Source organism: Arachis stenosperma, chromosome 7 (assembly GCF_014773155.1).
Source record: "Arachis stenosperma cultivar V10309 chromosome 7, arast.V10309.gnm1.PFL2, whole genome shotgun sequence".
Classification (NCBI taxonomy): domain Eukaryota; kingdom Viridiplantae; phylum Streptophyta; class Magnoliopsida; order Fabales; family Fabaceae; genus Arachis; species Arachis stenosperma.
Window position 1 is genome coordinate 84,833,090 of NC_080383.1, and position 72,089 is coordinate 84,905,178.

General features: G+C 34.8%; 1 protein-coding gene and 2 non-coding genes across 4 annotated transcripts; all 3 read right to left on the reverse strand.

Annotated features, from left to right (window-relative positions):
- Nucleotides 1-4,700: 4,700 nt before the first annotated feature.
- Nucleotides 4,701-4,808, reverse strand: LOC130942458 (small nucleolar RNA R71). Its single transcript, XR_009071028.1, has one exon. It is a non-coding gene; the product is annotated as a small nucleolar RNA R71 (small nucleolar RNA).
- Nucleotides 4,809-31,260: 26,452 nt separating this feature from the next.
- On the reverse strand, nt 31,261-31,368 carry LOC130942975 (small nucleolar RNA R71). The gene has a single exon (XR_009071517.1). It is a non-coding gene; the product is annotated as a small nucleolar RNA R71 (small nucleolar RNA).
- Nucleotides 31,369-54,233: 22,865 nt separating this feature from the next.
- LOC130939140 (ubiquitin carboxyl-terminal hydrolase 15) lies at nt 54,234-61,911 on the reverse strand. Of its 2 annotated transcripts, none has more exons than XM_057867239.1 (14): nt 61,812-61,911; nt 60,467-60,858; nt 59,412-59,847; nt 58,851-59,319; nt 58,553-58,713; nt 58,370-58,458; nt 58,081-58,166; nt 57,813-57,975; nt 57,074-57,197; nt 56,799-56,956; nt 56,556-56,640; nt 56,215-56,427; nt 55,362-55,423; nt 54,234-55,070 (listed from the first exon to the last, which is right to left on the reverse strand). In XM_057867239.1, exons 2-14 carry the CDS (start codon nt 60,790-60,792, stop codon nt 54,440-54,442), a joined length of 3,003 nt encoding a protein of 1,000 aa, XP_057723222.1. In that variant the 5' UTR covers nt 60,793-60,858; nt 61,812-61,911; the 3' UTR covers nt 54,234-54,439. The 2 variants fall into 2 exon arrangements, with proteins under 2 accessions (XP_057723222.1, XP_057723221.1); XM_057867238.1 differs by lacking the exon at nt 61,812-61,911 and adding an exon at nt 61,049-61,163.
- Nucleotides 61,912-72,089: the final 10,178 nt, after the last annotated feature.

Sequence of the window (72,089 nt, forward strand, 5' to 3'; positions counted from 1 at the left end):
TGTTCTATTCTGTTCATTCAGTTTCATTATTATATTTGTAATCTATTTACATAGACCACACTGATGAACGGAAATTGTCTATCGGTAAAGAATTTCACAAATAAAATCTCGTTGCAAGTATAGTTCTAAACCAACAAACAATTCCTGAATCAAAAATTTATTTGTCACAAGTACAAACCCCAACAAAAATAAACCGAAGTATTTAAACCTCGGGTCGTTTCTCAAGGAATTGCAGGGAAGTGTTCTTATTATTGGTTATGGCAAAATATTTTTGGAGTTTGGAATAAGGGACAAGAAAAATAAATGGCAATAAAGTAAAGAAAACTCAAATAATAAAAAGCTCTTGGCAAGGGTTGATGGTTAAGGATCTTTATCCTTGTTACTAACCACAACATGATAATTGCAAGGATCAATCCAATTAAGTCATCCTCTAACAAATGAAGGAAAGTTAAATGAGCTATATTAATCCTAATCCATAAGTCCTAGCCACATCACTAATTAATCTTAGTGAAAGCTAGAGTCAATGGACACCAATTATCAATCACTTGGACATTAACAACTCAGGTTTACCTAAGTTACCATCCCAAGTCAAGAACACAAAAATCTACTCTATCATCCTTCCAAGCATTTTATCAAATACTTGGAAGGCATAAAAGGAAAGTATAATAAAAAGACAAAAAATGTAAATCTACAACTACTCAAGGTAAGGAAATAACGATAGTAAAGCAATTAAACAATAAAAGAACATAAAACATAAATTGCATTAAAAGAAAATCAAAGTAACAAGAATGCATGAACATAGAAGAGGCATGACAAGGAAATTAACACTACAAAATAAGAAAATTAAGATGAAGGAACAAGAAATCATAAAGGAAACAAGATGAAAACAAGAAATTAAACCTAATCTAAGAGAAATTAACCTAATCTTAACCTAATTCTAAAGAGAAGAGGGAACTTCTCTCTCAAGAAAACTAACTAAAGGCTCATCATGACTATCCTAAGTGTTTCCCCCTTGACCCCTCTTAAATTCTGCATATAATAGCCTTAGAAATGAGTTGGATTTGGGCCTGGGAAACTCAGAAATCGCCCCCAGTGTTTTCACTTTAATGAGGTCACGTGTGAGTGATGAGCGGATAATTTATACGCTTTTTGGCATTGTTTTTAGTATGTTTTTGGTAGTTTGAGTTGAGTTTTTAGTATATTTCTATTAGTTTTTAGTTAAAATTCACTTTTCTGGACTTTACTATGAGTTTGTGTGTTTTTCTGTGATTTCAGGTATTTTCTGGCTGAAATTGAGGGATCCGAGCAGAAATCTGATTCAGAGACTGAAAAGGACTGCAGATGCTGTTGGATTCTGACCTTCCTGCACTCAAAGTGGATTTTCTGGAGCTACAGAAGCCCAATTGGCGCGCTCTCAACGGCGTTGGAAAGTAGACATCTTGGGCTTTCCAGCAATATATGATAGTCCATACTTTGCCCAAGATTTGATGGCCCAAACCGGCGTTCAAAGTCACCTCAAGAAATTCCAGCGTTAAACGCCGGAACTGGCACCTAATTGGGAGTTAAACGCCCAAACTGGCATAAAAGCTGGCGTTTAACTCCAAGAAGAGTCTCTACACGAAAATGCTTCATTGCTCAGCCCAAGCACACACCAAGTGGGCCCGGAAGTGGATTTTTATGTCATTTACTCATCTCTGTACACCCTAGGCTACTAGTTTTCTATATATAGGACCTTTTACTATTGTATTTTCATCTTGGTTCTTCTGGTTCCCTCTCTGGGGCCGAAACCAATGATCACATTATCACTTATGTATTTCCAACGGTGGAGTTTCTACACACCATAGATTAAGGTGTGGAGCTCTGCTATACCTCGAGTATTAATGCAATTACCATTGTTCTTCTATTCAATTCTGCTTGTTCTTGTTCCAAGATATCACCTGTTCTTCAACTTGATGAATGTGATGATCCGTGACACTCATCATCATTCTCACTTATGAACAAAGTGACTGACAACCATTCTTGTTCTACAAGCATACGAGGCTTAGTGAATATCTCTTGGATTCCTGATAACACGATGCATGGTTGATCGCCTGACAACCGAGTGCTCGCCTGACAAACGAGCCAGCCATTCCGTGAGATCAGAGTCTTCGTGGTATAGGCGAGAACTGATGGCGGCATTCAAGAGAATCCGGAAGGTCTAACCTTGTTTGTGGTATTCTGAGTAGGATTCAATGATTGAATGACTGTGACGTGCTTCAAACTCCTAGCAGGCGGGGCGTTAGTGACAGACGCAAAAGGATCAATGGATTTTATTCCGGCCTGACCGAGAACCGACAGCTGATTAGCCATATGCTGTGACAGAGCATGGGAACATTTTCACTGAGAGGATGGGAGGTAGCCACTGACAACGGTGAAACCCTACATGAGCTTGCCATGGAAAGGAGTAAGAAGGATTGGATGAAGACAGTAGGAAAGCAGAGAGACGGAAGGGAAGGCATCTTCATACGCTTGTCTGAAGCTCTCACCAATGATATACATAAGTATCTCTATCTTTATCTTTATGCTTTATTCGTTTATCACTATACCCAATTGAGTCTGCTTGACTGAGATTTACAAGGTGACCATAGCTTGCTTCATAGCAACAATCTCCGTGGGATCGACCCTTTCTCGCGTAAGGTTTATTACTTGGACGACCCAGTGCACTTGCTGGTTAGTTGTGCGAAGTTGTGTTTATGCCATGGTATTGAGCACCAAGTTTTTGGATTCATTACCAGGGGATTGTTTTGTGTAAAAGTATTGATCACAATTTCGTGCACCAAGTTTTTGGCGCCGTTGCCGGGGATTGTTCGAGTAGGGACAACTGACGGTTCATCTTGTTGCTTAGATTAGGTATTATTTTTCTTCAGAGTTCTTAAGAATGAATTCTAGTGTTTCAAGGTGATGTTCTTATCATCACCAAAGCTGATTGATCATCATCAATTTAGCTCTTGAATGCAATGTCCTGCTGAAGCTTAGCTAGCTATGTCTAATTCCTTTAGACTAAAGCTTTAGACTAACATTGCATGATTCCTGGAATTCTCATTAAGAATTTTGATACCTTTATTTTCTTCTTCCACTTAATTTTCGAAAAATCCAAAAAAATTACAAAATCATAAAAACAAAAAAAAAATATTTCTTGTTTAAGTCTAGTGTCTCATTCTAAGTTTGGTGTCTTGCATGCATTGTTATTTGATTTTAGTTGCATTTTGATTATTCCTCATTATTAAAAATCCAAAAATATTTTTAATTTGTGTCTTTTCAAGTCAATAATACAGAGAATTGAAGATTCAGAACATACTGCAGAGGAATCACACAGAAAAAGCTGGGCATTCAAAAATGCCCAGTGAAGAAGACAGACTGGCGTTTAAACGCCAGCCAGGGTGCCTGGCTGGGCGTTTAACGCCCAAAAGGGTAGTAGTTTGGGCGTTAAACGCCAAAATGTGCACCATTCTGGGCGTTTAACGCCAGGATGGCACAAGGGGGAAGATTTTGTTTTCAAAATCAATTTTTTTCAAGTTTTCAAAGTTTTTCAAAATCAAATCTTTTTCAAATCAAATCTTTTCAATCAAATGTTTTCAAAATCAATTTCTTTCCTTTTTCAAAGATACTTACTAACAATTAATGATTTGATTGAACATTTTAAGTATGTTGCCTTTTCTGTTGAGAAAGGTTTAATGTTTGAATCATATCTTTTCTTGTTAGGCAAGTCATTAATTTTTAAAATCAAATCTTTTTAAAATTGTTTTCAAAATCATATCTTTTCAATCACATCTTTTTCAAAATAGTTTTCAAATCATATCTTTTTGATTTCTAATTTCAAAAATCTTTTTCAAAAATTACTTGATTTCTTTTCCACTCTTGATTTTCGAAAATCAATTAGTGTTTTTCAAAATGTTTTCAAAATCTTTAACTTAATTTTCGAAAATTTCTTCCCTTCTTCTCACATCCTTCTATTTATGGACTAACACTATTCCTTAATGCAAAATTCGAACTCCATCTCCTTTGATAAGTTCGAATTTTCTACTTCTGCCTTCTATTTTTCTTTCCTCTGACACCTCAAGGAATCTCTATACTGTGACATAGAGGATTCCATATTTTCTTGTTTTCTTCTCTTTCATATGAGCAGGAACAAAGACAAAGGCATTCTTGTTGAAGCTGACCCTGAACCTGAAAGGACCTTGAAGCGAAAGCTAAGAGAAGCTAAGGCACAACTCTCTGTAGAGGACCTAACAGAAATCTTCAAAGAAGAAGAACCTATGGCAGCCGAAAACAACAACAATGCCAACAATGCAAGGAAGGTGCTGGGTGACTTTATTGCACCTACTCCCAACTTCTATGGGAGAAGCATCTCTATCCCTGCCATTGGAGCAAACAACTTTGAGCTTAAGCCTCAATTAGTTTCTCTAATGCAACAGAATTGCAAGTTCCATGGACTTCCACTGGAAGATCCTCATCAGTTTTTAGCTGAGTTCTTGCAAATCTGTGACACAGTCAAGACTAATAGGGTTGACCCTGAGGTCTACAGACTGATGCTATTCCCTTTTGCTGTAAGAGACAGAGCTAGAATATGGTTGGACTCTCAACCTAAAGAAAGCCTGGACTCTTGGGAAAAGCTAGTCAATGCCTTCTTGGCAAAGTTCTTTCCACCTCAAAAATTGAGTAAGCTTAGAGTGGAAGTCCAAACCTTCAGACAGAAGGATGGAGAATCCCTCTATGAAGCTTGGGAAAGTTACAAACAGTTAATCAAAAAATGTCCCTCTGACATGCTTTCTGAATGGAGCATCATAGGTATTTTCTATGATGGTCTATCTGAACTGTCCAAGATGTCTTTGGATAGCTCTGCTGGAGGATCTCTTCATCTGAAGAAGACGCCTACAGAAGCTCAAGAGCTAATTGAAATGGTTGCAAATAACCAATTCATTTACACTTCTGAAAGGAATCCTGTGAACAATGGGACAAGTCAGAAGAAAGGAGTTTTTGAGATTGATGCTCTGAATGCCATATTGGCTCAGAATAAAATATTGACTCAACAAGTCAATTTGATCTCTCAAAGTCTGTCTGGAATGCAAAATGCACCAAGCAGTACTAAGGATGCTTCATCTGAAGAAGAAGCTTATGATCCTGAGAACCCTTCAATGGAAGAGGTGAATTACCTAGGAGAACCCTATGGAAACACCTATAATTCTTCATGGAGAAATCACCCAAATTTCTCATGGAAGAATCAAGAGAAACCTCAACAAGGTTTCAACAACAACAATGGTGGAAGAAACAGGTTTAGCAATGGCAAGCCTTTTCCATCATCTTCTCAGCAACAGACAGAGAATTCTAAGCAGAACCCCTCTGACTTAGCAACCATGGTCTCTGATCTAATCAAAACCACTCAAAGTTTCATGACTGAAACAAGGTCCTCCATTAGGAATTTGGAGGCACAAGTGGGACAGCTGAGCAAGAAAGTAACTGAACTCCCTCCAAGTACTCTCCCAAGCAATACAGAAGAAAATCCAAAAGGAGAGTGCAAAGCCATAACCATGGCCGAATCTGGAGAGGAAAGAGAGGAAGTGGACGCCACTGAGGAAGGCCTCAATGGGCGTGCACTAGCCTCCACAGAGTTCCCTAATGAGGAACCATGGGAATCTGAGGCTCAAAATAAGACCATAGAGATTCCATTGGATTTACTTCTGCCATTCATGAGCTCTGATGAGTATTCTTCCTCTGAAGAGGATGAGTATGTCACTGAAGAGCAAGTTGCTAAATACCTTGGAGCAATCATGAAGCTAAATGACAAGTTATTTGGAAATGAGACTTGGGAGAATGAACCTCCTTTGCTCACCAAAGAACTGGATGACTTGTCTAGGCAGAAATTACCTCAAAAGAAACAAGATCCTGGGAAGTTTTCAATACCTTGCACCATAGGCACCATGACCTTCAAGAAGGCTCTGTGTGACTTAGGGTCAAGTATAAACCTCATGCCTCTCTCTGTAATGGAGAAGCTAGGGATCTTTGAGGTACAAGCTGCAAAAATCTCATTAGAGATGGCAGACAACTCAAGAAAACAAGCTCATGGACTTGTAGAGGATGTTTTGGTGAAGATTGAAGACCATTACATCCCTACTGATTTCATAGTCCTAGAGACTGGGAAGTGCATGGATGAATCTATCATCCTTGGCAGACCCTCCCTAGCCACAGCAAAGGCTGTGATTGATGTTGATGGAGGTGAACTGATCATTCAAGTGAATGAAGAATCCTTTGTGTTTAAGGCTCAAGGATATCCCTCTGTCACCATGGAGAGGAAGCATGAAGAGCTTCTCTCAAATCAGAGTCAAACAGAGCCCCCACAGTCAAACTCTAAGTTTGGTGTTGGGAGGCCACAACCAAACTCTAAGTTTGGTGTTGAACCCCCACATTCAAACTCTAAGTTTGGTGTTGGGAGGTTCCAACATTGCTCTGAGTATCTGTGAGGCTCCATGAGAGCCCTCTGTCAAGCTACTGACATTAAAGAAGCGCTTGTTGGGAGGCAACCCAATGATTATGTTTTATCTATTTTCTTTTGTTATTTTTTGTTATTTTGTAGGTTGATGATCATGAGAAGTCACACAATCAATTGAAAAAGCAAAAATAGAATGAAAAACAGGAAGAAAAACAGCACACCCTGGAGGAAGAACCCATTGGCGTTTAAACGCCAGTGAGGCTAGCAGTTGGGCGTTTAACGCCCAGTCTGGCACCATTCTGGGCGTTTAACGCCAGAATGGGGCACCAGACTGGCGTTAAACGCCAGAAAAGGGCAAGAACCTGGCGTTAAACGCCAGGAATGGGCACCAGCCCGGCGTTTAACGCCAGAAATGGCTCAAAACGTGATTTTGAGTGCCATTTGGTGCAGGGATGACTTTTCCTTGACACCACAGGATCTGTGGACCCCACAGGATCCCCACCAACCCCACCACTCTCTCTCTTCTTCACCCATTCACCACTCAAACCCTTCTTCACTCCTTCATTTTCACACCACCTAAACACCACTTCTCCCCCTCTTTGGCCGAACACAAAGCCATTCCCTTCTTCCTCATTTCTTCTTCTTCTACTCTCTTCTTTCTTCTTTTGCTCGAGGACGAGCAAACCTTTTAAGTTTGGTGTGGTAAAAGCATTGCTTTTTGTTTTTCCATAACCATTTATGGCATCCAAGGCCGGAAAAACCTCTAGAAAGAGGAAAGGGAAGGCAAAAGCTTCTACCTCCGAGTCATGAGGGATGGAGAGATTCATCTCAAAGGTGCATCAAGACCACTTCTATGAAGTTGTGGCCATGAAGAAGGGTCAACTTTGATCAAAAGGTTGGACCAAGTCCTCATAGATATCTGTGAAGAGGACGCCCAATGGAAGAGAAATTCAAGAGGGAAGCCGGTTCAACTGAGAAGGCATGACCTCAAGCCCATCACTAAGAAAAGGATGGAGCAAACAAAGAGACCCCTCTCATCATGAGAGAGGAGCAACAAAGACAAGGAAGAGACATTGAGGAGCTCAAGCACTCCATAAGACCTTCAAGAGGAAGAACAAGCCGCCATCACTAAGGTGGACCCGTTCTTTAATCTCCTTGTTCTTTGCTTTTCTGTTTTTTTCGAAAATTATGCTTTATGTTTATCCATGTTTGTGTCTTATGATCATTAGTGTCTTAGTGTCTATGCCTTAAAGCTATGAATATGAATCCATCACCTTTCTTAAATGAAAACTGTTTTTATTACAAAAGAACAAGAAGTACAGGATTTCAAATTCATCTTTAAAACTAGCTTAATTAGTTTGATGTGGTGACAATACTTTTTGTTTTCTGAATGTATGCTTGAACAGTGCATATGTCTTTTGAATTTGTTGTTCATGAATGTTAAAATTGTTGGCTCTTGAAAGAATGATGAAAAAGGAGACATGTTACTGAGGATCTGAAAAATCATAAAAATGATTCTTGAAGCAAGAAAAAGCAGTGAATACAAAAAAAGAGAGAAGCAAGCGAAAAAAAAACGAAAAAGCGAAGAAAAAGAAAAAGAAAGAAAAAGAAAGAAATAAAGTTGTGATCCAAGGCAAAAAGAGTGTGCTTAAGAACCCTGGACACCTCTAATTGGGGACTCTAGCAAAGCTGAGTCACAATCTGAAAAGGTTCACCCAATTATGTGTCTGTGGCATGTATGTATCCGGTGGTAATACTGGAAGACAGAGTGCTTTGGGCCACGGCCAAGACTCATAAAGTAGCTGTGTTCAAGAATCATCATACTTAACTAGGAGAATCAATAACACTATCTGGATTCTGAGTTCCTAAAGAAGCCAATCATTCTGAATTTCAAGGGATAAAGTGAGATGCCAAAACTGTTCGGAGGCAAAAAGCTACTAGTCCCGCTCATCTAATTTGGAGCTAAGTTTCATTGATAATTTGGAGTCTATAGTATATTCTCTTCTTTTTATCTTATTTGATTTTCAGTTGCTTGAGGACAAGCAACAATTTAAGTTTGGTGTTGTGATGAGCGGATAATTTATACGCTTTTTGGCATTGTTTTTAGTATGTTTTTGGTAGTTTGAGTTGAGTTTTTAGTATATTTCTATTAGTTTTTAGTTAAAATTCACTTTTCTGGACTTTACTATGAGTTTGTGTGTTTTTCTGTGATTTCAGGTATTTTCTGGCTGAAATTGAGGGATCCGAGCAGAAATCTGATTCAGAGACTGAAAAGGACTGCAGATGCTGTTGGATTCTGACCTTCCTGCACTCGAAGTGGATTTTCTGGAGCTACAGAAGCCCAATTGGCGCGCTCTCAACGGCGTTGGAAAGTAGACATCCTGGGCTTTCCAGCAATATATGATAGTCCATACTTTGCCCAAGATTTGATGGCCCAAACCGGCGTTCAAAGTCACCTCAAGAAATTCCAGCGTTAAACGCCGGAACTGGCACCTAATTGGGAGTTAAACGCCCAAACTGGCATAAAAGCTGGCGTTTAACTCCAAGAAGAGTCTCTACACGAAAATGCTTCATTGCTCAGCCCAAGCACACACCAAGTGGGCCCGGAAGTGGATTTTTATGTCATTTACTCATCTCTGTACACCCTAGGCTACTAGTTTTCTATATATAGGACCTTTTACTATTGTATTTTCATCTTGGTTCTTCTGGTTCCCTCTCTGGGGCCGAAACCAATGATCACATTATCACTTATGTATTTTCAACGGTGGAGTTTCTACACACCATAGATTAAGGTGTGGAGCTCTGCTGTACCTCGAGTATTAATGCAATTACTATTGTTCTTCTATTCAATTCCGCTTGTTCTTGTTCCAAGATATCACCTGTTCTTCAACTTGATGAATGTGATGATCCGTGACACTCATCATCATTCTCACTTATGAACAAAGTGACTGACAACCATTCTTGTTCTACAAGCATACGAGGCTTAGTGAATATCTCTTGGATTCCTGATAACACGATGCATGGTTGATCGCCTGACAACCGAGTGCTCGCCTGACAAACGAGCCAGCCATTCCGTGAGATCAGAGTCTTCGTGGTATAGGCGAGAACTGATGGCGGCATTCAAGAGAATCCGGAAGGTCTAACCTTGTCTGTGGTATTCTGAGTAGGATTCAATGATTGAATGACTGTGACGTGCTTCAAACTCCTAGCAGGCGGGGCGTTAGTGACAGACGCAAAAGGATCAATGGATTTTATTCCGGCCTGACCGAGAACCGACAGCTGATTAGCCATATGCTGTGACAGAGCATGGGAACATTTTCACTGAGAGGATGGGAGGTAGCCACTGACAACGGTGAAACCCTACATGAGCTTGCCATGGAAAGGAGTAAGAAGGATTGGATGAAGACTGTAGGAAAGTAGAGAGACGGAAGGGAAGGCATCTTCATACGCTTGTCTGAAGCTCTCACCAATGATATACATAAGTATCTCTATCTTTATCTTTATGCTTTATTCGTTTATCACTATACCCAATTGAGTATGCCTGACTGAGATTTACAAGGTGACCATAGCTTGCTTTATAGCAACAATCTCCGTGGGATCGACCCTTACTCGCGTAAGGTTTATTACTTGGACGACCCAGTGCACTTGCTGGTTAGTTGTGCGAAGTTGTGTTTATGCCATGGTATTGAGCACCAAGTTTTTGGATTCATTACCAGCGGATTGTTTTGTGTAAAAGTATTGATCACAATTTCGTGCACCAGTGAGCATCGACGCATACGCATGGGTCACGCGTACGCGTCACTTGACATTTTTCATCCACGCGTACGCGTCGAGTTACGCGTACGCGTCGCAATTCGACTTCATATCCATGCGTGCGCAGTATGCAATCTAAATCCTTATTTTTCCATGAGTTCTTCACTTTTCATGCTTTTCTCTTCACTCCCTTGATCCATTCCTAGCCTTTTCAACCTGAATTCACTAACAAACACATCAAGGCATCTAGTGAAATCAAAGGTGAATCAAAATTAGCAAATTAAGGCCTAAAAAGCATGTTTTCACACTTAAGCACAAATTAAGAGAGAGTCATGAAACTATGCCATTTCATTGAATAAATGTGGGAAAAGTTGATAAAATTCCTTAAATTAAGCACAAGATAAACCCTAAAAATGGGGGGTTTATCACATACCAATAATACAAAGAGTGCCCATATATTCATAAACAAATACTTTCATACACAATTGTTACATTTTTACAATCACAACTAGTACAACAACTAACAAGAAAAAAATCAGCAATCTTAATATTTGTAATATATATTTCTGGGTCGTTAATTCAGCCTCCAAATTGCCAATCCTCAAACCAAGACTCCCGCTCACTTGTTCATTGTTATATGCTGCAGCATCTTCAAAATTCCATTATCCTCTTCTATAATATCTGTCCATCAGAAAAACCCACGCCATCTTTTTTCACTACTCTGTGAAGAATAAATTTAAGGATTTAAAAGTTAGCATAAAAAAAATTCAACAACAACTCTTAAAGAAGGGCTTATTTGGGTGGGTATCCGTTCCAGACCATCAGAGCATAGGGCATTTCCCACACCCACACCACTCTGGCACTTACGAGGCTCTGCTGCAACTTCGTGTCCTTGTCGTTGATCGAATTAAACTCCCGTCTCCTTCATTTGCAGGTCCAACCATCGTTCCAACCAGCACAGCAACAACGAAGAAGAAGAACAGGAAGGAGGAAGAAAAAGAAGAAGTGGTGCACTGCTTCTGCAATTAGGGTTAAAAGGGGGCTCAGGGACCACATTGGGTTAAACACTTTCAATTGCCACATCATGTAACCGTTAGACATTCCAGCGTGGTAATCAATTGCCAGATCACTGCCGCCGGGAAGTAGCTTGGACAGAAAAATGGGAAAGGTCCAACTAGGTGCATTTTTCCAATCTCGAGGACATAAATAGTACAATTGGGAAGTCAGAGACCATTGGGATTTAACTCAGATAATTTTTATTTATATAATAAAAGGTTCCATTGATACCCACTCAATTAGAATTAGTTTGATTCGCTGTTTTTTTCAATCAAGTCAAAACAAATCACTTCTAAATGAGTCAGTTTTATTAGCTCAACTTGTCTTTTTCTTTTCTTTTGCAAATCAACCAAGTTAACTCACAAATTTCGATTTATTTTAACGAGTTTTGATGAAAACATTAATTTTTGTATGCTAAAGTTATTCCAACTATTTCACGATAAGATATATTTTATTATTCTTAAATTTCATTATAGTTGCTATTTTAGCATCTAAATTAATGTTTTGCATTTTTTTTGAAAGCTTTTAATAAGTTAAATAAGGGAATTAAATTTATGGCTATTTTTTCTGTTTTTAAAATAGATTTTGTAATTTAGTTAATGTTGTGTCTGTTATAACCCTTATACAAAAAACAATTTATTTTTATCTCATAATGAATGAAATAAAAATAGAATAGAAAAGAAAACAGAACACAATTATGTATCCTGGTTCAACCACCTTTTGTATTGTGGCCTACATGCAGTTTCTATCACAACTATAGTAGAATTTTCACTATCTTTTTCAATGATTATAAACACCAATTCCTTAAGATTCTTCTTAATCCTATCTGGAATGACCCAAGCTTCTAACCAAGCTTGTTTCAGCTAGGTTCACTCCTTAGACTCTCAACACTAAGGACTCACCCAACTTAACAAGAAAAACCTTTTAGATTCATTATTACAAAACAGAAATACATCAAAACAGTTTTAACCTAAAAAATAATTTTTCGCTACTCTCACTGTGAACTTCCTTCCTGTATCTTCTTTGATGATCTCAATATGCTTAAGAGAAAGAATCTTATTGACTGTTTAGTGTCCAGACAAATGTGGAGATGGCTCCCTTGGTTGGTAAACAAGCATCACCTTATCCCCTAGTGAGAAGTCTTCGGTAGAGATCTTTTTGTTTCTCTACACTCTAGATACTTTGTTTGGAGTCTTTGATTTCTTTTTTAGTGGTGGTGGTTCATACTCAATGCCAATCTTAGGCTCAATATCAGGAGAAATCTTGTTGGTTGTCACAAATCGATGCTTTGGTTGCAAATCCTCTTTAGCTCCAATGATCCCTTCAGCTTGTTATTTCACTACTACTTCTTTGCTTTCTTTTAAGCATGGGAGTGGTGGCCTTTGAAGTGATTAACTAGGAGCTTTCTTCAAGTTTGGATCCCTGTAGTCAATCTTTATACAATTCTCCTCATGATTGGAATCAAGCATGGTCTTGAAAATATGGAACACCAAGTGTTCATCATGCACTCTTAGCATCAATTCTCCCTTTTCAACATCAATCAAAGCCCTCCTAGTAGCCAAGAAGGGCCTCCCCAAAATAATGGGGGTGTTGTAGTCTTCTTCCATATCAAGGATGACGAAATCAGCTGGGAGAAAGAATTTTCTTACTTTCACCAAAACATTTTTCACAACTCCATGTGCCCGCTTTATGGATCTGTCAGCCAATTGAAGAGCAATTTTTGTTGGTTTTAATTCATGGATTTGGAGCTTCTTCATCACAAAGAGAGGCATTAGGTTGATGCTTGAACCAATATCACATAATGCTCTTTCAAATGTTATATTTTCAATGGTACACAGAATTCGGAAGCTTACTGGATCTTTCTTCTTCCTTGGTAAGTCCTTTTTTTATGATGGCACTATACTCCTTAGTCATGACTATAGTTTGTCCTCCCTTCAAGGATCTTTTCTTTGATAATAACTCTTTCATAAACTTATCATACATTGGTATTTGTTCAAGTACTTCTAAGAAAAGAATGTTGATGTGGAGTGTCTTGAATACCTTTAGAAATTTGGAGCATTGCTTCTCTTTGATCTCTCTCTTGAGTCTTTGAGGATATGGGATTCTTGATTTGTGTGCCTCCACTGTCTCCTTCTTTATTGGTATGTTACTTTGTGTGGAGGCTTCTTGTTCTTTCTTTGGCTCCTCCAATTCCTCCTTTGAAGCTTCTTTATTGTGCACTTTGTAAGAACCGGAGTAAATGCTTTAATAAAATAATAATTTAATTGCTCGAAATAGGTTCGGAAATATAGAAATGATATTTTAAAAATAAAAAGGTGAAATTTGATTTCAATGAATTTTATAAATTGGAAAGTATCTTTTGTGGAAAAATTTTATAAAAATGTGTACCAATGCTTAAGCCGGTAGTACCGGCTTTAGTCTGTTCGTTACCGTGTTTTGAGAAAAATAAGATTTTGAAAATTGAATTTATTGCTTTGAAAAGACAAAAAATAATTTAGAATTGAAAATCGAGCGCTAATCTTAAAGGTTTTGGCCCAAAGTGGGCCAAACGGACCTAAAACGCTAACGGGTTAGACCGGGTCCAAGGCCCAAATATATATGCATGTTTAATGAGATTTCAGCTCATTTTAACCCTAAAAACAAGAAAGAGGGTGCAGCTTTGAGAGAGAAGAGAGCAAAGGGTTTGGTCATTATTTATCTTCCACTTCCAGTGACCATAACTTGAGCTACGGAGCTCCGATTGACGAGCCATTTGTGGCCACGCATCGATCTCGCCGAGCCCATCATTTCTAACTAGGTTTTGTTGGTAAGAAACTTTTTCTCTAGCACTAGTTTTCTGCTCTAGCCCAAAACACAAAAATGGCTTTGGATTTTTGAGTTTCTTTGGTTGTTTAGGGGTGATCTAGCATTGGAGTATTGTTGAATTTTACCCCAAATACTGATGGGTAAGGTAAGATAAGGTTTCACTAAAATCTTGTGTTTAGTTGTTTTGTGAACCCTAGGTTTGATGTTTTGTATGTTATATGATGTTAGATTGAGGTTTGGTGTTTGTTGGAGTGGACTTGATGGTTTTGGAGCTTTGAGTTTGAGCTTGGTGTTTTGAGTTGCGTGGGAATCAGCCAAGGTATGGTTTTGGTTTCCTTTATGTAATATGTAATGTTTTTGGACACTTAGGCTAGTTGACCTTAAGATAGGATTGGTGACGGTTGTGCATGATTAATTATATGTGAAATTATGTTTGATGATGAAGAGGATGACATGGAGTGTTGGCATGTGTGATATATGATATATGATAAATATAGGATGAATATTGATGTTGAATATGACTCTGATGGGTGGCAATTAATATTGATGATGATATTGAGTTTTGAATATTGTGGTTGGTGTTAATATTGAATGGTAGTGAATGAGGTTAATCAAGAGTTTATTTGTGTGAAAATTGTTAAGGTTGAGATATTGATTTATGAATTGTGGGTTTTGTTGAATTATGGTGGAAAGAGTAAGTGAAATGGTTGTTAAGTTGATTGAATTGTAATAGAATGGTAAGGTGTAGTGTGTGGTAGTGTTTATGATGTTTGGGTATGTTTTGATTTGTTTTGGTTGTGAAATTTGGAAATTAGAGAACTTTGATGTTTTGTGTAAAACTTAATTTTTGGTGAACATTGGCAGATCATAACTTAAGCCTCAATTTTAAAAATTGATTGGCTTTTATCTTAAATTAAAGATGATTTCAAAAGCTTTGAAATGATATAAAGTTTGGAGAAAGCGGAGTCTTGTAGACGAAGTTATGAACATTTAAAGTTTGGTGTTTAAAACTGAAATTCTGCAGCATCTAAATTTATGGGTCTGATGCAGCATGCATACGTGACACCTGCACGCGGTGCGACCAACCCTTCCGGGATTGTTATCTCACGTACGCGAGCAAGGTGCACGCGTACGAGAGTACGCGTGGGCCACGTGTACGCGTGACCCCCTGTTTTGCTGAAAATTATTTTTCTTCACTTTTAAGTGTTCTCTAGCTTTCCAAACTTCTTTAACTTCTCCTTTAGACTTGTGAATAGTAATTAGGCCCTAAGACTAGTATAGAGGAGTTTACGTTGAGATTAATGGATTTATATACGAGTCTTAGAAGACGGTGACTTAGGCTTGGGATATCAGTTGGATGGTTTTATCTTGCGAACTAGTGGAGAGTCAGGTTGATGATGAAATTGACATATTATGGATGATGAGAATGGAATGAGTACGAATGGAAGTGTTCTATGAGTAGTGGCCTTTGAGATGGATTATGTGATTATGATATACATTGTCTCCATCGTAGGGGATGTGGCAATCTCCCACCTACGTTCGGATGTGAGAGTTGTGGCAGTCTCTTACTCACGTGATACGAATTGTATTAGTAAGTTACTATGCGCCTCGGGCAAGGGCTGTGGCAGTCTCTCGCTTGTCGAGGTAGCGGTGCCGGCGTAGGGGCCGAGGCAGTCTCTTGCCTACGTTGAGATGTGAGGGCTGAGGTTGTATCCCGCTCGCATAACCTTTCCTACTGCATGAGTGTGCAGAGCCTATATCTCTGGCATAGTAGACTCCCTGTTGCATGAGTGTGCGGAGCCTATATCCCCACGTGGCAAATTTCTCTACTGCATGAGTGTGCAGAGCCTATATCTCTGGCGTGGCAGGAAGGCTACATTCGAGAGGATGTGTCAGGTTGGCATTTTTAGACCGACAAGTGATATCACGAGCTAATAGGACAAGTATTCATCATATGCATCTTCTACTGTTTGTTAGCTTTGCTTAATTTTTGTTATGCCTAAATGAAACACATGTTTACTTGCTAATTGTTCTAATTTCTGTATATGTACTTTACTTGTACTTTACTTGTCTGCATTACTTGTGTTTTCTACTGGGATTGATGAGGCTCGGTAGCTGGTGGCAATGAGATCGCATGGAGGTTAGGTTGGTGAAGGCTGTGGGGTACAGTGGGTGATTAGTACTAGTTAGAAATCCCCTAAGTTTAGATAACCCTGTTTATGGTTTAAGGTTAAAGTTATTTCTTTTGTTAAGGCTTGAATATCTGTGATATGAAGTTCTAGGACTGCCTTTGGCGTCCCAGAACCTTATATCTTACCTATTGGGCACTGTTACCATACTGAGAACCTCCAGTTCTCATACCATATATTGTAGCTATTTTTCAGATGCAGGTTGCAACCCACCATGGTGAGTTTGCGGATATGGTGACAGAACGAAGGACGATTCTCTCTTATGTTTTATCTCACTTTATTTTTGTTGTAGTATTCTCCTTTGTATATTTAACATTGTTGCCTTAGAGGCTTTATTTCTGTAAAACTTTGAGAGATAGGTTGTTGCTATTTTAAACTTCAAAACTCTGTTGTATTCAGTTTGACTAGCTGGCCTAAACTCCGTAGGCTGTGACTAGTTCTCTTTTGGTATTTCATATTTATATATATCTTGTTTACTTTGATTATTACCTTGTGTATCATGGAGCTATCTACAAGGTTTTATATATATATATATATATATATATATATTATGTCTTATTCTGTTCGTGCTTACGCGTTTAGTTATCATATGTGAACGCTTTGCATTGTGTAATTCCGCTTTATGCGACTTTGAGCTTTACTCCTTCAGCGGGCTTCTAGTTATATAAATTCTTGGCTATATATTACATATTATAAGCCTTAGAACTGTCATGACACTTAATTATTCTTTACTTTACGGCTAGAGGTAAGGCTTAGGGTAACGGGGTGTTACACACTTCATGATTGGTGACTTCTTTCTCCATCTCCCACTTCTCAACATGATTGCCTTGCATTCCTCCCTTGGATTGATCTCAGTGTCACTTGAAAAAGTGTTAGTGGGTTTGGCTAATTGTTGAGCAATTTGGCCAATTTGCATTTCTAGTTTCTCAATTGAAACACCCTGATTTTGAAAATTAGACCTTATTTCCTCCATGAAGCCTCTTGTTTCTTGCATAAATTTTTCCAGGGTAACTTCAAGATTAGAGAATCTTTGAGAATCTTGAGAATGTTGTGTGGGTTATGGTTGTGGTTAGTGGCAATTATTTGAAGAATTGAAAGGGATGTTTTGTGAGATTCAAAAGTGGTTTTGAGTGTTTGATTGGGGTTGGAAATTGTTTGCATGGTTGATGTTGTTGCGCTATTGGTTTTTCCACCCAAAATTTGGATGGTTTCTCCATCCAGGATTATATGTTTTGGAGTATGTATCATTTTGTTGTGTCCAATAAGAGTTCATAACATTGACCTGTTCCACTTGTAATTGATTAGTGTTGAATGAATCAAAATTTCCACCAAATTAATTTCCTCCATTCAAGTCATACAATGAGCTTTGGGTGTTGATGGCAAAGACTTGCATTCCTCTCATTTGCTTAGTGAGTGTGGAGAGTTGTTGAGACATAATTTTATTTTGAGCCACAAGAGCATCAAGAGTTTTTAGTTCCATCACTCCTCTTTTCATGTTCACGTTTCTCTCTAAAGAGTAGAGGTATTGATTATTTACAACAATGTCAATGAGTTCTATAGCTTCACTAGGAGTCTTCATGTGTAGTGATCCCTCTGATGAATTATCCAATGAATTTCTTGAGGTTTGAGTGATTCCATCATAGAAAAGATTTGTAGTTGGACCCAATCTGCAAACATATTTGGTGGACATCTCCTCAGCATTCCTTTGTATCTTTTCCAAGCCTCATATAAGGATTCTCCTTCAAGTTCCCTGAAAGTTTGTACATCTGTCCTCAACTTTATCAATCTTTGAGAAGGAAAAAACTTAGTTAGAAACTTGCTAACTAAGTCTTCCTATGTGGCAATTCTTTCTTTAGGGAGTGACTCCAACTATTGTGCGACTCTATCTCTAAGAAAAAATAGGAACAAGAGGAGTCTATATGCTTCAGCTAACACTCCATTTGTTTTCACTGTATCACAAATTCGGATGAAGTTTGAAATGTGTTTGTTTGGGTCCTCCTGGGGGCTTCCTCCAAATTGACAATTTTGTTGAACAGGAATGATTAATTGAGGCTTGATTTCAAAATTGTTTACATTGACAATTTGGAGTCAAAATACTACTCCCACAATTTCTAGGATTAGGAGTAGTATATGATCTTAATGTCCTCCTAGCATGTAGAGCACCATTGGTTTCATTGTTGTTATGAGGTTCTGCCATAATTGTGTATGAGGCTCCCTCACCTTCTTCTAGGACTCTTTTATTTCTTGCCTCCTTTCTTATCCTCCAGAGAGTTCTTTCCATTTCTGAATCAAAGAGGAGAGGTTCCTCTTCTTGATTTTCTTGCATGTACATAAAGAAAACAACAAAAGAAAAGAGAGTTTAAAGTTTCTTCCGTCAAAGTGAAAGAAACTTCTAGTTAGGCAATAACACAAATAGTAAAAGAACTAAAGGAAAGAAAATTAAAAGCAAATAAATGACTAAAACAAGAAAAAAAAGGTGCCTAATCTAGATAATCAATCACCAGTAATTTGTTAATTACTGTTAATCCTCGGCAACAGTGCCAATAACTTGGTACAGGATTTTATAATCTCATATAACTACTGGCCAGTGCACCAGATCATATCAAGTAATAAACTCACAGTGAGTGAGTGTCGATCCCATGAGAATTAAGGAATTAAGCAAGCAATGATTGATTGAGCATTCTAGTCAGACAATTCACAAATGGATGAGGAACAATTGATAAAATAGGCATGAAATTTAAATGACTTGAGAAATAAGTAAATAGAAGCAAGAAATGAGAAGAAAATAAAGGATGTGAATGTAAATTGCTAGGAATTTAAATTGCTAGAATGTAAATACTGGAAAAGTAAATTGCAAAAATGTAAAAGAAACAAAGTAAATGAACATTAATTGAAGGTAATTAATAAAGAAAGGGAATAAGAGAATAAGGAAAGATCATTAGGGTACAGAGATATTGAATTCTCTCGATCAAATAGTTTTTCATCTCAACTCCAATCATGCAATCATTGATCTTTTGGCAAATCATAAGTGATTAAACTCCAATTTCTTGGTAATTCAATCTCTCTTAACTTGATCAATTTTTAATTTCTTGATCTAATTGCTCATGAGAAGAGATGAAGATTGATCTCTGATTTAGAGCCACACAATTTCTTGAATCTAGTTGTGGGTTGATTATATGTCACATATCAATCCCAAACCTAAATTTACAAGAATTAGGAGAAAGATCTTCAAGCTCAATTCCATGATCCCTTTTTCAAGTTTTCATAGTATTCAAGTTGGATACTTCTTTCTCAAGATAATTGAATCCTTGATATGAAGAACGAATATTCTTTCTAAAGAAGCAAATGAAAATGAATTGAAGATGAAGAGTAAATTACAATTGATCCATTAAATTCAATAGAGCTCTTTCCCCAATGAAAAGCAAATTAGCCACTCATGACTTATAAAAAGGTGAAAATAAGAATAGAAGAAGAGTAGAGGGAGAAAGTCCTCAATAAGGCTTTCTCATCCTCTATTTATAGCCTATTCTAAATAAAAATAAAATTCAATTAAATTACATTAAATTCAACTAAATTGAGATTAATTTCTTGGGCTTGATCCATTTGGATGCTTGGATAATTAAAGAATGAATGAGCAAATTGAAGTACTTGAAGTTAGACTGAGAGTAACCAAGTTGGATGGCATAATTTATCCTCAAGGAGTAGCCCAAAGTTGGCCTCTGTTTACTTTGTCATGCCACGCTATTTGAAGCTCATGGGATGCCTGCAACTATGCCTCAATTCATGGCCCAGAATATACTATATTTTTCTTCACCATAAAATGTCACAAAACTGGCGTGAGACGTGAAACAGAGGTCATGCGTACGCATAATTTTGCATATTTCACCACTTGCGAGTACGCATGAGGGATACGTACGTGCAACACCCCTTATCGTGCCAAAATGTGTGTATGCATGAGGCGTGCGTATGCACGTTTGCCATTGGATTCCACTTCCACCACGTTGGACGGCAAAGCTTCTAGGCTCAATTTTTTTGGTTTTTGAAAAGTGTATCCTAAGCCTTCAAAGCGTGTCCTTCTTTCCAAAGCATGTCCTTGGCTTCCTCTTTTGTTCTTTTGATCCTTGTTTTATTTTCTCCACTTATCAAAGCATAAAACAACTCCAAAGAACATTGATCAAAGCACTAAAAATCTCAATTAAATCAAGAAAAATCTTTAACTTGAATTTAAGGAAAGAAATGATAAGAACATTTTTTATTAAAAGCATGAAAATCCTAATAAAAACAATAGATCACTACCTTTATTTAAAGAAATAACAAATAAAAACTACTAAAGATGCACATGCATCAGGTTGAAGGGGGACTCACAAGGGCATGCTCCCCTATGGCTTGGGACTCCTTCAAAACTTTTTCATCTTGCTCCTTATCACCTAAGGCTTCTATACCTACCACTTTTCCACTTCTCAAGTTGATAGTCTTGCACTCTTCTCTTGGATTTGGAATTGTATCACTGAAAAATGTGTTGGTAGGTTTTTCAGCAACTTGTTTGGCTAATTTACCTATTTGAACTTCCAAGTTTTGGATGTAGACTTTGATTTCATGCATCAAATTGGTGGTTTGGATAAAAGTGGAGGTATGCTTGGAGTGTTTTCCTAAGGCTATTTTTAAGGGGGGTTTTTGAGGAATTTGGGATAGATTTGACTATTGTGGAGGTTGTGGAGGTTGGTATTGGTTATTGAAGTTGTTCTGGTAGGGGTTATTATTGAAGTTTGCTTGCCTCTGTCCTTGATTTCTCCATCCAGGATTGTAAGTCTTAGAAAATAGATTATTGTTGGATGGTCTAGAGGAATTACCCATGTAATTGACTTGTTCAACAGGGGATTGTTCGTAGTCACAGCTTCTAAATTGAAGGGCTTCTCCTCCCATGTCATAAGTGGTTCCTTGTGTACCTATAGTTGAAACTTGCATATGTCTTAGTTGCTGATTGATTGCATTTATTTGCTGAGACATTGCTTTGTTTTGAGCTAGCCACCATTTCAATCAAATCCATTGCTTTCTCAATGGTCTTCTTCATATAGAGTAATCATCTAGCTGAGTTATCTAAATCTTTCCTTGCAATAGGAATAACACCATTATAGAAAATTTGGAGTTATACCCAATCGGAGAACATATCTGGGGAGCAGCTTCTTATCATCTCCTTGTATCTTTCCCATGCATGATACAAAGACTCTCTATCTTACTATCTGAATGTCTGGATGTCTGTCCTCAACTTTGTCAACCTTCGTCGTAGGAAGAATTTTATTAAGAACCTGCTAACCAACTCATCTCAAGTCTCAATGTTGTCCTTGTGCTGTGTTTCTAGCCATTGTTTGGCTCGATCCCTTAGGGAGAATGGGAACAATAGCAGCCGATAGACCTCAGCCAGAACTTCATTGGTCTTGATTGTGCCACAGATTTAGAGAAAAATAGAGATGTGTTCATTAGGATCTTCAAGAGGTGTCCTATGCAATTGACACTTTTGCTTAACCAAGATGATCAGGGGAGGTTTCAGTTCAAAATTGTTGGTATTCACAGTATGTGCCACAATACTACTCCCACAATTTCCAAGGTTGGGAGTAGTGTATGACCCAAGAATTCTTCTAACTGGAGGGACGTTGTTGGGATTATTGACAATAATATTATCATTGTTTTCTGCCATAATGACTTTTTTGTGACCCACCTACAAATGTAGGACAATTAAAAATTTAAGAATTTTATGCAAACACATGGATCACAGACAAAGAAGTTCATCATGTGAATAAGATGGACTATTAAAGCTTTATGAGAGGAAATGTCATTGACTTTAGTGCAAAGAGAATTCGGGAGATTTTTCACTTGCCACCTCAAATTCACCCTTCAACCTTAGACACTTACAGTGAAAGGATGAAACATTTTTCAAAATATGATCAGGTACTCAATAGAGACAAAGTGCGCATGGCAAGCCAAACCAATTATTCTTGCAACTAATTGCTCTGAAGCTACAGTGGATAGGGATATTTTAATCCACTCCATCATAATAGGAGATGAGGTAGAAGTAGATCATTTAATTTTTCAACATTTGCATCACATGACTTCAAATCCTCATTCGAGGTCACAACTCGGTTTTCCAAGTGTCATCCATCGCCTTTGTGAGGCCACAGGAGCATTCATTGGAAATGATATCCTATTTCCCATTGAGAGGCCAATATCCAAAAGAACCATGGAAAATGTAAGGGTGGCAGTTCCGAGAAGAGGTCATGTTGAGGAAGAAGAAGCTCCACAATATCCTCCGCACCAACAAGCACCACCTTTCATGCCTCAAGGACAATATTTTCCCCGTCAAGAATATTGGCATCAACTATCTTCATCCCTTGAGCAGATCAAGGTGAATCAAGACAGTCAAGGTTCTCTCCTCAATCGCATGGTGAGTGAACAAGTTATGGAGGCTAAGATTAATTATCTTTGTGTGGAAATGCAAGTTTTAAACCTGGCTTTGGCTCCATACCCCAAGTTGGCTGGTGAGTGGATCCATAATTAATTTCTCCAAGGGAACGTCAACATAATTCAGCAATCTCTTGAGCAACGACAAGAGATATAGAGGCTGAGAGAGCCACAGAGTGCTTAACATGAGGAGGAGGAGGAGGAGGAGTAGGAGGAGGAGGAGAAGGAGGATGACAACAATGACAATTAAGGTGGTGGAGTTCCTTTCTTGATTGTGTTTCCATTTCCCTTATGTTTATGTTTATGTTTATGTTTATGTTTATGTTTATGTTTCATTTTCAGTTATTTGCATGATATCTTTCTTTAGTTGGTTTTTATTTTAATCTTGTTTCATGTACTGTCCTCTAAGCAATTATAAAAAAGAAAAAAAAACGGGGAAGAAAGGTTGTTAATGAATTAAGAGTTGATTAACAAAAACCTTGTTAATCAAAAGTGGTGGTCTTTACTTGTGATTATAATTTCATAGAAAAGAACAGTACATGAATGACCTTGGATAAAAGGGAATGTTGATTCTTGATGAATAAGAATTTAATGAAGTATTATGATATTTCGAAAAACAAACAAGGGATTGGTCCTTGAATCAAAAGAATTGAGCAAGAAAAAGGGAAAGAGAGAAAAGAAACAGCAAGAAAAACAAAAGAATAATGAAAAGATCAAAAGAAAATCAAGGTTGCAAAGATTTGAGTATCAATGGCTGAAACCCAATCATGCGCATGTGGTGTCAATTGTCCAAGGTGAAGCTTGGGTAACTAGATTTGAGGGCTGCTTCATCACCTGGTAACTTGGACCAACTGGTCCAGAATTATCGATAAAAAATCTGCTATCAAAATCTACCTAGAAACAAGACATTTAGTAGCCCAAAAAGGCTCTGGACATCGATAATCAGGAATTCAAAGCTTTAGATATATGCTTGTGGTGCAACCGTGTCAAGGAGAGGCTTGAGCAACTAGATCCACAGGGTACATCATCACCCAGTAACTTGGACCAACTGGTCCGGGATTATCGATCGAATGCTCACTATCACGAGCTGCCTTGAAATGGAGCACTTAAAGTTATCAACAAAAAAAAACTCTCTGTTTCAAATAAAAGAATTCAATGATCAATCAAAGCTTAAAGGAAGAGAGATTTCATAACATCATCTGAATCCAAGTTCTTTTAAGATATTTGGCATTTCCAAGATTCCAAGGAGCAGTGAAATAGAAAGAACTACCCATGATCACAATGTTGCTAAATCCCACTGACAAGGAAGACATGAGCTTTCAATAAGAATTCAACTATTAATCAAACCCCTTCATTTTTGCTGTTGATTTGCTGGAGGACAAGCAACACTTTAAATTTGGTGTTGTGAAAGAAAAAAATGTCTAATCTAGGTAATCAATTGATTGATTTGTTGTTAATCTTAATTAATCTCCGACAACGGTGCTAAAAGCTTGATGTGGATTTTTCATACTTACTATCGGTAAACCTTGGTCCAAATTACTGGATGATGATGTACCTGACAACTGATGATATTTCTTCTAAAATCTAAAGCCTTTTTGTTTTCTGCAATCATGTTCTCTTCAGCATTGCCATAATGAAAAGAGCTGCTTTTAGTAATTTTATTCCTGCATTGAGTTTGTAAATCTCTGTTGATGTTGTAGCTTGTAGTTTTATGAAGTCACTACAAGAAAACACGTCTATTGCCACGCTTTTAAAACGTGGCGAAAAGCTGGAAAAAGCGTGGCGATAGCTTTTCGCCACGCTTTTTGACCTACCGCCACGCTTTTGAAAGGGTGGCCTATCAAAGGGTGGCGGTTGCTCTATCGCCATGCTTTTTTTAGCCTATTGCCACCCTTTTTGTTTGCCACGCTTTTTTACAAACTGCCACTTATAAAAGCGTGGCTATAGGTTGGAAATATGGCCACGCTTTTAAAGTGTGGCGATAAGTAGAGATATGGCCACGCTTTTAAATCGTGGCGATAGGGCAGATTTGGCCACGCTTTTACAAGCGTGGCAGTAGATGAGATATTTCCACGCTTTTAAAGCGTGGCGAAGGCGTGGTAATAGAGGAGGTATGGCCACGTTTGAAAAGCGTGGCAACAATAGGAGACACGGCCACGCTTTTAAAGCATGGCAAAAGGGGAGGTATGGCCACGCTTTTGAAGCGTGGCTAAAGCGTGGTAATAGAGGAGATCTGGCCACGCTTTAAAAGCGTGGCGAAAAAGCATTGATACGGCCACACTTTTTAAGCGTGGCAGTAGACAGAGAGATATGGCCATATGGCCACGTTTTTAAAGCGTGGCAAAAAAATGGTCAGTAAGCTAATTCGTTTTTAATTAATCTTCATAAATAAAACCTTACATGAATTCATAGATAATTTTAAAATTTAGTCAATGACAAATAATCAATTAATCCAACTTTCATAAAATTGTCACCAAAATAAGTGTGTGATCACATAACAACATACACTAACAAAATACCAAAAGTGAAAGTCATAACTACTCATGAATTCCTAATACATGAATTAGAATTCCTAATCAAAGTCTTCTTCTACTTCATGCTAAGATATAAAAACTTCATGTATCATTGCAAGCTAAATTGTTTTGACCTGTGCCCTGCAAAATAAAAAACAGAAATGAACAACTACAAATGAAAAATGGATGATGCAGTAAACTTCAACCCACTAATTTTTCTAACAATCAGATTTGACATCAAACTTTATTTTTGTAACATAAAAAGCATTCTAACAATCAGATTTAATTTTGCTACATATATCCACTAATCTGCACAAGGATTCTAAAAATTTCCTTTAAATTTGATATCAAACTTATTAACAAACAGCTTATTGTTCAATAAATAAATCTGATTTATAGCATCAATGAAAACGTGATACAACATTCATGTTCCTTCAGCCAATGTTTGATATTCTATTGTTGAGACAAGCCTAGACCTAACAAACTAAAACTGAAACATATATTACTTATTTTTAACAAAATAAAGATGTGAATGTGGCATAAGGTCTCTGGCAGCAATTTAATTTTGATCATGCACCTACACAAAATTTTCAGATAGAAGGAACCAATAAGTGAAATAAGTGAAAAAGAAGATGCAAAATGAACAACAATGGCAACTAGTTTGAACCTTCCAAGTTCTAACAAACTTAACTCTTTCCACCAGTCATAGTTATTCAAAATCATATTAGAACCTTCCAAGTTCGAATTCAGCAACAACAAACAAAATTGAAGTACTTGGTTATATTCCAACATTTTTATTAATAAAAATATTATAATTTTACCTACATCATCTTTGTGTGGAATGTGAGTTGATTTGGAGGAGCGAGGAGTATTTTTTGCTCTGCTACTTGAGGTATCCAAAGGAGAATCTTGGGCAGCTTGAACTAAGGCTGCTACATCTTCATTACTCATTCCAGGGTTGAGTTGGTGCACCAATACCTTTAATAAACCACATACACCATCCATCTTCTTCTCTAACGATGAGACCTTAGTGTTATATTAAACTTTTATGTGGCGAATCTCCTCATCTTTTTTAAGAGAACTTCTTGTAATCGAAGCCCCATAACAATGAACTCGACCTGGTTGGTCCTTTCCTAACACTCCTACAAATGCATCCTCTTCGTTTTCTCCTGCTTCTAAGCGGTTCTGAAGTTCAGTCTATCAAAAAGCAACAACCAATAAGGTTCAAAGTCGCATTAACTCAATTTAGATAGAAATCACATCAGAATTCATAATGTACATATCCAAAATACAAATACAAACAACTCACAATTGTGGCTTGTGTTTTAGCATCAATTTCTTTTCCTTTTTTACTTGTGCGAGTTGCTATGAAAACTTCAGCCTTTGATGGTTCTTCACTGTTCTCTTTAGAGTCACGCTAGAGTACATAGAGAAAAGTTTACATGAAGCATACTAACTAGGCAACTACACCATGAATACATATAAAAGAGAAATCACAAAGAATAAGTTATATTACCAGCTGCTTACGCACTATTCCAAAATTTGTGGATCCCATTCGGTGAGGACATGTTTGTTTTAACCTATTTTCAGTATTCTTATCAGAGATAGCCTACATATAAAGAATCAACCTAAGTTTAGGAACATGAAGAATCAATGATAGTATGCTTGATGGTATAAGAAGAAATAAAAGGCAATATTACCTTGATGGCCAGAAGACTCCAATACCGAATTAGTTTGCGAAATTGAACTTCGGGAATATCTAATGGTCGATTCTTTATCATTTCTTTCTTTGTGTTATACTTCATGAAATATTCTTTTTTTATTTCTCTCTTATATTTTTTCCATGCACCACAAAATTTCCGCATTACCCACGGCTTTGAACTTATGGGAAGAATGAACTTTTGCATAGTATAAAAAATTCTTATTACATGGTAAAATTATAGAATTCTTTTACATTGTTTATATACAGTAATTAAGACTTGGGAAGAAAATTTTTATCAAAAAAAGAAAATGTTCCCAATGACTTTAAAGTCCCAAAAAAAATACCATGAGACATGTGACACGCGGGGCTCACATGCAGAGGTTATTGGTTTTAGGCCACAGTCCCATGTGCATTTGTACAATGTGAAATTAATTTAATTATTTACTTAATAGTGAAAAAAATGAAAAATAAGATCCATGAATAATTGTTGCAAAAGAATCCAAGTGCAATTGCATGATCACACAACAATTTTCCAATGCCAAGCCAATTTAGGCAAACACCCCCCCCCAAAAGAATCCAAGAATGAACATCATATATGCATGCATAGAAAGTGAGCTGATGAGCGGATAATTTGTACGCTTTTTGGCATTGTTTTTAGTATGTTTTTGGTGGTTTTAGTTAAGTTTTTATTATATTTTTATTAGTTTTTAGTTAAAATTCACTTTTCTGGACTTTACTATGAGTTTGTGTGTTTTTCTGTGATTTCAGGTATTTTCTGGCTGAAATTGAGGGATCTGAGCAAAAATCTGATCCAGAGGCTCAAAAGGACTGCAGATGCTGTTGGATTCTGACCTCCCTGCACTCGAAGTGGATTTTCTGGAGCTACAGAAGCCCAATTGGCGCGCTCTCAACGGCGTTGGAAAGTAGACATCCTGGGCTTTCCAGCAATATATGATAGTCCATACTTTGCCCAAGATTTGATGGCCCAAACCGGCGTTCAAAGTCACCCTTAGAATTCCCAGCGTTAAACGCCCAAACTGGCACAAGAATGGGAGTTAAACGCCCAAACTGGCATAAAAGCTGGAGTTAAACGCCAAGAAGAGTCTCTACACGAAAAATGCTTCATTGCTCAGCCCAAGCACACACCAAGTGGGCCCGGAAGTGGATTTTTATGTCATTTACTCATCTATGTACTAGTTTTCTATAAGTAGGACCTTTTACTATTGTATTTTTCATCTTCGGACATCTAGTTCTTAGATCAGATCTTGGTTCTTCTGGTTCCCTCTTTGGGGCCGAAACCAATGATCACTTTTGTTCTTATGTATTTTCAACGGTGGAGTTTCTACACACCATAGATTAAGGTGTGGAGCTCTGCTGTACCTCGAGTATTAATGCAATTACTATTGTTCTTCCATTCAATTCCGCTTGTTCTTTGTCCAAGATATCACTTGTTCTTCAACATGATGAAGGTGATGATTGACGCCCATCACCATTCTCACCCATGAACAAGGTGACTGACAACCATTCTTGTTCTACAAGCATCTGAGGCTTAGTGAATATCTCTTGGATTCTTCGGAATCTTCGTGGTATAGGCAGGACCTGATGGCGGCATTCAAGAGAATCCGGAAGGTCTAAACCTTGTCTGTGGTATTCTGAGTAGGATTCAATGATTGAATGACTGTGATGTGCTTCAAACCTGTAACCTACTGGGCGTTAGTGACAGACGCAAAAGAGTGATTCTATTCCGGTAGGGGAGGGAACCAAACCGGTGATTGGCAGCACTGTGACAGAGTGTGTGCATTAGCTTTCACTGCGCGGATGGGAGGTAGCTGCTGACAACAGTGAAACCCTACACGAGCTTGCCATGGAAAGGAGTAAGAAGGATTGGATGAAGGCAGTAGGAAAGTAGAGAGACGGAAGGGAAGGCATCTTCATACGCTTGTCTGAAGCTCTTACACCAATGATATACATAAGTATCACTATCTTTATCTTTATATTATTTTCGTTCATCATCATATACAATTGAGTTTGCCTGACTAAGATTTACAAGGTGACCATAGCTTGCTTCATACCACCAATCTCCGTGGGATCGACCCTTACTCACGTAAGGTATTACTTGGACGACCCAGTGCACTTGCTGGTTAGTTGTGCGAAGTTGTAGTGTTCACAATTTCGTGCACCAAGTTTTTGGCGCCGTTGCCGGGGATTGTTCTTGTGTATGGACAACTGACGGTTCATCTTGTTGCTTAGATTAGGTATTATTTTTCTTCAGAGTTCTTAAAGAATGAATTCTAGTGTTTCAAGGTGATGTTCTTATCATCACCAAAGCTGATTGATCATCATCAATTTAGCTCTTGAATGCAATGTCCTGCTGAAGCTTAGCCGGCCATGTCTAATTCCTTTAGACTAAAGCTTTAGACTAACATTGCATGACTCCTGGAATTCTCATTAAGAATTTTGATACCTTTATTTTTCTTTTCACTTAATTTTCAAAAAAAAAAATTTACAAAATCATAAAATCCAAAAATATTTCTTGTTTAAGTCTAGAGTCTCATTTTAAGTTTGGTGTCAATTGCATGTTTCTGTTCTTCTTGCATTTTTCGAATTTATGCATATGTCTTCATTAATCTTCAATTTGTTCTTGATGATTTCCTTGTTTTGATCTTTGAATTCTATTGACTTGAGTGTTTTGTTGTTTCTCATATGCATTCTCATTTTGTTAGTGTCAGTAGTATACAAACTGCTAAGTTTGGTGTCTTGCATGCATTGTTATTTGATTTTAGTTGCATTTTGATTATTCCTCATTATTAAAAATCCAAAAATATTTTTAATTTGTGTCTTTTCAAGTCAATAATACAGAGAATTGAAGATTCAGAACATACTGCAGAGGAATCACACAGAAAAAGCTGAGCATTCAAAAATGCCCAGTGAAGAAGACAGACTGGCGTTTAAACGCCAGCCAGGGTGCCTGGCTGGGCGTTTAACGCCCAAAAGGGTAGTAGTTTGGGCGTTAAACGCCAGAATGTGCACCATTCTGGGCGTTTAACGCCAGGATGGCAAAGGGGGAAGATTTTGTTTTCAAAATCAATTTTTTTCAAGTTTTCAAAGTTTTTCAAAATCAAATCTTTTTCAAATCATATCTTTTCAATCAAATGTTTTCAAAATCAATTTCTTTCCTTTTTCAAAGATACTTACTAACAATTAATGATTTGATTGAACATTTTTTGCCTTTTCTGTTGAGGAAGGTTTTGTGTTTGAATCATATCTTTTCTTGTTAGGCAAGTCATTAATTTTTAAAATCAAATCTTTTTAAAATTGTTTTCAAATCATATCTTTTTAAAATTGTTTTCAAATCATATCTTTTTAAAATTGTTTTCAAATCATATCTTTTCAATCATATCTTTCTAAAACCATAATTTTTCAATCACATCTTTTTCAAAATAAGTTTTCAATCATATCTTTTTGATTTCTAATTTCAAATCTTTTTCAAAAATCACTTTACTTTTTTTCCATTTTTGTTTTCGAAAATCAATTGGTGTTTTTCAAAATATCTTCAAAATCTTTTACTTAAATTTTCGAAAATTACTTCCCTTCTTCTCACATCCTTCTATTTTTGGACTAACACTATTCCTTAATGCAAAATTCGAACTCTATCTTCTTTGAATAGTTCGAATTTTCTACTTCTGCCTTCTATTTCTCTTCTTCCTCTGACACCTCAAGGAATCTCTATACTGTGACATAGAGGATTCCATATTTTCTTGTTCTCTTCTCTTTCATATGAGCAGGAACAAAGACAAAGGCATTCTTGTTGAAGCTGACCCTGAACCTGAAAGGACCTTGAAGCAAAAGCTAAGAGAAGCTAAGGCACAACTCTGTATTGAGGACCTGACCGAATTCTTCAAAGAAGAAGAACCCATGGCAGCCGAAAACAACAACAATGCCAACAATGCAAGGAAGGTGCTGGGTGACTTTACTGCACCTACTCCTGATTTTTATGGGAGAAGCATCTCTATCCCTGCCATTGGAGCAAACAACTTTGAGCTTAAGCCTCAATTAGTTTCTCTAATGCAACAGAATTGCAAGTTCCATGGACTTCCAATGGAAGATCCTCATCAGTTTTTAGCTGAGTTCTTGCAAATCTGTGACACAGTCAAGACTAATGGGGTTGACCCTGAGGTCTATAGACTGATGCTATTCCCTTTTGCTGTAAGAGACAGAGCTAGAATATGGTTGGACTCTCAACCTAAAGAAAGCCTGGACTCTTGGGAAAAGCTAGTCAATGCCTTCTTGGCAAAGTTCTTTCCACCACAAAAATGGAGTAAGCTTAGAGTGGAAGTCCAAACCTTCAGACAGAAGGATGGAGAATCCCTCTATGAAGCTTGGGAAAGATACAAACAATTAATCAGAAAGTGTCCATCTGATATGCTTTCTGAATGGAGCATCATAGGTATTTTCTATGATGGTCTCTCTGAACTATCCAAGATGTCTTTGGATAGCTCTGCTGGAGGATCTCTTCATCTGAAGAAGACGCCTACAGAGGCTCAAGAGCTAATTGAAATGGTTGCAAATAACCAATTCATGTACACTTCTGAAAGGAATCCTGTGAACAATGGGACAAATCAGAAGAAAGGAGTTCTTGAGATTGACACTCTGAATGCCATTTTGGCTCAGAATAAAATATTGACTCAACAAGTCAATTTGATTTCTCAAAGTCTGTCTAGAATGCAAAATGCACCAAGCAGTACTAAGGATGCTTCATCTGAAGAAGAAGCTTATAATCCTGAGAACCCTTCAATGGAAGAGGTGAATTACATGGGAGAACCCTATGGAAACACCTATAATTCTTCATGGAGAAATCACCCAAATCTCTCATGGAAGAATCAAGAGAGACCTCAACAAGGTTTCAATAATAATGGTGGAAGAAACAGGTTTAACAATGGCAAACCTTTCCCATCATCTTCTCAGCAACAGACAGAGAATCCTAAGCAGAACCCCTCTGACTTAGCAACCATGGTCTCTGATCTAATTAAAACCACTCAAAGTTTCATGAATGAAACAAGGTCTTCCATTAGGAATTTGGAAGGACAAGTGGGACAGCTGAGCAAGAAAGTTACTGAACTCCCTCCAAGTACTCTCCCAAGCAACACAGAAGAAAATCCAAAAGGAGAGTGCAAAGCCATAACCATGGCCGAATTTGGAGAGGAAGAAGGGGCAGTGAACGCCACTGAGGAAGACCTCAATGGGCGTGCACTAACCTCCAATAAGTTTCCCAATGAGGAACCATGGGAATCTGAGACTCAAAATGAGACCATAGAGATTCTATTGGACTTACTTCTGCCTTTCATGAGCTCTGATGAGTATTCTTCCTCTGAAGAGGATGAGTATGTCACTGAAGAGCAAGTTGCTAAATACCTTGGAGCAATCATGAAGCTAAATGACAAGTTATTTGGAAATGAGACTTGGGAGAATGAACCTCCTTTGCTCACCAAAGAACTGGATGACTTGTCTAGGCAGAAATTACCTCAAAAGAGACAAGATCCTGGGAAATTTTCCATACCTTGTACCATAGGCACCATGACCTTCAAGAAGGCTCTGTGTGACTTAGGGTCAAGTGTAAACCTCATGCCTCTCTTAGTAATGGAGAAGCTAAGGATCTTTGAGATACAAGCTGCAAGAATCTCATTAGAGATGGCAGACAACTCAAGAAAACAAGCTCATGGACTTGTAGAGAATGTTTTGGTAAAGGTTGAAGACCATTACATTCCCACTGATTTCATAGTCCTAGAGACTGGGAAGTGCATGGATGAAACCATCATCCTTGGCAGACCCTTCCTAGCCACAGCAAAGGCTGTGATTGATGTTGATGGAGGTGAACTGATCATTCAAGTGAATGAAAAATCCTTGGTATTTAAGGCTCAAGGATACCCCTCTATCACCATGGAGAGGAAGCATGAAGAGCTTCTCTCAATTCAGAGACAAACAGAGCCCCCACAGTCAAACTCTAAGTTTGGTGTTGGGAGGCCACAACCAAACTCTAAGTTTGGTGTTGAACCCCCACATTCAAACTCTAAGTTTGGTGTTGGGAGGTTCCAACATTGCTCTGAGTATCTGTGAGGCTCCATGAGAGCCCTCTGTCAAGCTACTGACATTAAAGAAGCGCTTGTTGGGAGGCAACCCAATGTTTTATAATTAACTATTTCCTTTTGTTATTTTATCTTTTTTGTAGGTTGATGATCATAAGAAGTCACAAAATCCATTGAAAAAGCAAAAACAGAATGAAAAACAGGAAGAAAAATAGCACACCCTGGAGGAAGAACTCACTGGCGTTTAAACGCCAGTGAGGCTAGCAGTTGGGCGTTTAACGCCCAGTCTGGCACCATTCTGGGCGTTTAACGCCAGAAAGGGGCACCAGACTGGCGTTAAACGCCAGAAAAGGGCTAGAACCTGGCGTTAAACGCCAGAAATGGGCACCAGCCCGGCGTTTAACGCCAGAATTGGCTCAAAACGTGTTTTTGAGCAACATTTGGTGCAGGGATGACTTTTCCTTGACACCTAAGGATCTGTGGACCCCACAGGATCCCCCACAAACCCCTCACCTATCAAATCCCATCTTTCTCTTCACCACTCACCTCCATAAAACCCCACTTACCTCACCATCCAAATTCAAACCACTACTTCTTCCCCTTTTGGCCGAACCACAAAGCCATCTCCCTCTCCTCCATTCCTTCTTCTTCTACTCTCTTCTTTCTTCTTTTGCTCGAGGACGAGCAAACCTTTTAAGTTTGGTGTGGTAAAAGCATTGCTTTTTGTTTTTCCATAACCATTTATGGCATCCAAAGCCGGTTCAACTGAGAAGGCATGACCTCAAGCCCATCACTAAGAAGAAGATGGAGCAAACAAGAGACCCCTCTCATCAAGAAATCCCTGAGATACCTCAAGGGATGCACTTTCCTCCACAAGACTACTGGAGCAAATTAACACCTCCCTAGGAAAATTAAGTTCTAACATGGGACAACTAAGGGTGGAGCACCAAGAACATGCCATCCTCCTCCATGAAATTGGAGAAGATCAAAGGATCATGAGAGAGGAGCAACAAAGACAAGGAAGAGACATTGAGGAGCTCAAGCACTCCATAGGATCTTCAAGAGAAAGAAAGAGCCGCCATCACTAAGGTGGACCCGTTCTTTAATCTCCTTGTTCTTTATTTTTCTGTTTTTCGAATTTTAGTGCTTTATGTTTATCCATGTTTGTGTCTTATGATCATTAGTGTCTTAGTGTCTATGCCTTAAAGCTATGAATATGAATCCATCACCTTTCTTAAAAGAAAACTGTTTTTATCACAAAAGAACAAGAAGTACAGGATTTCAAATTCATCTTTAAAACTAGCTTAATTAGTTTGATGTGGTGGCAATGCTTTTGTTTTCTGAATGTATGCTTGAACAGTGCATATGTCTTTTGAATTTGTGGTTCATGAATGTTAAAATTGTTGGCTCTTGAAAGAATGATGAAAAAGGAGACATGTTACTGAGGATATAAAAAATCATAAAAATGATTCTTGAAGCAAGAAAAAGCAGTGAATACAAAAAAAAAAGGAGAAAAAGAAGGAGAAAACGAAAAAAGGGAGAAAGAGAAAAAGAAAGAAATAAAGTTGTAATCCAAGGCAAAAAGAGTGTGCTTAAGAACCCTGGACACCTCTAATTGGGGACTTTAGCAAAGCTGAGTCACAATCTGAAAAGGTTCACCCAATTATGTGTCTGTGGCATGTATGTATCCGGTGGTAATACTGGAAGACAGAGTGCTTTGGGCCACGGCCAAGACTCAATAAGTAGCTGTGTTCAAGAATCATCATACTTAACTAGGAGAATCAATAACACTATCTGGATTCTGAGTTCCTAAAGAAGCCAATCATTCTGAATTTCAAAGGATAAAGTGAGATGCCAAAACTGTTCGGAGGCAAAAAGCTACTAGTCCCGCTCATCTAATTTGGAGCTTAGTTTCATTGATAATTTGGAGTTTATAGTATATTCTCTTCTTTTTATCTTATTTAATTTTCAGTTGCTTGAGGACAAGCAACAATTTAAGTTTGGTGTTGTGATGAGCGGATAATTTGTACGCTTTTTGGCATTGTTTTTAGTATGTTTTTTGTGGTTTTAGTTAAGTTTTTATTATATTTTTATTAGTTTTTAGTTAAAATTCACTTTTCTGGACTTTACTATGAGTTTGTGTGTTTTTCTGTGATTTCAGGTATTTTCTGGCTGAAATTGAGGGATCTGAGCAAAAATCTGATCCAGAGGCTCAAAAGGACTGCAGATGCTGTTGGATTCTGACCTCCCTGCACTCGAAGTGGATTTTCTGGAGCTACAGAAGCCCAATTGGCGCGCTCTCAACGGCGTTGGAAAGTAGACATCCTGGGCTTTCCAGCAATATATGATAGTCCATACTTTGCCTAAGATTTGATGGCCCAAACCGGCGTTCAAAGTCACCCTCAGAATTCCCAGCGTTAAACGCCCAAACTGGCACAAGAATGGGAGTTAAACGCCCAAACTGGCATAAAAGCTGGAGTTAAACGCCAAGAAGAGTCTCTACACGAAAAATGCTTCATTGCTCAGCCCAAGCACACACCAAGTGGGCCCGGAAGTGGATTTTTATGTCATTTACTCATCTATGTACTAGTTTTCTATAAGTAGGACCTTTTACTATTGTATTTTTCATCTTCGGACATCTAGTTCTTAGATCAGATCTTGGTTCTTCTGGTTCCCTCTTTGGGGCCGAAACCAATGATCACTTTTGTTCTTATGTATTTTCAACGGTGGAGTTTCTACACACCATAGATTAAGGTGTGGAGCTCTGCTGTACCTCGAGTATTAATGCAATTACTATTGTTCTTCCATTCAATTCCGCTTGTTCTTTGTCCAAGATATCACTTGTTCTTCAACATGATGAAGGTGATGATTGACGCCCATCACCATTCTCACCCATGAACAAGGTGACTGACAACCATTCTTGTTCTACAAGCATCTGAGGCTTAGTGAATATCTCTTGGATTCTTCGGAATCTTCGTGGTATAGGCAGGACCTGATGGCGGCATTCAAGAGAATCCGGAAGGTCTAAACCTTGTCTGTGGTATTCTGAGTAGGATTCAATGATTGAATGACTGTGACGTGCTTCAAACCTGTAACCTACTGGGCGTTAGTGACAGACGCAAAAGAGTGATTCTATTCCGGTAGGGGAGGGAACCAAACCGGTGATTGGCAGCACTGTGACAGAGTGTGTGCATTAGCTTTCACTGCGCGGATGGGAGGTAGCTGCTGACAACAGTGAAACCCTACACGAGCTTGCCATGGAAAGGAGTAAGAAGGATTGGATGAAGGCAGTAGGAAAGTAGAGAGACGGAAGGGAAGGCATCTTCATACGCTTGTCTGAAGCTCTTACACCAATGATATACATAAGTATCACTATCTTTATCTTTATATTATTTTCGTTCATCATCATATACAATTGAGTTTGCCTGACTAAGATTTACAAGGTGACCATAGCTTGCTTCATACCACCAATCTCCGTGGGATCGACCCTTACTCACGTAAGGTATTACTTGGACGACCCAGTGCACTTGCTGGTTAGTTGTGCGAAGTTGTAGTGTTCACAATTTCGTGCACCATGAGCAGAAGAGGAAATACAAATTGAGAAATCAGCAGTAGCCAATGATTAAGGATGTAATGAGTATGAATGCAAAATAAGCACAAAGAATCGCAACAAGGAAACGAGTTGCTAACACATGGCACGAAGCAGCAACATTTATTAAACAGCAGCAGTAAATAGCATGTTTCCCAGGTTCAAGCAAGCAGCAAACAGAATTCATATGACTTAAACAGGTTCTAGTCAACTTCTATAAATCGATTTATCAGCATAAAATATAGTTTTGACTTCAATCATTCACAACTGCACAAGGAAGAAGATAGATTTTACTCTTTCTAACACCAACACGAGTAAATTACAAAAGCCTTGTGTCTCACGTGGCTAAGACATTTCATTCATCATCATCAGCATTCATCATATAGTAGGAAAAAGTTCATGGAATCCATTATTACCCGCGAACAACATATATTAACAGTCAACATAAATTAACAGTCGAAAATCATAGGAGAATATAGTGAACAGAGTGCACCTTTGTGGCTTTGTCATTCCAGAAAAAAACCACATATGTCCACAGCATCGCAAGCAACGCGTGTTCAGCATTATCATTTAACCAAGAAAGAACATGTGATCAGAGAGAACGAATCAGGGGAAAATGAAAATGGAAAGTGAAAGCCCTAAAAGTAAAAATAATAGAAAAATCGAGAAAATAAAAAGAGGAAAATCAATCATACCTTTGGAATTGGAGGGCTTGGAAAAGAAGAAGAGGGAGGAGCTTGCCGTCGCCCATGTTTGCTGGAGCTTGAAGGTGAACAGAGAGATCCACAATGATTCGAAGAAGAACAAGAAAGAGAAGAAAAGTATGAAGATTAACAAGATGAAGAAGAAGTGGTTTCCATCAGTGACGAAGAGTGACGAAGGGCGAAGGGCGAAGGGCGAAGGGCGAAGGGCGAAGGGCGAAGGGCGAAGGGAGGAGCTCTTCCGATCCAAGCGAGTAGTTTCGAAGGTGAAAGAGAGATTAGGGTTAGTGGTTTCGAAGGGGAAAGAGAGATTAGGGTTGGGGACCGGGTTGGGAGCCGGGTTTGGGCCGGGTTGGGAGCCGGGTTTGGGCCGGGTTGGGATCCGGGTTTGGGAGCCGGGTTTGGGTCAATCGGTTGGGGCCCCTCTCGCCACGCTTTTAAAACGTTATTGTTGCTCTCTACGGCCACGCTTTTAAAACGTGGCAAAAGTGTACCAGGATATAGCCACGTTTTGTAAGTGTGGCCGTAAGGAAATCCTGTCGCCACGCTTTCAAAATGTCCTTGTTTCTCTCTATGGCCACGCTTTTGAAGCGTGGCAGAAAAAAAATGTGACCTTTTCTCTAATCAATTGCCACCCTTACAAAAACGTGACCGTTGATCCTTTTCGCCACGCTTTTGAAGCATAGCAAAAAAAAGTGGTCAAATCTCTAATCTATCGACACCCTCATAAAAGCGTGGCCATTGACCACTTTTGGCCACGCTTTTGAAGCGTGGCAAGAAAAAAGCGTGGCTATAGGCCTTTTTTCTTGTAGTGAGTTGACCATTTTTATGTTTGTTTTAACGAAAATTTTGGAACCCTGTTTTAACAATGGTCATGGGTTGGTGTTGTAATTTTGCTTGTGGGATGGTGAAATAGTGAATTTTGTAGTAAAAGTGTTAGTAATGGTTATGAAAAAAAGACGAGGAAGGAAGAGGAAAGAAGAAGAGTATTTATAAAATTATTAATAAAAATTTAATTATTGATTATTTTTGTTTGAACAAAATATATCTTATATGAATAAAACTTTAATTTCAATTTTTTATGATTAATTTTATCACCGTTCAAATCTTTTATGATTAAAAATAACTATTTACTCTTAAAGAATAAATATCAGATGTTGTTATCATGTGTTATATAGAATGTACAATTGGCCAGTTTTACACTTCTGTACTATAAACACATGGCCTGTTTTACACGTAAAAATATCAAATCACCTTTCGAAACATTAACTCCCAACGTTAGAGCCTTAATGTGATGATGATGAAGAAGAAGAAGATAATAATAATAATGTGTCTATCTTGACTAAATCATAGCTTCCAAGAAGAATGTGTACCATCCACATATCTGATGCCACGTCTTAATTATGAATAGTTATAGTTAATAATTGGAGGCAGTTTCTTAATTTTCTTCTTCTTCATTCCTTCAAAGTTAGTCATGATTTTTCACTGTGCCATGCACTCAATTGCACGCATGAGGCCATTTTCATGCGGTTTGAGTGTTAAACACTGTTGAGATAAAAACCCTTTCGGACTTGTACATTGCACCTAAAATTTCTCGTTATATTAACCAATATGCATAAATAAATTCTGTAATGTAGACACTCCCACCATTTATTATTTCAGAGTGAATATCCAATTCAGTCTTTAATAATTATTTTAAAGGGATAATGAAGCTCTTAAAAAAAATACTCTTTTTAGTTCTTGATAATTATTTTTGTGAAACTGATTAATCTTTATGCCTTTTTTGTATAAGGACTAATCAGTTTTATAAAAATAAAGATTAAGGATCGAAAAAGATATTTTTTATTAAAAATCTGATTGTCTTTCGAGATAATTATCAGGGACGTTTAGAGTTTTTATCATTAGATAGCTTTTTTTATTATTAAGATTTCATATATATATATATGTGAATTTAATTTTTATATATTAAAAGTATAAAATATTTTATATAATTATTTAATTATATTTATTTTTTTATAATTATTTATATAATCAATATAAATAATAGTTATTTATTTTAACTAATATAACAATACGTAATTAGATATTCGTCTAAAAATATTTTTACATTAATAATATATTGAAATTAATTTTTCTTCATATATAATACGAAATTAATGACGTTACCTATATCCAAATGTACTTTTTATGAGTTTGGGTTTCATTAGTAAATTATATTTGAAAATGAAAATATAAAAAAATAAAAAGATTAATAAAATTGGGTTGCTATCTCCATTGAGCATGAGCACGCAGGTGTAAAAAAATAAAAATAATTAAAAGAACATTATTGCTTTCTTATATTATTGTCTCCATTAGGTTTTGTGGACTGGCATAGTGATGGGATAGTATTCGTTATCCTCCTTCTGCCATCTTCCTGAATTATACAACTTTGTGTTCGTAGAAATCAATGGTGTTATTATGGCATAAAGGAAAGTATACAGTTGTGAGAATTCAATGTGTACGTGATGGAATATATAAATTTGTGAAGAATTAAAGATGGAAAAAGAGAGGTTGAATTACTTCTAATTTTTTTTTCTTGAGAGAGGTTGAACTTCTAAGTTTTCCTTGTGGAAAATTTTCGATTTTAAACTTTTATATATATATATATACGGATCCATGGGGGAAAACATATAGGCCTTGGCCTCTAATTTTTTTGAAGAAAGTTAATTATTATAAGGATATAAAATTATTATATATTATATAATTTTATTTAAAAAATAGAGTAAATAATTATCTTAAATAAATAATTAAATTAGTAAATTCAAAAACAAGTAATAATTTTTAAATTGAGAAAAATATTATTGCCAATTATTTTTGGATTAAATAAATTTTCAAATCTTTAAACATTTAAACTAACTTCTTTTCTCTTTTTAAATATTTTTTTTTATTTTTCACTTATTATCATATAAAAATACTTTAATATTTATAATAACTAAAAAATTTTTATATATTATAATACATAATAAAAGAAAATTATTTTTAAATTTATTTTTTTATGATATTATATTAATGATATTATATTAATAACATACATTAAGTAAATTCATTAAAATAATTATATTTCATAATTTTATTCAAAAATATATTTTAAATGCATATAACAAAGTTATTAGAATAACTTATTTATATTATTTTATAATATATTTTTTATGATATGAAACATAAAAATATAACTTACTGTCACAATAATATTCAATAAAGTATGCTAATAAAAAATAGATAATTTTTATATTTTATCAAATCCAAAATAAAAAGAAAATATAAGAATTAAGATAAAATTTTTTTATAACAAATACTTATTAGTATTTTTTTAATCAAAAAATATTAATTATGATTATATATATTAATAAATATATAATATTAAATTTAATTATATAATATTTTAATTTTTTTTCTTCTACCAAATTTCTAAATCCGTCCCTCTATATATATATATATATATATATATATATAAGAGTGATAATAAAAAATAATATTAACAATTTGAACTTAAATCATAGGATAAATAGTTAAAATTTGATATCTATATTATAAATAACACCAAAGTTATGGATTGGCCAAACGTTTTTTAAAAAGAAAAAAAACTGATTGTAAATAATTCGAGAGAAACATATATAGCATGACGTGTAAATATAGTGTTCATTAATGGATCCCAATATAACTATCTCTTCTTAATAGAGACTTATATTCAGTTATCATGATATAAATATATTTTACTTTTATCTATAATAGGACACATAAAATTTAGAGATGATGAGCAGGTTGAAACTATGAAGTTTTATCATTTAAGACTCCTTCCTTACAAAACGCTGGAGCCTTCCACGAATTTTGATTCCATAATACTTTTTCATATACCATTATAGCTTGCAAGAGTTTATGTTTCCATTATGTTTTTTTTTTTTTTTTTTATAAACCACTTCTATCTACTACGCTATAATCTATATGTGTTGCCAGGCTTTGTATGTAAACTGTGTTCATCTCCTGCAATTCATGTGTATATTTTGAATCTGCTGAAACTTCTAACCAGCTACATAGAATTAAACAAAACTAAAATATAAATAATTTAAAAAAAATTATAAATAAATAATATTAGAGGAGATTTATTTTATGAGAAATATTAAGAATCACAGAATTTATTATTTTTTTATCATTACTTAACCATCAACTTAATTCTTTTAGTATAATTTTTTTAATTTAATAATCTAACAATATATTTATCTCATATTTTTAAATATTGATGATTAACTTTTAACCAAAAATAATAAATTCTATGAAATTTTGGCATTTCTCGTTATTTATGTGAGTTGTACGTCTCAACTCAACTATCATTCTTACTTTTGGTGTGACAACTCTCACTTCGACATATTACTCATGATTTCCCCCTTTAAATTATCTTAGTGTTCATTTTATGTACAAATATATCTTAGTGTTTGATTTTATTTTATTTATTGTTTAATAAAGTTACGTTGTCACGCGCACCCATAATAACATTGACAAGGAAGCTAAGGTGTCAAAGTCTTGTAGGCTAATTAAACAAGTCATGTGAACCTTTATTCTAACTTCTAAGAGCCTATATTTGCTAGACTATGGTTTTGGATTTATATGACACGACACTGCCTGTCCTTCAGGTATCATAGGCCATATATATCACAAAAATACACCTTACAATGTATATTTTTCTATATAATTGATCATTCATGAAGCTTTTCATTCGCATGCTTAAATAATATCTTAATTTTTTTTTAAAGATACTCTAAACCCTACTATTATTAGCATATATCTTTTTGTTTTTTTTTAGCATTATATATATCCTAACTCTACTTTTAGCATATGTCTTAATCAAGCAGGTGTTGGTTATTGTAATCTAGCTAGAGTTTCAATCGTGGGGTTAAAATGCAAGAATAATTATTGAAATATGATCAAGGGAAGAAAATGGATCGGAGCTGCTTTTAGGTTTAAAGATATCTATCATAATAAACTTTGGATGAAGACGCAACTGTGTGTGTGATGAATAGCTGAATAGACTTATCCTTTCAACACGACCCTTCACATAATAATTAAAGTGGTTTTTCAAGAGCCAATTTACTCATGCCAATATCTACTTCACATACGTGACTTCACGTTCTTATGAAGTTAAGATCCTCAAAAATATTATCAAACTAGGAAAATCATTACGAGTGTGGAGTTTTAATTATTGTGTATTAATTGATTTTGGAATTGAGAAAAAAAATAAAGGTTTCATTACCCTGTTTCACTCAACTGAAATGAGTCAATTAGCATAGATTATTTTTGCTTTATGTTGAAGTTCTATCTTTTGAAAATAATAGATATTCAATTCTAAAATTTTATAAATAAAGATTCTCATATTATGTCATCATATAAAATTATTTATTTCAAAAACATAAAATATTAGATAAAATCACATGAATAATTATATATCTAACAAAATTTTAATAGTCAAATGTTAAGTAAATAGTTTTACACTATTTTTAAATTATAGGTAAATACCAAATCGATATCCAAAAAATTCTGATACTGACAAAATGGTATGTAACTTTTGTTATAGACAAAATAATCCCTAAAAGATTTTAAAATTTGACAAGTGTACCCCTGAGCTCGTCAGAGCACATCTCCGACAAGCACAATACTGACGTGATCACCGTAGTTTGGTGACCTAACAAACCCCCTCCAACCCTAACCCTTCCATCCCCAACGTAGTCCGTGCCCTTTCCTCTCTAACGCACTCCCCTCCTCTCCCTCCCCAACGGTTCCCCCTTAATCTCTCACACGCCGAGAACGTTTTTCCTCTCTCTTTACTGATTTGCTGTTTCAGTTCTTGATTTATTGGTGATTTGCTGTAATAATAACAGCCCGCCATAGTAGTATAACAGTCCCCACCCCCGTCCTCGATCTCCCTCCACCTGAGAAACTGACACCAATGTCTTTTTCAAAATACAATATGCCATTTTCGCCCAACAGCAAAAGACCAAGGCACACTAAAACTCAATCCCAAAGACAGACTCAGCGACTTATCCGATTGCGTCCTCCTCCACGTGCTCTTCTTCGTGAACGCCAAACACGCCGTTCAAACCTGCGTCCTCTCGCGTCGCTATAGGAATCTCTAGAAGCTTCTCCCAACCCTCACTCTTCACTCTTCCCACTTTTGGACCTTCAAAACCTTCACCAAATAAGTCTCCACCCTTGTCACCCGCCGCGACAACTCCTCCGCCGTCCTCAACCTCGATTTTGAGCGTCATTGTTACATCGAGCCTCACGTTCTCAAAATAATTGCCAATTATGCGATCTCGCACAAGGTTCGCAACTTAGGTATCTCGGTGAAATGCAATATCATTCACACTCCTTAGGCGATTTTCTCGTACAAGATGTTGGCGTCTTTGAAGCTCTATGTTTGTCTTAGGGATCATATCTACAGAAATACGTTGTTTCCGAAATTGCTTAACTTAACAGTGTTGACGAGCCTACATCTTTAGCTTTTCATGTTCTGTGCTAGCGGCGATAGCGCCAGCGATAAGAGAAACCGTTGGGGAGAGAGGGGGGTAGTGCGTTGGGGAGGGAGAGGGAATGAGGAGTGTCCGTTGGGTAGAGGAAGCGAAGCGGGGTTGCGATGGGAAGGAAGAGGGAGGAGGAGTGTGCGTTCGGGAGGGAGGAGGGATTAGGGTTTGGGGTGGTTTGCCAAGTCACCGAACACACGATGGCCATGTCAGCATTGTGTTTGCTGCAGATTTGTTCCGGTAAACTCGAGGACACGCTTGTCAAATTTTAAAATTATTTAGAGACTATTTTGTTAATAACAAAAGTTAGACACCATTTTATCAGTGCCAAAATTTTTTCAATACTGATTTGATATTTACCCCTTTAAATTATCTAAATTATATTAACTTTTTTGCTTGTCTAACATGGATTAACCTCTCTTAACCTATTTTTTTTTAACATAAATACCAAAAGAATAGTGTTAGGAAACTAATTTTTTAACTAATATCAATTAGTCTTTTTAAAAATTATTTTATTTATCTAAAATTTTAGACCATAAATCAAATTCTTAATTCTAAATCTTACATTATAAATTTTAAATCTTAAATTTTCTTAAAATATAAAAATTCTAGAATTTGAAAAAAAAATAACTAATATTATCAAACTAAAAATTAGTTCCTATATTTTTTCATATCGAAAATATGATCTATCTCTTAACATGGATCTTAGAGATTTAGACTTGCATGCATGTATGTATAACGTTTTTTTTTTCCATAAACAAGGGCTCATTATTACTACTCATCATTATTAGTGGGTTCTTTGATTAGTCATCATCAGCAGCATGAGTAAACCAAGTGATGTTAGGAATTGAAATCAGGATATTATCCACGGGTGTAGGCCAGACCTACTGTTAGCTCAACTTTCATTGTGTGCTTTATAATAAAATAAAGCTTAAAAATTGTAACACCAAAGAAATATTGATCTTGTGATTAAAACGATTGGATTAGGCATGTCTCTATATATTTGCCTACTTTTCTAATATGATATATAATTGGTGGCACGCATGGCATTAATCATATCCACATAAAAAGTGTATGAAGAAGATAAGAGAAGTGGAAGATATACAAGTCCCACACCACATTATTAATGCAAAATTAACTCATACCATGAATAAATTAAAGTAGTTTGTGTTAGATATTAGTGAAGTGTTTAATTTGTGATGATAATGACAATGATTACAAACATATATGTGGCTTGATATTGGACTAAAGTAGAAGTATATATGTTTTTCATGATGATTGACTAAAGAAAGAATTAAGTCAAGCTAGGTTAAGTAGGATGAGATTAAGAGTGCTCGATATTGTTGAAAGATTTTGTATAATTTGTTGAATTAATTAGTTTTATCTTATGAGTTTAATAAGTTTTCTTTTTTATTAGGACAGTGCTATTTTTCTAAAATTAATTAGATTTTGCTTATTCTATATTCTGTGCATACGTGTTTCAGTTAGGTTTTCTATCTCTAACTATAATCAACTGTTTAAGTTTTATGTTTGACTAACTTTTTCTTCGATAACGTTTTAGAACGAAAGTGGGAGAAGGTTGCGTAGAGGCGCCTTCTCGAAACACTTGTTTGTTAGAAAATTGTAGAATTATAAGAGGTTGCGAACGGCTAGGACTTGATGTGTTATTGAATTCATGTTTGTTCTAATTTATGCCTGCAGCTGTTTCCTCTGTGAAAATTGTTATATTTATTTTATGGATGTCTCTGAATTAAGAAAAAGTTATGCCAAAATTTTGTTTAATTGGTTTTGAAACATGTTTGGTTTGTCAGAAAATGATATTTATATTTGGCAGAAGATTCTAATTATAGGGTACACTCTGCCAAATTTTCTAAAAAATTTTATCATTTGTATTGTTCGTTGAATTCTAGGGTATGTGTTTTAATATGATTCCAAGTCATCGTCTATGAATATATAATAGAGATAACGATAGACAGGGAATTAAAACTTAAATTCTTTGAGGAGGTTGACGTGTTTATTGCGCATGTCTTCAGCATGAAACCGTTTAGGTCTGAAGGAGTTTCTAGGTGTCTATGTGAAAAGTGTCGGCTGACTAAGTGGTTAAGACTTGCGGATATAATGCTTCACCTCTAACGTAACGGGTTCAAGGATGGGTATTGGATGTGGATAAAATATAGAGAAGTGGATGAGCAGGGAATTAACCGGCCTACCTTGAATTTGAATAGGTCCGATTGTCAATCAACGAGGGTTCGGGTGGTGAGAGAACTAAACATGGAAAAAGTGACTTGGTAGAGTAACCAAGAGAGATACAACGAGATGGTGCTTGAACAACAGGTGTTACGAAATTGGAAGAGGCTGAACAAGAGCCTAACTCGGAGGCAAAGAGATTTTATCTTCTGTTAGAATCTGCTGCGAGACCATTGTTCGAGGGGTGTGTTCATTCGGAGTTGTCTGCATGTGTTAGAATAATGAGTATTAAGTCAGAGTCAAATTATACCCAATAGTCTTTTGATAATTTGGCCACCCTTTGCAATGAACTGGTACCTGTTGGGACAATTGGCATCCCCCGAAACCACTACAAAGCAAAGAAGCTAATTTTAAAATTGTGTCTAAATTCAGTGAAAATTGATTGTTTTTTGAATGGTTGTATGCTATATTACAATAGGGATGCAGATCTAACTGAATGTAGATTCTGTAGATCACCGAGGTTCCAAGCTAATAGAGAACAGATTGGTAAACACCAGTTAAAGAAAGTTCCAATGAAATGGATGTACTACTTGCCATTAATTCCTAGGCTGAAACGATTGTATACATCGATGAGTTCGGCCCCTCACATGACCTGGCATAGTAACAACAAGAGAGATTATGGAATCATGACGCATCCATCACACGGAGAAGCCAGAAAATATTTTAATCGTGTCCATCCTACATTTTCAAGCGAGCCAAGAAACGTTCCTAGCTTTGTGCTCTGATGGGTTTGCACCGAATTCCAATTTCGGTAACGTGTACTCTTGTTGGCTTGTAGTCGTGACACCTTAAAACCTGAGTCCCGAAATGTATATGAAGGACTCATACATGTTCCTAACTTGCATCATACCTGGTCCCAGCAATCCAAAAGCAAAAATAGATGTCTTCTTGCAACATTTGGTGGATGAGTTAAAGGAGTTGTGGATCTATGGTGTAGAAATATATGATATTTCGATGAAGATAAACTTTCAACTACGTGCTACATGATGTGGACCATTAACAACTTTCCTGCATATGAGATGTTATCAGGTTGGTCCACTCAAGGCAGAATGGCATGTCTCATTTGTATGGAGGATACAGAGGAATTTTTATTGACGAATGGTGGTAAGAATTTGTGGTTTAATTTCCATCGAAAATTTCTCGACATGGATCATCCTTTTTGGCACAGCAAGGACTCGTTCAAAAAGAATACAACTGAACAACAAGAGGTACCCGTGAGATTAGGTGCTAGGCAGGTTTGGCATCGTGTTAGTAGAATCCCAAGGATTGTAGATAACGGCGCAAGTATGAGACCTCCGAGATATGGTAGGGAGCATAATTGGACTAAATAGAGTATATTTTAGGAGTTGCCATATGAGAAAGACAACTTAGTTCGACATTTTCTTGATGTGATGCACATTAAAAAAATGTGTTTGATAATATCATGCACACAATAATGGACGATGATCGAACAAAGGATAACGATAAGGCATAGATAGACTTGGTGGACATTTGCAGGTGCCAGATCCGAACTTAAAGAGATTTGATAACGGGTGGTAGGCTAAACCAAAGGCAGTGTTATCTCTAACAAAGGACCAAAGATAAAATTTTTGTAAGTGGATTAAAGAATTAAGATTTCCTGATGGTTACGCCTCTAACTTGAGCAGGTGTGCAAACATGTCACAGGGTAAGCTTTCTGGGTTGAAGGGTCATGATTGTCACATCTTCATGGAGTCTTTCGTTCCTATCACTTTTAAAGAACTTCCATCCAATATCTGAAAATTCCTCACAGAAATAAGTGAGTTCTTTAGAGAGTTATATGTTATGAAACTTAGCATTAATGATCTCACAATCATTGACAAGAACATTTCTATCATACTTTGTAAGCTAGAGAGGATAATCCCTCTATCCTTTTTTGACATTATGCAACATTTCGCAATCTACTTACTGTATGAAGCAATATTATATGGTCTAGTCCAATTTCGATGGATGTACCCATTTGAGAGGATGATTGGTTCATTCAAGCGTATCATGAAGAACAGAGCTCGGATTGAGGGCAGCATCTGCAAAGCATTCCTAGCTAAGAAAACATCCGCATTTTGTTCATTCTATTTTTAGAATAAAGCTTTACATCCAAGTCATAACCCTAACCAAGTCCAACCAAGTATTTTAAATTCATGTGCTCACATTTCACTATCATCTCTTTTTCTTCTCATTCTTCGATATCTCTCTCTTTCGTTATTGTCATCACTAACAATACCAATATTTTGCTAAAATCTTTATTAGTTCTGATTTTCTCTGGTATCATCATTAAATAATTTTAGTTCATTTCTTAGTTTAATTGAGGTTTATTTAGATCCAAAAATAAATTGGATGTGTTTTTGTTGATAATTGAGACTTTTTGACTTCTTGTTCAAATTTGAACTAATTTCAGTTCATTTGTATGTTAATTAAGGTACACTTGATGCTGCGTATAAGTATTGACCAATTTTTTTATTTCTTAAGTAATTTTGGTTCATTTCTTAATTTAATTGAGGTTTATTTAGATCTAGAAATGAATTGGATGAGTTTTTTTTACTGCTTGTTAAAATCTGAACTAATTTTGGTTCATTTGTGTATTAATTGAGGTTCATATGATACTGCTGATAAGTATTGACCAAAGTTTTTATTCTTTAAGTAATTTCGGTTCATTTCTTAGTTTAACTGAGGTTCATTTGGATCCAGAAATGAATTCGATGTATTTTTGTTGATGATTAAATCTTTTTTACTACTTGTTCAAATCTGAACTAATTTCGATCCATTTATGTGTTAATTGAGGTTCATTTTATATTGCTAATAAGTATTGACTAAATTTTTTATTTTTTAAGTAATTTTGATTTATTTTTTAGTTTAATTAAGGTTCATTTGGATCCAAAAATGAATTCGATGTGTTTTTGTTGATGATTGAGCTTTTTTGACTGCTTGTTCAAATTTGAACTAATTTTGATTCATTTGTGTGCTAATTGAGGTTCACTTGATGCTGTTGATAAGTATGGACCATTTTTGTTTTTTTTAAGTAATTTTGGTTTATTTTTTAGTTTAATTGAGGTTCATTTGGATCCAGAAATGAATTGAATGTGTTTTTGTTGATGATTGAGTCTTTTTGACTGCCTGTTCAAATCTGAACTAATTTCAGTTCATTTGTGTGTTAATTGAGGTTCACTTGATGTTGTTGATAAGTATTGACCAAATTTTTTATTCCTTAAGTAATTTTGGTTTATTTCTCAGTTTAATTAAGGTTCATTTGGATCCAGAAATAAATTTGATGTGTTTTTATTGATGATTGAGCTTTCTGACTACTTGTTCAAATTTGAACTAATTTCGGTTCATTTGTATACTAATTGAGATTCACTTTATACTACTGATAAGTATTGACCAAATTTTTTAGCAAAGAATAATGAAATTATTCATTATCACTTTATTCAATTGCATTAGATTCTATTCCATTCTATTCAATTTGTCTTGAAAGTCATCCCAATTTTTGGGATAAATTATTCATCGACAATACACCTAAACAGCAAATGAACCAAAATATTATTATAAACTCAGAAACTCTTGTAATTTCAGTGCATTTCTGAGTTAATTGTGTCGTAATATGTGATTTTGGTGCATTTGGTCTCGTTGTCCTGCACAATTCAAAATTCTTCTTCATCCTCCTCATCATCTTTCGCTTCATCTTCTTCTTCTTTTTCATATTTTTTTCTTTATCTTCTCCTTATTTTATTTTCTCAAAATTCTTCTTGATTTACTCTCTTGAAAGGAATAAAACCAAAAAAAAGAGAAGAAAATATCAAACAGCAAAGAAGAATAAATGACTGCAATAACATGAAAAAGATGAGAAGAAGAAGAAGAAACAAAAACAAAATGTAGCAACAACACCAGCTATAGAAAAAGGAGGAGGAGGCGCACGAAGAACAAACGCAAATTGAAGCGGTTTCATTTGTGTTAGTGAAGCGTGTGTGTACATGATACGTATAATGAAAGTTATTTTTATTGGGTTTAGACCAACTTGGTTGGACTTGGTTGCCAAAAAAGCTTGAATGTGTAGCAGCTCTCATTTTCAGCCTCATGTTGAGTTACGTAGAATAAGGGTTGAAAGGAACGATGAGAGAGGAGAATTCTCGTCAAGTGGAACAACATACCCAATCTTTGCTTCGGAAGAAGCTGCAATGGGTGCGGACAGCGAATACTGGTTAGAGCATAAGGAAATCAGTGTTGCATATCAATATGGTTGCTTAACTGTGACCATATTTTACTCCACCTCATGTGAGTTTTTTAAATTTTTGTAAATATTGCAATCAGTAAGATTCTAACTTCTTAATCTAATCAAAACTTCTTTATCCTATTGTATCATATAGATTATTCTAAGAGGCAAATCCTGATATCTCATTGAACAATTTTTCATGTTGGTTTAGAGAATATGTTAGGGTGCATCTAGTTGACACAACAGATTCAAAACTAGTTGTACTTAGTTGTGACCCAATGAATAAGGACACTAACTACCTAATATACAATGTTAATGAATATCAGTTCTATATCTTACAGTGGTTGATTGGAAAGAAAAAAGATAATATCGGAGTTTGGGTTTGTGGGGATTCAGGCGAGGTCATTCTTATTGGTTTGGTATGTTGCACAACATAATTGAATTAGAGTATTTCTGTAGCACTACGTACAAGGGTGTGTGTTTAAATGTGAATGGTATGATCCAAGTTTGCGATAAGAAACACGAAAGCACAAGGATTACGATATCACTGAAGTTAATGTAACCAGAAAATATAGACACTACGATCCTTTTATTCTACCTTAAAATGCACGACAGGTATACTATTTGCCTTATCCGAGTTCATGCGAGTTTAGTTGTGTGTTTGTGGTTAAGACTAAGCTAAGAGGTCGTATCAAGTCTAATGATAGGACAAAAGTTCAGGAACCTTACCAGATTGATGATCCAACTCCTTCGAAAATAGTGGTTGATACTGGTGAGCCAATCACCCTTAAGTCGGCTGTTACGGATGATAATATCATTGACCTTGGAATAGATGACAACGCACTACCACCAGAGGATGACGATCTTCAAGAAGAAGGTGGGGTCGATGGCGACGAAGAAGAGGAAGACAAGTTTGATGATCAGAAAACTATTTCGGAAAAATAGGATGGTGAACTAGAGGAAGAAGATGATGAATCTGAATAGGTTAATGTAAATATAGTTCTATGATATGTATTTCTTTACCAAACTTTAAGAAGAATGTAATATAATTAGCATTGTTTCAAATATTTCAATTACCATCATTCCGTATTTTTACTTTGTGTATTTGATATTTCACACCAAGTTTAAAGCATTGTTTAAATTACTAATTATCAAGGTACATTATAGATGGACGGAAAAAAGGTTATTAAAAAAATAAAAAAGACTATTGTCGAAATATACCGACGATAACAGTCCAGTCATTTTTTCAAAAAAAATATAAAAAAATATTTCCATCGTCATTACTGTTGGATTAATCCGCCGGTAAAATGACACGGAGGCGTATAATTTGGTGCCAACGTTACCATCGAAAAATTTTCGACGATAATATTCAACAGATTCTATTTTCTTATTATTTATATTCAGTTGCTACATCGGACGTAAATTATCGTAGGATGCAAAAAATCTACTAGTAATATTATCGGCAAGATTTACTCTATTGTATAAATACCGTCGCAAAATCTAACAGTAAATATTATACTATTGAATTGTATTCGTTTTTTCAATGATACTCAACGTTTTTTTTTTAAGTGAAATTGACACGAGACTAGACCTTAAAGTTTTGACATCTCGTTCGTTTTTACGGGTAAAATGTGATGTCACTTTGAAAGGTCGTTTGATCCGTATTTTTTATAAAAATAAAAAATATATATTTTAATTTGGGTTCAATATTGTTTAGCTTTTATTTTTTTTTTTTAATATTTGTTTGTAAGATTGTTCGAAGCATATTGCACAAAAACAAATAAACAACAAGAAAATGACATTTGCTATTTTTATTTTTTAAATTTTTACAAAATCATGAAAAAAAATAAAAAAGGATAGTACATTTCTCATGGATCTAACTTTGCTTGTCCCAGAGATCCAACAGGCTTCAAGTCATTTCCCATTTATTCCAATGTTTTAAGAGTAACACAATTTGAATGTGGCGCCTGTCCAAAGCAATCAAGCAATATATCATTGTAAATTGTAACCATAGCTTTGGAACTAACAACTGTCCAATACTAAACCCAATGATTTCCTGCAGGGCCATTTTGCTTTGGATCCTTATTACATTGCTAAGTTTTTGGGGCCAGGATATTGATCCTAAGGAATCTAGAATTCCAAATTTTTTTTTTTCCCATAACTTCATGATTTTCATCAGACCAATAATAAACATTAAAATTTGTCGCCTAACACAAGTGGAAGTTGCATCGGTTTCTTAAGCAACACATATTACGGCATCGATTTTTAGAGACGACGTGTATGCAACAAATTTCATGACAAGCTTCCTATCCATAGAAGATAATAGAACCTAGATACCATAATTCAATGATGACAAATAAAATCAGAATCAAACAAAAGTGTGGGTTAGAGTAAAAAGCATCACTTTCTTTAATCAGTAATCTCAAATACATGTCTCTGGTATCAAGAAATGGTGTAGAAATTAAAGAACCATAACCCATATAAAATGGTTAGTGTTAGTGTTCAAACAAGATTACAATAAAAGGAAACGCCACCAGATATTTTGTGAAAAAGTATAATTCCTTTGCAATGTTAGGTTTTATGTACACCCCAAGTCCCTAACATTGATTTTTCACATTTTTCTTTCACACGTTTTTTCTTTCACATCTCGTTCTTGTTAACCCCATTTGTATTTATAGGTTACTCAAATTTATCCCTAAGATAATTTATGTTTGGGCAAAGTATTATTTTAGTTCTCAACATTTGGACCGAATGTTAATTTAGTTCCTAACGTTTTAAATATCTTATTTCAATCTCCAAATTTTTAAACGTCCTATTTCAATTTCAAAAAAATTTTAAGCAAATTCAATATTATCCCACCATTAAATTTGATATAATCAATTCGCATATTGAAAAGTCAATGACATTCGATTTTAGTATGCAAAGTAAAATTGATCCACCAATAATCACTAATATAAAAGTTTTTTCTTTGATTTTGAAGTGCTAATGATTGATTGTTTGGATTTGAAATTTTGTGCAAAAAGAAAATTAAGGAGAAAACAGTGTTACAATAAGATTTTGGTTATTTTTTTCTAAGACATAAAAGAAGATATGACTTAAATAGTAACGTTATTAACGTCTATGTCACTCATTCCATTAACTATTAGTGTCAAATTTAACAATAGAACAACATTAAACTTGTTTAATTTTTTTTAGGATAAAAACAAGACGTTTAAAACGTTAGGAGTCAGATTAGGATTTAGTCCAAACATTAGAGACTAAAATATTACTTTACCTTTATTTTTTTAAATTGGCTTTCAAAAAATTTTATAGATACAACCGTAAATCAAATTGGTTCTTTTGTAAGTTAAATAATAATATATATGCTAAATGCACATTGCATGATGGAAAGACAAATTAATGCCCATGTTACAAAATGATCAATTGACATGCTTATAATTATTATTGGTTTTGTAACACAATATTAACCTACCATGCTATTATGTCACATGGTAGTTAATGTGACATATCATTATCTAATTCACAGAAAGATAAATTTGACTTACGATTATATTTTTTATAAACTACTGTAATTAACAAAATCTTTTGAAAACTAATTATAAAAAGAATTTAATTTTAATATATTGTCAGTATAAAACCATTTTACACGTGTATCCAATCACATTACGTCATATTAGCAAAGATAACTACTTTTTATTTTGAACACGTGAATAGTTATTTAAAAGAACGGTTTTAATTAAACAACTGAGTAAAAACATTTTATACTGTTAGTGCATCAAAATTAAACTCTTAAAATTTAAAGTATCTTTCACGAACAAATTTGAATAGTAAAATTTATATCCTACTCTACATGCAAGTTGCAACTAAAAAGAGGTGTGCTCAAAATTAGGAAAAGCCTATGATGGATTAACAGATAACCAAAGGAACATTGCTGTCATCTTTACAATTATCAATAAACTTAAAGTAAAAATTACACCTGTGCCTTAAGAGCTATATGCCTCAATCAACAAAATATTGAAAACTTTGAGGCAAAAAGCACCTGCTACAACTAAATCATCATCAATTTCATCCAGTTAGAATTCCCAGAAAAGAATTCAAACTGAGTTTCAAGTCCTTGTAATATTATCACACACAGGGTTACTACGTCCATAGTATACATACATGCTGCAATTACCATTTGGTGGATGGTGTTCAATTGATGAATTCATGGCCTTATTATGAGACTGATCAATTCTCTCTACTCTCTCAGTATGACCCTTTTCGGGGACGAACCTGGTAAGTGGCCGACTATTCGAAAATTTCCTGTAGGAGTTTTTCGGGGTGAAGTTGAAGATGGATGCCAATGGATCCATGTTATCACTGTAATCTACGGTACTGAAGGAGTCCCTAGTGCTCTCCGTCGTGAAAGATGCCTCGTCTGAGCTTGTGAAAAGGGACCAGTCACTAGACGCTGCATCCGAGAACTCGTGCCTGATGTTTTCGAAATAAGTTTGTGTTACTGGCAGGACGTTTCTGCTGGTGCTTCTTCTGAGGAAGCCATTGGCAGAGTTGATTTGTCGAGGGGCAACGTCTGCTCTGGTATCGACCAAAGATTCAGGGATGACAAATTGGCTGTTGTTTCTGCTATGTCCGGACTTGGAAGGCTTCTGTGGTTCTACCGGGCAGTGTTTTGAATAGTTGGGAACCGATTGCTGCATGTTTTTCCCGGAAAGTTCAACTAGCGGGCGCGGACAAGATCTATAAAACAGTGACTAGATATATAAGCTTGACCAAAGATTGGAGTTTGACAAAACGACTAGTGAAAAATAAGGATCAGACTTATTGATGAAGTATACATTGAAATTCAAAATATTTATTTTTATAACGAACTTACATTAGTTGATCATAATAAAAAAAAAATCTATAATTAAATGCAGTATTAGAATGCTAAAATATTATCAAAATAATTTACTCATGACCTACTAAGTTTCACTATAATCATGGACAAAGGAAACAACATTATAACAGTAGTATCAGCTTAATCTCTACCTCATGTAGAATAAGATATATGCACCTTCTGACATCACCTGGTTAATTAGCACTGGCTGAACCTGTTAATAGAGTAAACACTCAGAATCTAAAAACAATGTCTAAACTATATATTTTCCGTTTAGCAACACAACTTTGAAAATATGACACAAACAGAAGGCAAAAGAAACTGTTCTGCATGTAAGCAATAAACATTAACTTTGCTGTCAGTAAAAGTGCATAATTAATAAAGTCATCTTTAAAGTGTGAATGTATAATTATAGTTAAGAAATTCAAAGCAAAGAGCCACAATAATGCTTTTTAATAGGTCTTACTCTTTAAAGTTTGTCTTGAATCTAATCAACAGTTTGTCATATCAAAATGAAACTCTTCAAATATAAAAAACTATTCTTCACTTCAGCACCCAACTAAAAATATATATGAAAACCCCAATTTTGACAGAGTAATTATTCTTTAATGGGTTTAGCTAACATGTGTCCTAAGGGCTGATAAGCTTACCACTAGTGGAAAGTTTGAATGTTTTCATTTAATGAATACAAAACAAATGCATTGAAAACTTAAATTTTTTATATTTTCAATAAAACTTTCTTATTTTGTAATCTGAACATGTGCCCTTAGGGCACATGATAGATAAACCCTTCTTTAATTTACCAATCATGGAAGTGCAAACCCTAAACCACAATGAATGAAGCTTTTCTATACAAAATTATCAATATTTCAAGAGACAGCCTTCGATAGCACCATCTAGTCACAAATGTGTTAAGGTCTTAATACAAATTGTTAAGGGGCGAAAAGGTATATGCAGTAAAGTGCATGTTTCATGCAAATATTGCAAACCAAACAATATATTTACCTCGCTATCATCAATCCTGAACCAATTGCCTTGCAGATCTTTCACATACGAAATGTAATGTCCAGAGAAAGATGCATTCAGTGTGTCCAGGTGTACGACAACAGCATAAAGCATATAGAGTGGGGGAACATCACCCATCCCCGTCATGAAAGGTATCATATCGAGCATTTCAGGAAAAGTTATGTACTTGTTAATTTTGCCATATCTTCCTTCCTGATGATTCAAAGCCAGAAATAATAAATTCCAATGAGTCAATATATGAAGATTGAAGCAATTTGAAAATTGAAACACAATCAAAATATCTACATGGGCATGCTTACATTACAAGAACAATTTGATACCTGAAATCGCTTCAACACAATAGTTAGGATGTTCGGAGCTTCATGTACGCTCAGTTTCTTTCTAGCACGAACATATGCAGTGCAACTGGTTCAAAATGTGTAGAGAAAGGTGAGCATCTTCAGTAATAGTAAATATCTAAATAAAAAGCTCTTTGATTTTCTCTTTTCCTCATTTTTCAACCAAAACTAAAATTAACAAACTAAATCACGAGTAACTATGACAGATGGACAATAGCTTCAGACCTTCCACATCTGTACATATTTTCACCATCCAAATCTTCAGGGGAAGTAAATTGAGTCAGGGCATCTTCCAGTGACTCAACCCAACCCAATATCTCCAAGGTTAGGTCCATAATATTCTCATACCTTTCTGATTCATGGTTACAATTCAGACATTTAACCTGTAGACATCAAATTTCAGTATTTCGTTAAACATGCAAAATTAAGGATAAAAGGCAAAAAATAGTTCTACAACGGAAAACTTGTGGTCAAAAATAAATGAAACACGTGATACACACCTTGGATTGAAGACGACCACCAAACGTATGTTGTATGAAAGTTGTTTCTTGTAGTCTAGGATCAACCTTTTTCTCACCACCAAGTCCCTCCAAGCATATAGATTGCATTGACGCAATAAGAAGCCTATATATGACATTTTATCAAATATTAGCTAAGCATAAGTTTCAGGACACTGTAAGACTTCTTTATAAAAAGAGAAAATTACAACAATATACTAAATATACATGAAACTACGTTTTGAAAGTTAAAAGATAGCCACAGATGAAACCTTAGAATCCATAGAAAAATAATAAGGCTTCAATAAGTTTTTAGTCTTCATATAATAGATTTTTGGTTTTGATCTCTATAAAATTTTCTTTTGGTTTTAATCCCGTAAAATTTAAAAGGTTTGGTTTTAGTCCCTGCTGTTAGTTTTTGGTCCCTATAAAGGTTTCCTTTTGGTTTTGGTTTGGTAGAATTTAAAAGGTATTGGTTTTAATTACTGACGGTAGCTTGTTTCATTAAGTGCTGACATAGTGGATTAAATACTGATGTAACACGTCTTGCCATGTCAACATTTCAGCATGTCAGGTCACCATTTAGTCTGCTACATCAACACCTCATGGAGCAAAATAATGGCAGGGACTAAAACCAAAATCTTTTAAATTTTACTGGACCAAAACCAAAAGAAAATTTTTATAGGAACCAAACACTCATTTAAACCAAATATTAAAACAAATTAGCAAGGCAAACTCAGACCTTAAAAATTCATGAGCATCTTCCTGACTTCCATCACCCATGTGGCAATTTATACTCCGCATGTGCCAAAGTATCCTACTAGGAGATAGAGGGTCTCCGTTTTCTCTCAAAATTATGATGTGCTGCTCCAGTTCACACATGAGACACCAATCTTTAGCACAACCTAACATTAAAGGAAAACAGACAAAGTTCACATAAATGACTTGAGAGAATATTGAGTCTTAACATTCTTTTTTTAGTGAAAAGATGGAGAGAGAATGGAAAATACAGGCTTTTGAATGTGATCTATAAAGCAAATAGACAACAAGGGGCTTCGTAGAAGTCAAGCACTGCAAGACAGCATTCGCATAGCAACTGCAAAATAAAAAGATTAAAAAAGAAAATATCAACTCTACAAAATATACTGAAATAGGTCTAAACCAAAATTTCCCCATAAAGCTGTCCTCGAAGGAAATCAAAGCTCATTTTGAAACATATATTTACTCACTAATTACCGAATTTCTTTATACTTTTTTTATCACAATCCCAAAATATTAAAAGCGTCATTCCAGTATTACCTGTTCCCACAATTCAACAGGCCCCTGGGGCATATGCCAAAGATTTCACTCTGAAAAATCTTTACAAATTCCTCATAAGGAAACAACATCTGAGACATAATCAATACATTAGAAAGTTAGTACAGGCATCAGTCTCTAACTAGTAGGAAAAGGGAAAAATTGCATTCGTCATATAAAACTAACCTTCATCTTCTTTATCTTCTTACACCTTGCACCACTACCTTCAGGGGAGACCATTACAGTTGGTTTTGATGATTTCCTCAAGCCCATCATTTTCATAATTCCAGTGCTTGCAGCCCCGTTACCACCATGCAGAGGGATGGCATCTCTGTTTTCAATGGTTTCTGTATAATGAACACAGATTTTTGTTGTTACAACAGAATCAAGGTAACAAAATGGCAGTTACCCTATCGTTGAATAATTAAACAAACTCGGATTATATAAATCATCTACACTAATGCGATAAATACGTAGAACTAACTTTGTTCATCTGCAACTTTTCCTTCTCTTTCTGAACAACAAAAATCTGTTGATGTCTTTGATGTTGACTTCGGTGATTTTGACTTTGGTGATTTAGAAGATTTGGTCTTAGAAATATGTGACATCTTTTTGGCCTTCACACTTCCTTTCATTATCATGTCAGAAGAGCAATCATATTGTGCTGCTTCTTCAGAATGACAATTTCCTCCTCTAACTATGTTTCCTTTGTTAGTAGCGTTGTCTTTTTCAAATTCTTCTACATTTTCATTATTGTTTACCGCACTTGACACATTTGAGTGTCCATGGTTGTTTCTCGGTACAAATGCATTTCCATATTGACTCTGATAGTTACGACCCTCGTAGACTACATTTCTTGATGCATCCTGTCCATTGACATGAACTCCGAAGCCATCAGAGCAGGACTTTCTTGAAGTTTCTTCCTCCAACATAGAATACTCATTATTCATTAACTGCAGGAACAGTTTAAGATCATAATCAGAGATTTGATTTGATGAGTTCATAAAATGTATGCCAGTTCAATATCAAAGTAAAACAAGTAAACCTTCTGTCCCGTAAATGCGTCCTTTGATACCACACTCGAAGAGGAAGAGCTAGCAACCTTATGATCAGTAGACTCAATTGGTGACTTGTGGATAGATCCATTATCTCTTCTCCTAGTTTCTCTGTTGGATTTATAGGAACTTCTTCTCTCCAAAGTGGAAGGTTGAGAACTATTATAAAGGGAAAAATCAGATGTAGCAGGAGCAGCAGTTCCAGTTAGAGGGGGAACCAAATGATCTAAAGGCACACTCTCCCTTGGTGTCTGCTTCAAAGTGTGTCCAAAGAACTGGGTGTTCATGCTTTCATAAAAGCCATTCTCATGACTGAACTCATCGAATGAACCGCTCAGAGAAAATGAGCCTGTTTTTTGTGTTTCCAATTGTTGGCATTCTTGCTTGTGAATTTGCCTCCAGTGGATTATCTGACAATTCCCAGAGCTGCAAACCACTTCCAGCTCAAATTTTAAAAAGTAACTTAAAGTAAACCACAACATTCTCCTCAATAATTACAATGTTGAAGAAGAAAATCACTATACAGATAATAGAGTTGCTGAAATTTAGGTTGCAGAATAACCCATCAAAGGGCCACCAGTTTGTACGACACGGGGGATAAATAGACTAATGTGAATACTACACTCTCTAGCTCCATTTCTTTTCTATTACTACATTCCATTTTATCGAAGTGACAGTTATTAGTGGGCAAACAGAGCAGTTAAGAGGCATTGAGACAAACAGGTTACCTATCTAAAAGTTATTTGAGCCGAGTACCAATGAGGCAAGTAGGCAACAGCTATCTATCTTAAAACTATTTGAGCACATTACCGGTGACAAGCCAATTCTTCTAGCCATGTGTTTATTAACAACAATTGGCAAACCTAAGGGTATATTGCCCTTCTAAACTGATTACGCACAACACATTTCATAGTTTACATTTTACTTGGCAGTGTGTAATATCAATCTAGTTTGAAGACATTTATCCTTACAAACAGATTCAAAGATGCTTCAACAAACATTTAATTAAAAACGTAAAACAAATGCAATTAGTTAAAAGAATTACCAATATCTAACAGCCTTGCATCTGGAGCAGCGAGTCTTGGATGGGGCCGAGCACCGGGCACATTGCTGATGTTCACTCTTCTTTGATAGAGGATGAAGTTCACTCTTAGAAGCAATCTTAGAAGAAGGCACCAGAGGAATCAAATCAGGGACGGCCATTTCCTCTGCTCTCAAAGCTTCTTCGGCAGCCAACTGAGCAAGCAAGCTTATCCTATCTCTCTTCTTAGTAGTCTCGCTCCATTTTCCAAGTAAGATATAAGCCACCAAAGGAAATACAACCAGGACCAGAAACAGGAGAGGAATATCAGATTCACGCGGTTCGAGCATATCCCCACCAGCATACTCATGTCCAGTTTCCACCCAGACACTAATCAGTGTATGATCATTGATCACCTATAAGTCAAAGTAAATAGCATCTATCAAACCATTCAAACCTTTCAAGTTTCTTTCTGCTATTAAAAATTATATTTAGAATTCTTAAGTTAATTATATTAGTTTATTCAGTTTAGAACAAATAAACAGTGAAAAAAAGTTGGAACTGTTAAGCTGAACTCCTTCTTTGAGTAATAAGCTATTCAACTACCTTGTATATAACCCCATACAATCATGGCTTGTTCATTATTTCATAGCACAGAAGTAAGTAACACATAAAAGTTTGTCAGAAAAGGAAAACCAGTGCTCTTCATGTTACAATGCAGTGCCATCATGATTTGACAGAATTCTAAATTTACTGAAAGAAGAAAATAAAAAGTATAAACAAATCTTTCATATTTGACAAATGACAAGAAATTTGACCGAAGTCTACATAGCCATGTTATGTTTTTAGCAACCAGTTTTCAACAAAACAAGGAACATAAAACTGCTCTAATTAAATACGATTTCACCAACACACACCTCAAAAGATGTCAACAGTGGTAGACCAATCATTGCACAGAAACAAGGCAAAGGCCACATAATAAAGAAAAATAAACAGCACCAAACCTCTTCCATTGTGCCCACAACTCTAATTTTATATTCAACTAACACCCATTTAAGGAAAAATACCCAAAATTTCACAATTCGGAAGAGAGAATGTGACAAAGCACTCCACCTAAAAAGATGCTTTCACCAAAAGAAACCACCGAACCACCCTCCAAAAAAATAATTAATTAAATCATTTTTTCTTCAAACAATAGAAAATTTTCAACTCTCCAGTTCCACATAACAACCCAAAAGAAAAAAAGAAAAGAAAAATCTTGACAAAACCCAGAAAAGATATAGTAGCATGTACCAATCTCAGATTCAAAGTACAATGGAAGCTGAAGAAAGAAACAATGCAATGCAAGTAAGAAGCTTTGAAGCATTACCTTCAACAAAGGGGAAGAAATCTGAGCAAAACCCACCAACACTACACCTCTCTATTCTTCTCTTCTTCTTCAACAGATTCGTTGATTCCCTCTCTTTCACTTCAGAACTTGTGTAACCCCATAATACCCCTTTTCTTTAACGTTTGCGAGGGTAATGTTACGCTGTGGCCGCACTGTGAAATATTTCAATAAAGTTGGGACACGTGGCGAAATATAAACTGTTGGATTAGATTTAGGGTTTTGGGACGTCAGATGTGGGGGTCCCGGAATTGTGCTTGTGTTAGTGGGACCCACGTAGATGATGTTCCCAATGATTCTCCAAGGGTGCCACGTGTACGGGGGATGCATTAATAAGAGCATAATTGTTGGTCAGAGTGGGAATTTTGAACGGTGGGGAAGAAGAAATTATTATAATAATAAACTTTTTGATCTGAGGCATGTGATGTGAGAGAGCCATGACAGTCCTTTTGCTCCGAATATTACAATGTCAGTGGTAAGAAAATTGGAAACTGGAAAAAATAAAATAGAATACTAAATTAATTTAAATTAAAAAATAAATCACATAAGACCAGAGAATCAATAATTTTTGCATCATTAATAAAAGCGTTCGGTAGAATGTTGGGCTAAAGTATAAGCTGAAAAATTTTTTTATTTTTAATTTTTTTTATATAAAATTATTTTTAAAATTTAACATAATTTTAAAATCGATCTTTAGATTAAATATTATTTTTTTATCATAATATCTCTTTTTTCTATCACAACATCTTTTTTTCTTGTTCTTTAGATGAAAAAATAGAAAAATCAGAAGCAGAAATAAACACAAAATTAGCGGCGATAACTGTAAAACAGTGACGAGTATTTGAGTGACAGCAGCGACAATAATTCTTTGCTTCTTCTCCGTAAATAGTTTTAGATCTCCTTCTCTTCTTTTCTTTTATGTCGTTAAATTTAAAATATTAGATTGCAATAAAATGATGTTGTTGTTCTTGAATTTGAATATTATATTGTTGAATATTGTGTATTGTTGTTGGTGCTTCATTAATGATTTTTTGTGGTTTTTTTTCTTTATTAATGGTTTCTATGTTCTTTTTTTTAATTTAATAATTTTTTTGTTAGGAATAATTTAGTCTAGAATTTAAGATTTAAGTCAAAACAATGATTTTAAAATTATGTTAAATCTTAAGGATCATTTTATATGAATAAAATATTTAAAAAGAAAAAGAAAAATTTTAATCTATACTTTAAGAATCAAAATCGTATTTAACCCTTAATAAAATTTCAAATAATGATAAGTTTGTTCAATTTTTTGTTTCTGTTTGAATTAGTTTATTTACTTTAAGACATGAGGTCCCTTAATATTACTCACTTGTGTTAGTTAAATATAAATATATTAAATAACCTTGTTTTATTTTATTTTTTATGAATAAGATTATGAATTTAAAATAAGTTTGTAATTTCATAATTCATATCATTGCATAAAATGTTTAAAATTTCTCATTTCATATTATTTTGTACTGATTTTTCATTTCAAATATATTATATCTTATTTTATTATATCAATTATTTTATGTGTATATAAAAAATTAGTCATTAATTTAATTATTCATATAATATATATATTAAAATATAAAATAAATTAAATAATACATATATTTATATATAAATATATAATAATTAATTTAATTAGTAATTTTTTTTATCTACACATAAAATCTTTTAGATTTTATTTATATCATTTAACTAATTACAAAACATAACCCTGTTAAAATTTGATATAGTCTCGTTATAGTAACGAGAGGTGTGTTTGGGGTTCACGTTGAGGAACAAAAAAGCTCGTTTGAACGTCTTGAACGCTACATTTTTATGTTTGGCAATTTTTTGGAACCCCTAACCCAGAATTGCTTTCACCTGTGAACGTACGTTTATGAGAAGCTAAAAATTCAAGCTTCTGCGTTCACGCTAGGAAAATTAATGACCGTTGGAAGAGTTAAGTAACAAATCTATTTCATATCTACCAATTGTACCCTTCCTTTCTTCTATAAAAAGGATGTCTATAACCACATAATTTCACACAGTAGTAGTTCTCTCTATGTTCTTCGTTACAGAAATTTTTTTTTATCAAACTCTTTTTCAGATTTATTTCCATCACTGCCAAGGTAAAGATTTTAATTTTCTTTTTAATATTTTTTAGTTCTTTTTTTCATATTTTAATTTTTATGTTTTTTATTGTATTTTTTATTTATATGATAAATATTTTTTATATTATTTTTTTAGTGTTCTGATGTTATTTTTTTAATTTTCTATTGTTATATTTTTATTTTTTATTTATATGACAACTATTGTTGATATAAATTTTATTTTTATTAATTTTTATTATGTTTTGTTTATATAAATTATTTTTTCTATCCTTTATCCTACTATATTTATGTTATGTATAAAATTTTTTATTTTTTTATTTGATTATATTCATATAAATTTTATTTACTTTTTATTATAATTTTTTTGTTCATATGATATATATTGTTGGTTGTAATTATTATATATTATATTTGTATAACTTTTTTTTTGTTTTTGTCTTTTATTTTTATTGTACTTTATTTGTTTTTATTATATAGTAATTATAAGTAATAAAAGTGTCATAAATAATAAAAATTTATAGTACAAGATATATTAAATTAAAGAGTACTCACAGAACTAAAATAAATTATAAAATCTTTTCTTCTTGTTTAACATTATAAAATGTATAGTACTCTTTTTTATATTTTTATTTTTTATTTTTTTTAGTTCATATGAATTTTTTTTATCCTTTACTGTTCTTTGTGTTTAATATGTAAGGTGTCTTTTTTATTTTTATTTGACTTTGTTCTTTTTTATTTTTTACTTATTTTTATCATTGACCTTTTTATATTAGTTTTCAGTATTGTAATCTCTCATCTCTCAGGTATGTTATTAATTTTTTTATGATATTTTTTTTTATTTCTTGTTCATATAAATTTTATTTTTCTTTTTTTTATGCCCTGTATTTATATTGTTGGTTTTATATGATATATATTGTTGATATATATTGTTCATATGAATTTTATTTTTTCTCTTTTATTATATTTCTTTATTCATATGATATATTGTTGGTTTTATATATTGTTCATATGAATTTTTATACATGAATTCTCGTTTTATATTTTATTATACTTTATTTTTGTTTTGGCTGAAATTTTTTATTTTTTATTCAACTATGTAAAATTTATAATTATAATTTTCATATATTATATTTTATTGTAACTTTTTTTATAATATAGATTATTGATCCTATCAAAAAAGACAAACTAAATAAAAAATATTCATAAGTATTAATAAAATTATGAATGTTGGATGTCAACAAAGTCTTATAAGAATAAAATTATTGAGAGTATGGTATAAAAAGGTAACATATTTGATTAAATACTCTTTTATATATATATATATATATATATATATATATATATATATCTAAAATTTATATTTTTTTTAATAGAATAATGAATAATAATGAATTAATAAGTAAATATTAACTTTATTATAAAATGAATTAATAAGATATATTTAAATATTTAAAATAAAAATAATAGAATAATATAAAAAATTATTTTAATTGATGTCTTTTTTAGTAATTTTTCATCTAAAAGTGATTTTAAATAGTATAACCCAAACAACATTTATTTTACTATAATCAATTTTGATATAAAAATTGCCAAACATAAATTACGTTAGTACAAACTTACTTTTCATCAAAAGCAAGTTTACAAAATCACTTTTATGCAAACTCTCGTTTGCAAACTGAAATCCAAACACACACGAGAACACAAGTCAACCCACTACACTATGCAAAATCCATCCTTCAAAAAAGAAATTTCTTTCTTTCTAAGATAGTATTCGTGTGCGCCATGTAGATGTAGTTAAACAATTATACAGTAATTGATAGAAGTGTGTATGAAAGCAGTTTAGATTAGAGATCTAAAAGTTTAGACCGTGATAACAAGTTTTGCTTTTACAAAAAAAAAAAAAAAAAAACATTACTATTATTGAATATTTCTGTACAGTATAATTAACCTCAGGCTCGCTAGAATTTATTAATTTAATAATATATTTTATTATATATTTTTAAACATTAATAGGAGAACGGACCTACATTAAAAGAGAAGGGGGCATTTGCCCCCACAGAATTTAAAAAAAAAACTAATAACTATATATATATATATCTTTTATTATATTATATTATCTAAAATAAAATATAAATAATTTTTTATATTTTATATTAAAAAAATATTTTATTAAACTTAATATTTAATAATAATTATTAAATTTAATTTAGTATAAAAATAAAAAATAAATAAATTAAAAAAATAATTAATTTTATTATGTCAATTAATTAATTGATAATTAAATTGAAATTTAATTTTTAATTAAATATAACTTAAATTATTAGTGGCTTTTTAAAAAATATTTAACATAAATATATTATCTATATATTAATATACTTTATTAATATTTAGTATTAAAATAGTCTTGATTATAGTAATTATTTTAGATAAAAATTTTATTTATACTATAAAAATTATAATAAGTAAATTTCATAATTAAATATGAGATAATAAAAAGTAAAATAATTGTTTAAAAATATATATAAAAAAATAATATTTAGTCATATTAAAAATAAAAAAAGTCATTATAAATTATTTTTTTATTTTAAATATTATACTGAATGAAATTATTTTTTTATTATTTTAAATACTATAATAAGTGATTGTGTGTGTTTCTAATTCTGATCAATATGTATAGATAATTTTAATTTGGTTGGTTGAGTGATTAGCTTAATCGTCCACTTAAATAAGTGTTAAGAGTTTGAATTTCATTTCGTGTGTGTAGTATCTCATTGGCCCTTTTAAATGAAACTCAAAATCATGATAGATTAGTAGTTCTTAAGTTATTGGATATTGTGAAGAACAAAAATATATATATATATATCTATACCTAAATTTTATTATATTTTTACCCTCACAACTAAATTTTTCTGGGTCCGTCACTAGCTAACTGATAGCCAAAAATAATAAATTCTGATGATCCTCTAACATTTTTTCCACTAAATTACATTGATTTTCTATGAATCGGACATTACACGTAATTTTTAACTTGTTTGAACGATGAGTGTATTTCGTTAAACTATTTCCAGTTTTTAAAATAAACGAGATAAAATATATTGGATTTGATTGTATAAAAAATACTTTTTTAAATTGATAAAAAAAATTGAAAATGTAAATATGAGATAGATGGTTTTTTGTGTTTTCTTTGCAATGGGAGTGAAAACATTTTTAATTTAAAAAAAACACACACACACACACATTGGTACTCTTCTAATTAACGAAAATAGAGAGGCAACATCATTATTTTTTTGGTATATAGAGAGGCAATATCCGTATTGGATCCTACTCATGACTCGATGAGAAAAGCTCTCTATTTTCTCTTGTCTCAGCTACAAACCAATAATCCCTTTTTTCCAATTTCATTGGCACTTTTATTTCAAAGGTTTTTTTTTTGTATTCTCATTTTTTTAAATCAACTGCTTCTAAGATTGATTCAATCGAAGTTTTTACATAAAAAAAATTATGGGTCAGAATGTGATATTTTTTAATACATTGTCTTTTTTCTTTCAAAATATGGAAATTGTTTAACAAAACTCAAATAAAAAAAAATTGATTTTAATATTATTTTTTTATTTTGTGAAAGTAAAATCAGAGGATCTAGCTTCAATTTAAAAATATTTTAAAATTTTTTAATTTTCTAAGAACGGAAATCAGAGCTTGATTTCAATTTTAAATTATTTTAAAATTTTTTAATTTTACAAAAGTAAAAATGTAAGAGTTCAAAAATCATTTTGTAAAATGTGAAATATAAAAGGTGAAATTTAATATTATCAATTTTTTATTTTGTAAAATTAGAGGGTTCAATTACTTCTATTCATTACAACATATTTTTAAAATTATGCCTTTCTTTTCATATTACTGTATATCGTACATGCATGTACATTATGAAAATTAATTTGTATCTAACAATTTAAAAAATCCAGCAGAATTTCTTCATGCTTCGAATATCATATCTACTTGGCCTCTATGTTGAAACTTAGAAGATATTAATTGTTAACAAAAAAAAAAAAAAAAAGAGTAAAAGAAGAGTATGAATATCAACTATGTACAATCCATTTGATTTGCATATTCATTCAGATTCTGAAAATAATACCTTATTTAGTGGGTTATCGGATATTTTATCTAACCCAATATGCATATAAATATAATCGGATACTAGATATTGGTATTATATTCACAAATTCTATCTCATAGATCTATCACTTTCAGTCGTATATTTTTCTCCGTCATTTTCACAAGGTCTTCTTTGAGTGGTAGTTTTTCCACTGATTGTATAATGAAGTAGTATTTGACTACACATCTATAGCTTAGCTTGGTGTGTATATCTCATCATAAGTGAAGAAGATTTCTTTTTCTCTTTTAAATTGAATTTTTGCGGGTGAGAACTTTTTCATGGGTCCGAGTAGGGGTGTTCATAGTTCTATTTTTTTATAAACTGAGCTGAAACTGTACTAAATCATTTTAAATAGTTTAAAAATTGAACTAAACTGCTTTGTCACATAAGAAACTCATTTTAAATCAGTTTACAATACAGTGTACCAGTTTAAATCAGTTCATAAAAATAAAACCAATTTTAATTGAAAAAACCAGTTTAAACTGGTTTATAAGTTAAAACTGGTTTTAACTTTTAACATATCTAAAATTAGTTTTTACATTTTTTCTTTCTCCCTCTCTCTCTCTTTCTCTCCCTCTCTCTCTTCCTCCTCTCCCTCTCTCTCTCTTTTCCTTCTCTTCCTCTTTCTCTCTCTTCTTCTCTCCCTCTCTCTCTCCTTTCCCTCTTCTTCTCTCTCTTCTTCTGTCCCTCTCACCCCCTCCTTTCTCTCTCTCCCTCCTCTATCTCTCTCCTTCTTCTCCTCTTTCTCTCCTCCTCTCTCTTTGTCTTCCTCTCTCTCTCCTTCTCTCCCTCTCTCTCTCTCTCTTCTCTCCCTCTCTCTTTCTCTCTCTCTCTCTCTTTTCCTTTTCTCCCTTTCTATCCCTTTCTCTCATTCTCTCTCTCCCCTATCCCTCTTCCTCTCTCCCTCTCTCTCCTTTCCTCTCCTGCTCCTCTCTCTCTTTCTATCCCTCTCTCTCTTTCCCTCTCTATCTCCCTCTCTCTCTCCTTCTCTTCCTTTCTCTCTCTCCTTCCCCTCTTCCTCTTCTCTCTCTCTCCTCTCTCTCTTCATCTTCCCTCTCTCCCTCCTCTCTCTCTTTCTCTTTTCTCTCTCCTCCCTCTTTCTCTATCTCCCCTCTCTTTGTCTTCCTCTCTTTCTCTCTCTCTCTCTCTCCCCTTTTTTCTTTTCTCTCTCTCCCCTGCCCCTCTTTCTCCCCCTCCCCTTTCTTTCTCTCTCCATTTTCTTCATTTTTATCCCTTTCTCTCATTCTCTCTCTCCCCGATCCTTCTTCCTCTCTATCTCTCTCTCCTTCTGTCTCCCCCTCTTCTCTCTCTCTCTCTGCCTCTCTCCTTCTCTCTATCTCTCTCATTTTCTCTCCCTTTCTCTCTCTCTTTCTCTCTCTCCTCCTCTTTCTCTCTCTTTCTTTTTTTATCTCTTTTCCTTCCCTTTTTTTCTCTTTTTTTCTCTCTCTCTTTCTCTCTCTTGTTATGGAGAAAAGATGTGGAGAGAGAGAAGAGGGATATATAATGAGAAAAAGGCTAAGAGAGAAAAAAAAGAGAGAATAAAAAGAAAAAAGAGGAAAAAAAAAGAGAGAAGGGAAAAGAAAGAGAGAGAGGAGAAGAGAGAAAAAAGAAAAAGAAGAGAGAGAGAAAGAGAGAGAGAGAGAAGGAGGAGGAGAGGAAAGAGAAAAACAAAAGGGGAGATAGAGAGAAAAGAGTGAGAGAGAGAGAGAGAGAAAAGGGTGGAAGGGAGGGGGAGAGGGGAGAAAAGGATAAACAATGAGAGAGAGCAAGAAAAAAAGAAGAGAGAGAGAGAGGAGGGGGAGAAAGAAGAAAAGGAGAAAGAGGAAGAAAGAGGGGAGGGAGAGAAAGAGAGAGGAGGGAGAGGAGAGAAAGAGAAAGAAAAAGAAAGAGAGAGGAAAAGGATGGAGAGTGAGAGAGGAAGAGAGAGGGGAGGAGAGAGAGAGAGGGAGAGGAGGAAAAGGAGAGAGAGAGTGAAGGGAGGAAGAGAGAAAGAGTATGTAAAAACTAATTTTGGAGTTTAAATAAAACCAGTTTTAATTTGGTTTAAAACTAAACTGAAGCATAAAAATTGGTTTTTAATAAACTGTTTTTCATAAAAACTATAGTTCCAGTTCAGTTTTTTATTTAAAAAAACTGATTTATTTAAAATAGTTTCAGTTCAGTTTCAATTCAATTCAGTGAAACCAGTTTTTTTGTACACCCCTAGGTCCAGGTTTGGGCGAGGTAGGTAATAAGGGTGGTGGATGTGTTTATGTTTGTATGGTTGGGGTTGGAATTGAAGTTCTAATAAGATATTTTGATGGACTTTATCTTTGGATTAACAACAATACAAGGATGTTTGGTCATTTTGGTTGTACTGAATATATTGTCTAAATTTGCTCATTTTATCCTACTCCTAACCAACTTCACAGCTTCAAAGGTGGCAAAAGTGATTGTTAAGCATATAGTGAGCATTAATGATATCGCGCAATCAATAGTTTCAGACTATGATAATTTTTTTACAAGTAAATTTTGGGAGCATTGCTGCGCCGAGTAAGGGGATCTTGCTAGCATGAAGCTCGACATACCACTTAGAAATGGATCGACAAACAGATCTATTGAATAAGTTCTTGGAAATGTACTTCAAATGTTACGCTCAAGGAACCAAGGGATTGGTACAAGTTGCTTTCTTAGGTTGCGTACAGTTATAACATCTCATACTATTCGCCCATCGGGATGACTCCATATAAAATAGTTTTTAAAAGAGACCCACCACCACTATTGAGATACAAACCACAATGGACAGATAATCTGATTGTCCAGAAATAGTTACTGCAGAGGGATGTGTTACTTACAACTCTAAAATGTAACCTATATAGAGCTTAGACAAGAATGAAGACTAGTTAGAGTAGGACCGATAGCAAACAGCAAGAGTTGGAATTTCAAATAGGGATTTTGTGTATGTCAAGTTGCAACATATAGTCAACAATTCATGTCCATGAGTTATTTTGGAGAGTAAACTATCATTTCTACCCATGAAAGTTGAAAATGCTGACGAATCTACCCATGGAAGAAAGGAATTACCAAATGTACCCATGAATAACGAGATCCATGGGACAAAATTAACCAATCGTTATTCCGTCATTGACTCCGTTAGTGACGCTCCCTACGTGGCACATTACGGCATTACGTGGGCTGGGGGTCTTCATACGTGGCTTGATGAGCTGTTTGACCGTTATAATGAACCCTAAATCTCAAAATTTTTCAAATTCAAAACTTTTCTCATCCCAAACACGAACCCTACCCCTAGGTTAACAAAATTCTTCGAAGATATTCCAATGTCAAGGCGAAGACTCTTTACCCCACTTTCAAATGGGAGTTGTAGCGTATCTGGAAGCTCAATTTTAAAGTGGGGGCATGATAGGAAGTTCAATGGGAGATGCTTTTGTGGGTTGGATGTGACCTTGTTGTAGTAAGAAACGGCAATAAATCTTAGGAGGTGGTTCGTCCGTTGTCCCAAATGGAAGGTATACCTTTTGTACACTTTGTTCTATTCAAAGTGAATATGTCTCTGATCTAATTTTTCTTTGCCATTAATAGACTTCAAACTGCAGCTATTTTGTATTGGTAGACGAAATCGAAAGGTTAGTGAGAGGGTTTGAGGAGAGCATTTTTAGAAAGAATGATGCACGAAAATGTTCTTGAGGCTAAGGCTGAAGTGAAGATGCTCATGAAGTTAGGGAAGATTGAAGCAGAAGTTAGTAGACTTAGGTTGTGGCTTGTGACTATGTCAATCATTGTGGTGTTTAGCTTTGTGTGTAATATGTATCTGATTTTGAGCAGGTTTTGAATCTAAATAACTGTTCGTGTATGATTATACAATACCATGGCTAGTAGTTTTATATCTGTTCAGTCCTGGTTGTGTTTTCTTTGTCATGATAAAAATACCCATACTCGATTGAGAGATGGACATTTGTACACACGACAAATTTAAAAAATGTTAAATGT

Coding starts and splice junctions, on each gene's coding strand:
- LOC130939140 (XM_057867239.1), bottom strand. CDS start 60,792: ATGCTCGAACCGCGTGAATCTGATATTCCTCTCCTGTTTCTGGTCCTG. Junction 59,848..60,466: donor TGCAAGGCTGTTAGATATTG/GTAATTCTTTTA, acceptor AGTGGTTTGCAG/CTCTGGGAATTGTCAGATAA. Junction 56,641..56,798: donor AATATGTACAGATGTGGAAG/GTCTGAAGCTAT, acceptor ATTTTGAACCAG/TTGCACTGCATATGTTCGTG.